Genomic DNA, 72,089 nt, shown 5'->3' on the forward strand with positions numbered 1-72,089 from the left:
ATATGATCTATATAGCCCCGCCCTAGCACCAGAACTGCTGACCCTGGGGCCATGAATTTCACAATTTTGGTAGAGTCACCCTTGCTCATCATAACTATGTTTTCAATTTGTTTCAATAATACCCAGGAGTAGAGAAGATTTTCAAAGAAATAATGCACTTTCACTATATGATCTATATAGCCCTGCCCTAGCACCAAAACCCCTGACCCTGGGGCCATGAATTTCAAATTTTGGTAGAGTCACTCTTGCTTATCATAACTATGTATTTAATTTGTTTAAATAATACCCAGGAGTAGAGAAGAAGATTTTCAAAGAAATAATTCACTTTCACTATATGATCTATATAGCCCCGCCCTAGCACCAGAACCCCTGACCTTGGGGCCCTGAAATTCATAATTTTGGTAGAGTCACTCTTGCTTATCATAACTATGTATTTAATTTGTTTAAATAATACCCAGGAGTAGAGAAGAAGATTTTCAAAGAAATAATGCACTTTCACTATATGATCTATATAGCCCCGCCCTAGCACCAGAACTGCTGACCCTGGGGCCATGAATTTCAAAATTTTGGTAGAGTCACCCTTGCTCATCATAACTATGTTTTCAATTTGTTTCAATAATACCCAGGAGTAGAGAAGAAGATTTTCAAAGAAATAATGCACTTTCACCATATGATCTATATAGCCCTGCCCTAGCACCAAAACCCCTGGCCCTGGGGCCATGAATTTCACAATTTTGGTAGAGGGATCAATGCTTATTACAATCATGCCAACAATTTGACTGCTTGATGTCCAAGAGTAAAGAAGAAGATTTTTAAAGATAACACTAATTTTGATGGTTTTAGCCCCACCCCTCAGGCCCCAGGGGGGCAGGGACCATGAAATTCAAAATTTTTGTACCCCTTCACCCATTGATGCTATATGCCAAAATTGGTTGAAATTGGTTCAGTGGTTCAAGAGAAGAAGCTGAAAATGTTCAAAAGTTTACGACCGACGATGGACGACGCACGACGGACGACGACAGACGAAAAACAGATAGCAATAGGTAACCTGAGTGACTCAGGTGACCCAAAAAAAGCATTGAAAGTAAATTAAATATGTTAAATATTGTATTATAGATATGTATGTCATTGTATGCATAATTGATGGAACAGCCGTTGCTTAATTAAGAAATCTATACAGGTGGCTTGCTATGTGTTGTTTATGGACTGATTAACGGCAATGGTTTTTATAAGAAATAAAGGAAATAATATTCAGTGAATGTAATAAAAGGAGACAATATTCAGTGGATATAAGTTTCAAGTATTTCATTTGTATTTAGAAATGAAGTTTTTGATCATCCATTTGGGCCATTTCCAATCTACAGCATGGTCTTTCCATAGGCATGCTGCCAAAATCATAACTTTTAAAAAAATTAATCAAGACTCAGCATCACTGTAAAACAGTTCAAACCAATCTGCATGCAATCAAAATAAATTCAAATATTTTAAAAAATTGTAATTTTATAATTTATTCTTTAAGGGAATAACAAAATAAGAAATATACATATAACAAAGAATTTTTACACCAGCAATCACTTTTCACAATGTTGAAAACTTGAAAATATTTCAAAACAGAGTTACATTTATGAAATGTAACTATGGAAAACAAAAAGAGGGGCAAAATATTTGAGGGCTAAAATATGAACTGATTCAATACTTGTCCGTCAAAGGGAAGACTGAAACAAACTACACAAGCAATATTCTGCTGAACACACTGATCAGCATAAATTACAAAAGTATTTCTGACATGAATTTTGAATCTGAAAATCCATGGGGGAAGAAGCAAAACACTTTACACTTATTAAAAAGTACTTTTCTTGGGCTTTTGTTAATAAAATTTTTCGAGAGATCATTTCAAATTATGAAATTAAACAAGAGGCCCAAGGGCCTTAACGGTCACCTGAGTACAATACAACAATTTAGAGGATCCATAGAGTATTAAAATGAAATGAAAGGTGAAGCTTTGTTGCCCAAAAGCAAGAAAAATAGGGTGACCAGGATCAACAAAATAATTAGTCTACTATTCATTAACAGTTCATAAATTAGGTTCTAATCTGTTCCCCAATTATCACTATCACCATACAGTATATTACCAAACTATCAGTGCTTTTGTACTATTTTAATTCCTTGTTGTAATCTCTTACATTGGCCTCTCTTGGTCTTTGATGAACATTTAATAAGACAAGTTATTTTTGTCTCATTTTTATTTATCTATTACTTACAAGTCCACATGATCATTAAAACTATGAAAATACTTTTTGTATTATACAATAAAAATTCTTGCATAATTCTCTTATTCTATTAATTTTTCATGTACATTATTTACAATGATTAATTATCAAAAGTAAACGGCAAAGGGGAATAACTCCTCTCAGTAGAATGCAAATTAATTGAACCCTGGCTAGGACCAGAACACTTGACCAAATGGTCCAGATGTTCAAAAATCTGGTAAAAATACCCTTCCTTATTACAACTTTTACACTTTTTGCCTCTGATATGCCCAAGTGCAGAGAAGATTTTTAAAGAAATAATGCATTTTCACTACAGATTCACTATATTATCAATAGAGCCCCTCCCCCACCCCCACCCCCCCCCCCCCTTCACCACCGAGAAACACCAGAGCCTCTCACCCTGGGACCAGAAGTTTCAAGTTTGCTCATCATAAGTAATCACTTTGTTTAACTGCTTAACATTAAGGAGCAGACAGGATCATTTAATAGAATTAATGCATTTTCACTACATTATCAACAGCCCAACCCTTATACCAGCACATCTGACCCAGGGGTCATGCAATTCACTACTCTGGAAGAAGCACTCTTGCTCATCATAACTATATACTTAGCTTCTTTGCTTTTTAACCAGAAGCAGAAAAGAATATTTTCAAAGAAATTTTGATTTTTCACTATATAATCAATAGAGCCCCCCCCCCCCTTTGACAAGGATCCTTGACCCTGGGGCCATGAAATTCACAATTTTAGAAGAGGCATCCTTGCATATCATAACAATGTACTTAGTTTGTTTAAATAGTACCCAGGGGCAGAGAAGAAGATTTTCAAAGAAATAATTCACCTTCACTGTAGGAGCTATATAGCCCCACCCTAGCACAAGAACCCCTGTCCCTGGGGTCATGAATTTCACAATTTTGGAAGAGGTGTCCTTGCTTATCATAATTATGTACTTAGTTTGTTTAAATAATACCCAGAAGCAGAGAAGAAGATTTTTAAAGCATTAATGCATTTTCACTATATAATAAATGGAGCCCCGTCCTAACATCAGAACCCCTGACCCAGGGGCCATGAAATTCACAATTTTGGTAGAGTTACCCTTGCTTATCATAACTATGTATTTAATTTGTTTAAATAATACCCAGGAGTAGAGAAGAAGATTTTCAAAGAAATAATGCACTTTCACTATATGATTTATATAGCCCCCCCCCCCCCAGCACCAGAACCCCTTACCCTGGGGCTATGAATTTCACAATTTTGGTAGAGTCACTCTTGCTTATCATAACTTTGTATTTAATTTGTTTCAATAATACCAAGGAGTAGAGAAGAAGATTTTTAAAGAAATAATGCACTTACACTATATGATTTATATAGCCCCCCCCCCCCCCAGCACCAGAACCCCTTACCCTGGGGCTATGAATTTCACAATTTTGGTAGAGTCACCCTTGCTGATCATAACTCTGTATCTAATTTGTTTCAATAATACCAAGGAGTAGAGAAGAAGATTTTTAAAGAAATAATGCACTTTCACTATATGATTTATATACCCCCCCCCCCCCCCAGTGCCAGAACCCTTGACCCTGGGGCCATGAATTTCACAATTTTGGTAGAGTCACCCTTGCTGATCATAACTCTGTATCTAATTTGTTTAAATAATACCCAGGAGTAGAGAAGAAGATTTTCAAAGAAATAATGCACATTCACTATACGATCTATATAGCCCCGCCCTAGCACCAGAACCCCTGACCCTGGGGCCATGAATTTCACAATTTTGGTAGAGTCACCCTTGCTTATCATAACTATGTATTCAATTTGTTTCAATAATACCCAGGAGTAGAGAAGAAGATTTTCAAAGAAATAATGCACTTTCACTATATGATCTATATAGCCCCGCCCTAGCACCAGAACCCCTGACCCTGGGGCCATGAATTTCACAATTTTGGTAGAGGGCTCAATGCTTATTACAATCATGTCAACAGTTTGACTGCTTGATGTCCAGGAGTAAAGAAGAAGATTTTTAAAGATTGCATTAATTTTGATGGTTTTAGCCCCACCCCTCAGGCCCCAGGGGGGCAGGGACCATGAAATTCACAAATTTTGTTCCCCTTCACACACAGATGCCATATGCAAAAATTGGCTGAAATTGGTTCAGCGGTTTCAGAGAAGAAGCTGAAAATGTTCAAATGTTAACACACGACGCACGACGGACAACGCACGACGACGGACGAAAACAGATAGCAATAGGTCACCTGAGTGACTCAGGTGACCTAAAAATTAAAATTCAACATCTGTAAATTAAAAAGAGTTGAGCTGAGCAATCAAATTCTGATGGAGAAAACGTTGAACATTCTATCTATAGATATTTTTCTTTGGGGTTAATGTATGATTTTAAAAAATTATGCATCACACTTTTCAGCTATAACAAGATGAATCATACATCAAACACTAGTACTATAACACTAACACTTTGGCTGATGCTTACAATTATTCAAATTACATGTTATTCATTTTCTTTTTTTCAGCTAATTACATCACAAAATATGCATACTGATTACTGATATCAAATAAATCAAAAATTATGAAAAAATATTGAGGAATAGGACTTGCTGCAAATATTAATTAACTCTTATATCATATCTACAGACAAGTTCGCAAATATATGTGAGAAAAAGTTAACAGTTCTGACAAAGGCAGAATTAACCACATTTACTTATGATTAAAAAAAAATGATCCTTTAAACTTCATATTTTTGGTAATTATCCCCAGTGCAGTTCATGAATCAAATTATTAATTGGCATCTTCTTCATTGACTGAATAAAAATCTTATGTCTCCCAATTTTCTTATTTAAACATATGTAAATTTAATGTATATGCATACAAAAAAAAATAAATAAATAACAACCCTGCCATTTAAGCTTCATCTGTCACTGATATCACCATACTGACAATTAATGCTTCAAAATATCACACTTTTGTATTTTGAATTACAAACTTAAATTACAAATTTATCATAATATTCATATACCATAATATTCACACTATTCATTGGTCATTCTAGTCATTATGCTACACGTATATATCATAAACAAATGCAAAGCAATATCAATTGAAAGTAAAAGAAAATATGAGAAAAACCAAAAACTGAAAAGGCTTTGAAGTGAAATATATTTAGATATCTACTTGTCAAATGTATGTATTACAGATAAATATTCTTTCTCTCTGTAGAACATCTGAGATAACTGGTGGATTAAATTTAATGTCTGTCGTAATCCATAGTTTTCATTCTGAACCAAATCACACAATATTTCAATTTCATTCTTATAGGACTGGTATGCTTTATTTGTTTTCATGGACAGAAGAGCTCCCACTTCCTGTTTGGTTGCTCCATTATTAGCCAATGACTGTCCTGCTTGCAAACGAAGTCTCATTTCATCATAGACCTGTAGAGTTATCATGGCTGCAAGGGCTCGACATGATAAACGAAATCTGCAATGTTTATTTATTTTCATATACAGCATATTTTGTATATCTGTAATTAACTAATTATATATCTATCTATTTGTAACATGTATAATTATGTTCAGAGCACAAAAATTTCATACATGTAAATAAAGTTATTTTCTTACACTGGAGAGAGACTGGAACGCTTTCCAAGTCCAATAGCACCAAGCAAGCCACCGCTTGCCCTGTCCTCACCAAATAAGTGCAAAGAGGTCACCAGGGAAGACAGCATTTTGATTATTGTCGTGTGGCTACATCCATAATCCAACTGCCTCAGTATCAGCTCCAGAGTCTTAAACCACAGCAAGAGTAATTTGCTTTCATTCTCCTGGCTGGAAAATATAAAATATTATAAACCAATATTTAGATGTCTCTCTGATGACCTTTATTAACTTTAGAAACTGTTTTGAGTCAAAAATACATGTACAGTAAAACATGATTATAATGAAGTGCCAGGGATGGATGATGTTGCTTCATTATAAGTGTATTTCATTACATCCATTAAGTTCATGATACATGTATATCTTAAAGTCTCAGGGATAAAAAACAAGAAGTCTGTGAGCCAATGCTCACTAATAATACCCCCGCTCTGATGTGAATACACAAGTTCGGTTATAGACAAAGACAGTGATAATTAGGAAATTGACATTGGATTTGTAAAAACTGAATCCCAACATATGGCATGCCTAAACAAAGACTGTGCTAAAATTTGAAGCATCTGCGATAAGTAGTTGCTGAGAAAACTACGACCAAAATTTGCTATGTATGTTTCGGACAGACGCACGGATAAACAGGAAGTTGACATCGGATTTGTACAAAAATGAATCCCACCATATGGCATGCCTAAACAAAGAGTGTGTTAAAATTTCAAGCACCTGTGATGAGTGGTTGCTGAGAAAACTGCTACCAAAGTTTGTTATGTGTTGTACGGACAGACGCACGGATAAACAGGAAGTTGACATCAGATTAGTACAAAAATGAATCCAACCATATGGCATGCCTAAACAAAGATTGTGCTACAATTTCAAGCACCTGCGATGAGTAGTTGCTGAGAAAAGTACGACCAAAATTTTTTATGTATGGTACGGACAGACGCACGGATAAACAGGAAGTTGACAACAGATTAGTACAAAAATGAATCCCACCATATGGCATGCCTAAACAAAGATTGTGCTACAATTTCAAGCACCTGCGATGAGTAGTTGCTGAGAAAAGTACAACCAAAATTTTTATGTATGGTACGGACAGACGCACGGATAAACAGGAAGTTGACATAGGATTCGTACAAAAATGAATCCCACCATATGACATGCCTAAACAAAGATTGTGCTAAAATTTCAAGCATCTGCAATGAGTAGTTGCTGAGAAAACTGCGACCAAAATTTGTTACGGACAGACAGACAGACAGACAGACAGACGGACAGACAGACAGACACACAAGGGTAAAATAGTATACCCCCCTCTCCTTCGGAGCGGGGGTATAAAAAACACTTTGCAGTAAGCGTCAATTCATTATAAGTGTGTTTGCTTTAAGCATGTTTTACTGTGTGTGAACATTCATGGTACATGAATGCCCAGCTGTGAGCCTCATTTCTATTGCAGTATTAAGAAATTTCAAAATAAATTAACTGTGTAAATGTGCATATATTGAAGAGTTAAAAGTGAAATTTTTCTTATTTAAAAAAATTGTATGGTGGAAACTTTCACAGTCTAATATTGCTCTTGAACAAGGATGAGAAAATGAGAATGCAAAATGAGAATATGAGAGCCAAGGTTTACAGTTAAAACATGTGGACTACAAGAGCAATGACAACAATGAATTTGTGTACAAAGCTGTATGAAGGAATGTCCTCAGAGTATTTGAAAAGATAATATTTAAACCCAAGAAATGAGATGTCAATGTAAATGACCCATCAAAACACATGGGAATAAAAAAATCAAAATAAATTTCTATTTGCAGTCAGTGCTTCACTTCACCTTAATTAAAGTTACTTTAAAATTAAGAACAGACTGAAATATGTCCATATGTTTATAATGCATGATACTGACACTGGTTTGGCATGAGTGATCCAGTTCAAGAGCTGACCAATCAGAACTTGTTCATCTGTTAACTGCTGACACAAGGGAAGTTTCTGTACAATGTATCCATACAGTAATAAATGTGTCCCCTCCTCCAGAGCAGTTCTCAGGAAATCCTCAATATTGAGGTCAGGGATCTGCATGGCTGCTAAAACATGGTCCCAACCCCCTCCAGGAACTTGATCCAGGCCTAGAGATACAATGTACTCTACATGATGTTATCAAGAAAGAAAAACTTTAATTTTTTTATCTGACATTCAAATAAAAAATAACCACTGTCTTGGAATGTTTTCATTTTATCCAACATGCATAAGGTGATTACTGTAAATATTCATCATTTTTAATGATGATGCAAATATTTTCAATTCATCAAGATTAAAAATGATAAAAAATGCTACCAATTTTTCATAATTTTACATTATTTTTGAGTAAAATTTCTTACCCCCTTTAAAATACACATGTATGCATTCCTCTACAATGATTACAATATGTTTATGAGATGCCAGACATCTTGAGGCTACCCTCACACATGGCATTAGGAGTATGCTCCTGGGCGAGGACTGCAGCCATTGGATGATGGTTGTCATGACAACGGACACAGAATTATTTTCAGGATTACAGTTATTCAGAAGGGCAAATATCTCCCTCACTAAGTCGAGACTCTCTTCCTCCTGTAGACGAGTGTCTGTTACTAAAATTAGAACAAAAATCTTTAAAAGTTTGATTTCATACATGCATAACTGAATCCAATATCTATAAGAGTGGTTTAACAATTGAATAAATCTAATATGGTATTGTATTGATTTTTAGACCACTGTTTAGTTGTTCAAAATCTTTGTTACCTGACTCCTATTCTAGAATCAGACAAAATACAGGGACTGTAACACTATAATCTAAGTGAAGATCCATTAAGTTCTCTTACTTGCACTGGTGACTGTTTCCACCTCTGTCAACAGATTCATAAGAATCATAGAAATAGTGTCAAGGTTGACATCTGCTTCAAACGTACACTGACACATCAACTGTACCACGCTGTGTATGTAACACTGACGCTTGACTGAAAGGTCAGAGGTCCAGGTCATGGACGACTGAACATTGAACCCTGATGCAGCCTTTAACAACCTGAAGTTAGTGCAGTATGATCATTTTAAAAAATTTCCAGGGTCTACATTTCCTGAATTAGCAAGACTTGATATTAAGAAGTATGAAAAAGATTAGACTTTAAAATAAATTCAACTCAGTAGCAATTGATCTTTCTTTTGTAATGGCCGGTTGTAGGAAGAATTTGAGGATTTCTTACCTTAAACCCAGTGCAGAGGAGGCAGACCTCTCTGCTAAAACACACCGGGGATCACAAGTTTGTAGGAACCAATTACTGGCATGTCTGTAGTGGTCAGAGGTCAATGTTGACCAATCATAAGTCTCCGCTGTGAGAGTCTTCTGTGCCAGATCAGGAATCTGATGGAAAAAATAGATAATTAATTAGTTTAGATGACTCATGTACTTCAGCACTGTAATGATCAAGTCATGAAAATTATGGTTTTCACTAAATTTCTAAAAAAGATACAAAAAAGCACACTTAATATAATGACATTGATTTATTAGTAAATATACAAGGATGGAAAAATTTGCATATTAAGCTGCTTCTTTTACTACATTAATGGGTTCTGAAGATATTGCAAGGTCTATACATGTATATTTAATATTCATTTTGTAGATCTGTAATGTATGAATTTCATTCATACCTCAACATGTTTCTGGTCCCCATAACACTGTACCAGCAGAAGGAGTACACAAGCCAGGACTCGACTGGTTCCCTGCCCTCCATAACACTGACTGTAGAAAGCCAATATATCTGTCCAGTCCAGCCGACATACAACAGAGGCCAAAAGGTCAAAGCTCTCAGGGCAGTTCTGGTCCTTCAGCTACAAATTGACAGGAAGAAAGTATTTTAATACCAGATTTTTTACCGGTAATTGCTCAAAGGTAACCAAAATTTTTGACAAACTTGCAGAAGGCAGTCAGCAACACTCTGATCTTTTAACTCTATTTTCTTAAGTACTTTAGCCAATGACTATTTTGATGATAGTGGAAATTTTGGTATTGTAACAGATGCACATTCCTGAAAGCATACCTGCATCATTGAGTCGAGAACCTGAGTGTTGGGTTTAAGAGCTTCCCATGGCAATTCTAAGAACTCTTGGTTGTATATATTGGTCACATGTGCTGGGACTTGTTTACCACATAACACATCACAGAAATAAAGCCAGATCCTTATCAGAGGGTTTGACTGGTATGGTGGTATTACATCTATAAAAGAGATCATACCAGGTCCTACATTTTTTAAAATGTAATCCAAACAAATTATTAGTCGCAACAATTTTTAATTCTGATTCATCAGTTTTAAATCTCTCCACGACTACTGTATACAGGGTTATTTTCGCCCCGTTTTATTTTCGCCCTTTCACACTTGCAAACAATTTTGCCCCCTATTAAATTTGCCCACTCATAGTTTTATTTAAGAAATTATACTGTATTCTTTGAATTCGCCCCGTTTTAAATTCGCCCAAATGAGGGTAGGGCGAAAGGGGCGAAAATAAAACGGGGGCGAAAATTTCCCTGTTATAGTATCAATTTTTTGCAACTGAGCAAACAATCTAGTGCATAATTAAATAATTAGTTCAAGGCATTAGAACAACAATTTAACGGTTTGTAAACACAGTGAACACATAATCTTTTTATCCTGCTCAGAAAATATTTAAAGCTCTAAACACTGCACACTAAAGAGTTCTATTGTATGGTAGTTTTATGCAGTTAGAGTGATCTGCCCTTAGATGTAAGATAGAAAAAATGATTACTTACTGTTAATTACACAATTTATAATAGATTAAAATATTCTTAGTATTATATTAGAACAAGAATAAATAATTGAATTCATTATTTCCGTTGATTTTCCCACTGTAAGTAAACAACTGATTTCTGTTCATGAATAATCCATTGTCCGAGAACATTTTTCCTGCGGAAATAAGGCAGGTACCCTATGTTGAAAATGAATTAAATAGTTTCAATATGCACACCTTTATATGATATATTTATCTCCAAGCCCAAAAAGCACTTTTTGTTAGTGTTTAGAGCTTCATTAAACTGTACATGTACATATACATGGATGTATATGTACTAGATACTCTGTTTCTCTACCATTTACTATTATAAATATCATCATGATCACACTTCAACTTCATTCTACAAGTAAATTCGTTTCATTCTTTCTCCACTAAAACTCACTAATGAATGCCTGGTGAAGATACTTAGTAACAAAAACAAAGGCTTCCACCATTTTCTTCCCAGCCTCACAATCAGCTTGTATCCATGGCAACAGAGGGGATGTCTCTGTTTCTAATGGCTGAATCCAAGCAGCAAACGCCATGATGTGTGTCTGCCATATTACATCTAGAACTGAAAAAAAAAATCAGAAAGTGTTTTTATCTTTTCAGATGTTTTAGTTTTTCTTTTGATGCAGATCTAATTTATTTTGGTCCACAAGTATACAAAAATCAATCTCTGAACTCTTTTCTGCCTATTTTGAAAGAATACAATAAACATTGTCAAATGTTGACATCTACATTAAGTTTCTCTTTTAAAGTAATAAATCACTTTACAAAAAGAAAATGTTCAATGATATCAATTTAAATAGAATCTACTATCCTTTAGAAATTTGCTGCAATATATCCTTACCCTGAGCAGGGTTGGTTTCCTGAAGAGTGGGCAGGACTTTGTTTATGAAGCAGATCATTAGATCTTGTATCAGCTGTGTGATGTGTGACACATACAGCATAGTGCTTGGATAGAGGCCAAAAGATCCAAGGTCTGAGGAGGAGGTCCTCAACTGGAGGAAGAAACAGCCTATAGCTGATAGGCAATGCTTCGTCTGTGTCATAGAAAAAAATAAATAATTGTACATTAACATGATAATGTCAGAAACTAACTTTTAACATCATAGTGGGAAATAGTTCTGTAAACAAAATTTTTACTCCTTGGTGAAATTATACAAAGCTCTTCAAAGTTTGTTTTTTCCCATCCATTTCTAATTCTGCAGAAATTTGTTAAATTAGAGGAAATTTGGTTGCATTAGAGGAATTTTGGTTAATATTTCATTGTCATCAACAATTTACACTCTACTCATTAAGGTTTGATCAATATGCTGCATTTTATCTTAATTTATTTAACATCATTTACTAAGAGTTTTGCCATTAAATAAGACTTAAAAAAAGGTTTTACTTTAAAATGCTCTACATTCTTAGTCACAGACACAGATATTTCCTAGAATTACATAAAATGAGAACAAAAGGGGAATTGAGAATGTTCATCATTATGTTACCTGTTCGGTAGACATGTCAGAACCAACATTAGTCCGTCTTGAAGTAACATCAGTTCCTCTTGCATAAAAACAGTGTTCCTGTAAAATCTGCCAGCATTTCGGATGTATCTGTTGTTTTGCAGTACCTGAAAGTATTCAAATTCATGCTGAGGTTTTATATGAATGACATCTGGATACAAATCAAAATAAACAATGCAAGATTTATAACAAACTTTAAGGTTACCTGTGAGGATAATGTTCAGAACATAATTCAGATTTTGAGGAAAGTTATGCCTCAGGACTGCTCTTAGATGCTTGCAATATATCTGAAAATTTAAGGAATATTTAGGAATATCTCTAAATTTCAAATATATTTTATAGAGGGAAATGTACCAAACATATTTAATTCAGCCTAAAGCCCATTTTAATGTGCATAACTTGCTATTCTCTTTCACCAAAGTTGTATAGGAAGAGAGATGCTCAGTGCATTCTAATCCCAAAGACATATTGAATAAATGGTCCAACAAGGCATTTTATGACAAAAGATATTTCACCTCAAACACCATGCCATGTTTGGTGTCAGGATCCACCCCACAGCTGTAGAGACCTGAGGCCAGAATGTCCACAAATCTCTTTACTTCAATAGGAGCTGGAGATCTGGTCTGTAGCCACTGGGCAATCTCAAACTGAAACAAGGGAGGTAAGATACATTCTTATAGAACAGAAACTTACTAGAAAATCTTTCATCTACTATTGCATTAGTTGAAGCTTATACATAGAACAAAAGCAATACATAGCAAACAAACAAAGTCACTCAACAGCTAAAGAAAATAAATACAGTTGAACCCCAATGTCTTGAACATGACAGGGCTGTCAAAGCGTGTGTGATATCAAAGCTGTTACTTAAATTAATAATTAAGTACTAAGGACTGATGATAAAATTCAGTACATCCCTAGTATTCAACAATTTTACAGATACAGACGTTCAAATTTATGCATCATAAGAGTAGCTGAAAAAGATGACTCAAGATGTATCAAAATTATTACCTTGGTCAGAAGCATGAACACAAGGTCAGGGTTTTGCTGCTGTAGTATCTGGACGAGTCTCTCATACATGGTGACGTATGTGTGGGGGTTGTTAATAGGAACAAAGTGTGGCGACATCAGACCAGACATGGCGGGAGAATTCAGAGAAAACTGTAGAACGATCTCTGTTTGTGATGGATCTTTTTCAATAAACTCCTGAACAAAATAACATTTGTTTACTGCATGTACATCTCATATCTATTTGCTTTCAATACACATGCATAAATTTATGAAAACGTGCACATTAACAGATTTAAGAATGGTATTAAATTCATCAGTAAATTACTGTACGTTTACAAAAACTTCCATGTTAAATACACACAGAAAGTCCTTATTTGTGATTCAGTGCCTTAATCAATGTTAAAAAGCCTCTGAAAATTTATATCCAGCAAATTTTAAAAAATGAAAATTTTAACTTTTAATGAACAGAACCCACCTTGCCAAGCATGTCAATACAGGCAGTGTAAAACTGTCTAGTGGGAGGGTAGAACTCAATGTCATCATTTATCATTTCAGCCAAGAGGAAAAACAGTGTACAGGCAAGGTCAGTGTAGTAGGCAGCTCTCAGGTCATCTGTGGTCATTCTGGCCAGCTTGACCAACATGCTAAAAATATAACAGATAACATTATATACCTGACAAGCCATAGTGTTTTTATACAGGTACATGTACAGTGCATATGATTACAATTTTCATGATATTATCAGGCTAACTGTATGCTATAGATATTGAAAACAATTTTGATAAAAATCAATTAATGCTGATCAATTATTTAAATGTGCTGTTTTCATGTGAACTAAATGTAATATTCATGCAATACACATATAAACTTTGAATTGTTTTCCTTCATATTCTGATACTTACGTGATGGCATTTTCCACATGTACAGCTGCGACACAGACACTGAGAGGAGGGGGAGATAACCCCTCTATCATCAGCTGTTTATATTCGGCTCTATTCTCATCAGTTTGTCTCTGGATGATTTCATCACAAGCTTTCTCTTGCACCTTAACATTAAAATTAATTGGAATTTCTTTCATAACAAAAATACTGATATACATGTATAAATATTTCAATTTATCTGAATTTCCAGAGGCCTTCATTTAAAAGTAATATAATTGCATGACATTCTCGATTCTAAATGCCCCAGTAGAACAAAACTTACATCAAGATTGACCACTGCAGGATTTGAACACTTATGAAGAGGGTTGATGATGCTCTTGCACTCTATTGTTACCTTGACCTTAAAACAAACTCTTTAATCACTAAGCCATTATATTTGTATGTATTTATTGAAAGTGCAATAATCAATCAATAATTCTCAAACACTCTCTACTATGTGCATGCAATATTCTAAATTAACTTCATGACTTTGAATTTAATCATACCAAGATTTATGCAGCCCAGTACACAAAATTCAAGAACTTAAATGAATGTATTATATTGCATAAAAAGAAATAACTTCTATCTTCATATATTTTATAAAAGGAAATAACTTTGATATCTTTAGTGTACCTGTCTAGATTTATTGTAGTACAGCTGAGGAAACAGGCGACAGAAATCATCATCAAGTGCCACATGCTTTGAAACCCGCATGTGAAAAGATCTGAAAAGAGGAACAAGCTTACATGAACATCGAAATACACTAAAATGAATATGGGTAAATATCATCATATTAAACAAATTTCTGATTCATGCAAACAAAATTTTCTAGGAGCATGTACACATACTCCTTTATCTGACAAAACAAAATTTACAGAGGATAGCTCATCCTTGTCAATTAAATTGAAATTCTTCAGAACAAAATAAATTGCGATATAGTTCATCACATTACAAGATTTTTCTAAAAAAAATTTACTTTGCATATTCTTTCAGATTAACGAGGTCCGACTTCAACAGGTGTAGAGTGGCAGATTTCTCATCTAAAATGGTGGTGCTAATTTCAGGAATGAGTGCTTTCAGGGGCTGTAGAGCTGGGAGATCTACCCTGGGTTCATGGTGCTTTAACCTACCAAGAATCCGTTCTGTTGCTGGAAAAATAAATAGTCATATGTACAGAGTCCTTCTACATACCATTCAAGTAAATTTTCTTGTCTTTTTTAATCAGTATTCCTGAGCAGTATTCAAAATTGGTAGCAATACTGATACAAGCAAGGATTTTGAATTTTTCATATTTTTGGCATTAATTCCATATTACATAGTTTTACGTACATTCTTGGATTTGTTAATAATATGTTCATAATAATACATTTTTCCTTGTAGGCATTTTTTGGAATTCTTATTTTGATGGAAAAGACATGTTTACTAGTATGAAATTCTCAACTTCTTTGATTTGGCTATTGGCTATTGCTTTAAATTCCTTTGGTGAGAACTTACCAGTAAGATTTGGCTTATTAGACAACTCCCCTCTTCTCTGGCCCTCTGTTGAGGTCACATGATCCTCCCAGGTTTTAGACAAGATTTTTATTTCATGTTTTATTCTCTGCAAATCCAAATAATTCATCCAGGGCTCCTGCAAGGCAAAGCTTGATTTTGAGGAAGAGAGAGAGAAAACAGTTGAGATCATGATGTGATTTTCAAAGAAATGTATCAAAAATAAAAGATGCTACACAAAACATCAAAACCAATGAAATCTGAATCAATCTTTGTGATTGGAAAATCTACATTTTCCATTTAAAATTGTCCTTTACATTGAAAATCAATTCAAAAAGTATGATTTATTAAGTACATATATGAAATTCAATAAAGATAATAAAATAAATGTGTATATTTATGTAGATATATACCATTACACACATTTCAACATTTGTACTATTCGCTGATCTGCTGTAACCATTTCTGTATGAGTTTTATTACCTTTTGATTCTGAAAGAGTTGGAGGAGGCGGTCGGCCTGGTACTGCTGAGGTAGGGCGGGGAGGTACAGCTTGGAATCGTGCAACATTGGTTCCTGGACCCAGAGCTGGAATGTCTGGTACATGCTGTAAATACAATAAAACATGGTTACAGCAAACACCCTTACAATGGTTGAAGGGATTTTCATTCCCTGTAGCTTTAAAACAAATTCAGAACTTAACAGATATAACAAACTACATGTATGTTTATAACAAATCAAAATTGTTCATCCCTGGCACTTTTCTATAATCGTAATTTACTGGATATAATGATTCAACATTGACAAATGGTAAAATCATCAGTGTTCCTTGAAGAAGAGTGTGGTCAATTAGGCTTAATTTACAAAATCTCTGAGAAAGAAATTTTCTTTTTTGTTGTCAAACAAAACAATTAGCATAGTGTATGGAATGAAATAAAATATTTTTATGACTTAGTGACCATTTTACAAAGTGTAATTCTCCTGACAGAAGTGATTTGTTCTTACCTTGACAATGACAGGTGAAAATCTTTATCTGGGACATATTTGTTGCCAATTGGAGTGTCTTGTGAATCATCTGAAAGTTGGAAATACTCCAATTACTTTCTTACTACTTTTTAACCTCCAATTGACCTTGAGTTCTAAATTCTGAACAGTAATATTAAGCATGTACAAAGAGATACATGCACATAGATTATCATGATTGAAATGACTTTTTTCGCAAAATTCTTACACTGACATTTTCAAACATACAATGTACATATTTAAATTCTAATTACATGTACTTGTGAAAATAATACGAATAACAATACCTGAGCAGTATTTCATGTGAAAATCAGCTGTTTCTCCCAATCTTTTCTTCATTTTCTTCAAGTCCCCAGAATGTCTGGAGCTCTCAAAAAACTTTTCTCCAATGCTAGCCCTCTGCTGCATCCTGTCAGGTATAAATACATGTATAAGAGTTCAAACTAATAAACGAATATTTACAACATTACTACACCTTCCCCACTCCCTCTGTACTTCTAAACCATAAAAATTTTCAGATTTCTTACGTGACTTGTGAAACCTGGCGGCCAAGAAAGAGTAAGAAGAACTTTTGCCAAACAAGAAGTAAAAGAGGGTGATCCATATCCATGGCAACAGCTAATTTTGACCACTGGTAAAGGGTTAAACTATTTACACTGGGAGCATATTCTAACTTCAGTTTCATGACACATTTCTGTAAAAAAAAAAAAAAATCAGTTTTCCTCAATTTCCTTGAATCGGTTAGCATATTGTCAATTGAATAACATGTATGATTAAAAAACTTTATAAATCTACACCTACGTGTATATGTACATTGCACTATACAGTCATTCTACGATAAATGGACCAATTCAGAGTAAAAAATCATGAAAAAAATAATTGTTTCAAATAGCAAAATGAACATCATAATTCTCTAAAGGACAAATCAGTGAACTTGAAAAACAAAGAATTGTCCACAAATCTGGTTTCGTTAACTTTTTACAACAATTTCAAGATACCATTGATTTTAATGTAATGTTACGGAAGTTAATGCTTGATCAAGCCTTATTATTTTTTAAATAAAGCTAAATTTGACCAATTTTTTGTTTCTGATGTTCAGTAAAGAACGCTAAAGTATGATTCATGAAGTCTCGAGTGAATCTGAATTTAAATTAAATTTTCGGGAAAAATTTCGTTACAGAAGTTAATTCCCAGCAATAAAAGTTAAAATTCTCTTATATAGTTAAAATCAAAGTTTGTTTTAGGATATTAAACAAAAGTTTAAAGCATTTTGCTCCCAAAATAATAAAAAATTTCATACCTTTAATGCAAAACCTTTCCTGAATTACCGTTACAGAAGTTAAATTTTAAGAGAGACAACTGTTTTTGTCTAATTCATTTTGTTATGTCAAAAATGTAATCGTCTAAAATAGCTGAATCACAACTAGAATCGATGATATAAGGTTCCGTGGTCACTTTCAGATAAGTTTCAGTTCTTTTTGAAATCTGCAATCTATGCATGAAATTTAAAATAAAATCGTTACGGAAGTTAATCGATTTTTAGCGACATGCTTATGAATTTGCATGAAAGGAGATCTATGCATTTCTTTGCAAGAAATGCTTTAATTTCTTTTTATATAGGATAAAAGACAGTTTTTCACATTTATTGCAATCTATTCGGAACGATTTTACGGCTGAAAATTTCATCTTGAAATCTATAAACAAATGAAGCGACATTAAGATTTGCAGTGGAATATGTTTTTCAACATTACATTATGTTAAAACTTTAACTGCATATATATCGGTGAATATTTACAAAACCATGTGTGTATGTTAAGTCTTAGAGTTGAAATCGGCCTTTAAATTTTTAGTTATGACATTACAACGGTAAATTTGTAAGCGACATAAAAAAATCTTAATTGGTCATGTTTTTGTAGAATGACTGTATAGCAGATAAGCTGTAACAATTTTAAAAAATTTTCAAATGATAATCAACTTGTGTTCATACACTCTCAGAGAAATAAATATTTGCTAATACCTTTAATGCCTGATCCACTCCCTGTTTGGGGTCATTAGCTATCTCTGCCCTCAAATGAGGCCAGAGTTTGGAGTCCTCTTCAGTCCTCATCTCAATATCGAGGAGCAGGTAGGACAGCCAGCCAAACTGATGAGGGGAGGACATTTTTTCTGTAAGGGAGAGAACTGTCACAGAGTTCACACCTGAGGACACCCAACTGACAAAAGAGGCCATGCCCCCCTGTTGGTGACTTTCCTTATAATGGGCCTGAAACAGAAACACATCTCTCTTTTGATACATTTCAGAATTTCTGGGGAAAATTTTGTGGTTTGAGAAAAAAAATTTTGGTACATGTACATGGGAATTATATTTAAACTTACTTGAAATGCCTCCTTGAAAGCTAACTGCAGGGCCACCATTACATTGTCAGAGCTGAAGCCCATCTCAATCATTCGATCCAAGACATAGCAAGTATTTCTACACAATTAAACAGATAATTCTAATAATTTTTTGAACATAAATAACCACCTAAGTCCTTTAAAACGATATGCTCATATTTACTATGCTGAAACTTTTTTCCCATCAGATTTGTGTAACTTAAATACTTATATTATACATATCTAAATGTACATGTAATTTCCATTTAAACTGTAAGTTTGCTATTAACATTAGGGCAAGCAGTAATCTACTGTACTTTTATTGAATGCAAATGAATGGACTTCCTCCTTTCCTATAACATTATTTTTTATTGTCAGAGAGACAGGTGAAGGAATTGCATTTATTTTGTTTTTACTCTAATAAATAACAGCTGGTTAACTGTAAGCTCAAACAGTAAACAGCTTCTAAAATTATATACATCTGCTGCATTCACTAAATTAATTTTTTAATAAACTACTTACTTATCCAAGTACCACTTGGACTGTTTTGTCAAGACTTGAATCCATAGGGTTAAGATTCTTACAAGATATGAAGAATCTGTACCATTAACAAGTGAACCAGAGGCTTGATTCTGAAATAAGGAAGAAAACAGTCACTTAATATATGGTTGGGACAGTTTTCAAGAAGACAGTTTTTATAATGGAAAACAATCAGTCACTGTGGCATTTGTAATCTGCCAAGACTAACAATACCAGATTAAAAGACTATGAGAAACTACGCACGGCTTACCAAAATCATATTTGAAAAGTTCTCTGTGACTGGTCCAGGAAAGTCATGTGACCAGAGGCTTTTGGCAGATTTCATGAAAGACTCATCAGCTGAGAGAAGCAACTGCACTACTTTAAGAAACCTAAACAACAAATTAAAAATAAAATCATTAATAAATTAAAAATTTTGTAATTTTGTACCTACAGGGCTCTCACACCAGTTTTTTGGGACTGGGGCCAGGGCCGAGAAAATTGGGAAAATTAGCGACCTTTTGAGGAAATTTGGGAAAATCATAACTAGACAATATCCATTAAATTCATTATATATTGAGTTTCTGGTGGTTGTTATCAACTAAATTTCTGTTTTGTAATATAGAGAAATATGAATAACAAGTTTAGGAACTACATATTTTACTACCGGTAAATGTTCTTTAATATTTGGGGAAGTGACCAATTGGGAAAATTAAAACATTAAATTGGGAAAAAAAGTACCTTTTTTGAATTGGGAATGGGGCCTTTAAACGGCCCCAATTATAGAGAATCGAGAGCCCTGACCTAAGTCTAAAGTGTTTCTTTATCACATCCATGTACTCAAGTATTGAGAAGCAACACTGTCTTGTGCAGATCTATCTTACTTGTCATTTTGTATGAGAGCCTGAGGTTTGTTGACAAACAATGGTACAACATATCTCAGTACATGAAGGGTGGGGAGATAGTGGTAATTCTCAGCCAGCACCACCAGCTGGTCCAATCCCTCACTCAGGAAATCAGCATCACTGAAAAACGATTGTTTTTAATGCAAGCATTTGCTTCATGATAATGTTCAAATACATTGCTTAAACATTTGTTGTTTCAATATATATAATTCCTTTTCATTTGGATTAATTTACACTCCAACAATTTCATCTTGAACACCCATATCTCGAATACCAGGAATATATTGAAGTGATTTGACAGTCCCAACCACTTTTTCTTCATGTTTTTTTCAATTCTCATTATCTAAAATCCTCGGATATCTCAAAGTTTAATCAAGGTCTCATCGTGTTCGAGTTAACGAGTTTGACCATACTTACCTATGTCCAAATTTGGTAATTACTAAAGCCATGTAGCAAGCCATGCTATTTTTCTCCTTCACGCCTTTCAGAACTGGTAGAAGCGAGTTATCATTGGCTAACTCTGGCACACCTCCACTGATATTAGCCAATGCAATGTCAGCTGATGGAAAGCTGCTCTGATGAAGGTGTAACTTTACAGCCACATTCCATGCCCACATGTTAAACACCTGCTCATTAGTCTGTTGTTGTTTCATAGCTGACGCAAGCTGAAATCAAGTATTCTACTTTAAAATTCAAATTGAGCTCACTTTTTCATCACTTATACTCACCAATACAAATGCATTTTCAAGACAAAAGGTTTACGAAATCAGGTAAATTAAATTTTACCTGTTTGAAGCTTTCTGTGATGTAGAAACCCATGTTTTTGTTGGTGATGAATTTACCAAAGGCCTCTGTCAGCAAGACAGCTATTTGTTTATGGATTTCATATGGCAAGAACAGCCTCTTAGTCTGTAAAAGAAAATACAATTGCAAATACACAAATCCAATGGGAAAAACATGTAAATTATGATTCTTTTTAGTACATGTACCTATGTACAAGTTGAATTCTGTTTTAACTCCCCTCCACTACTAAACATACCTTATGATCCACTCCCCAGTTAAGTTGACTGAGCACATGCCTAGTGAGTTGATTCTGGGGCTGGTTGAGATCAGATGACATCAGCCACTGCTTTAAAACAATAATATCAGGTTCACATGGAATCCACTGGTAAAATGGCAGCGCTTGGAAAAGGTAGAGGGCCATCTGTAAACAGTCAAATAAATCAAACATTCAGATAATCTGCATGTTTAATTATAATTTCTTAAAACAGTCATTTTACTTTACTTATGGATATCATTATTACTGTAACAGTAAATCTTGCTTATAATGGACTCTATTATATAGAAATCCTGGATATAAGGAAGTTTAATTCATCTTTTAATTAAAAATTCTGATAACTTTAAGAAGTCAATACATAATGTCTCCAATAATTTTCTTATAAGCAAGTACTACTACATGTATACACAACGTACATATCAATTGGAACTGCCACTGTTTTATTTTTACATGTTTCCTTGAAGTGGAAGTAAACTCAGGATATCAGTAATACAGTCATGTATTTTATTTCTTTTTGTGAAAGTCACAAAGCATAAATTAATTCAACTTACAGGTCCAATGTTGGCCATGTTATCTTTGGTGCCCTGGATGAGAAGAGACAGAATAAATGGATGGGCGTTGGCTACAGTCACCAATAGGTCCCTCCCGACTTTGGAGCAGGCCTCCCTAGTCTGGCTACATACATAGCATATCTAAAACATAGGAATCAGAAGTTAGTGAAATATCATAAACAAATGAAAATTTAGATTCTCATGCATCATGCATGTGCAATGTACATTGTTATTTTTAAATCTAAAAAAACTGCAAAACAGCACAACCTGGTTTTCAGGAATCACCAGGGACAACTCAATATTGCTTTCTACATGCATGTAAATATAAGCTCATATTGTTTATTGAAAAAAGTGGGTCAATCCAGAATAAAAAAGATAATCAGCTCTCTGGATTTAATCTTTATCTATATTTTGACAAATATTACGGTACCTCAAACAACCCAAATGCCACAGCTTCAATGAATTCTGTTTCGTCTGCTTTCCTACACTGTGCCATGTTGGCTAAAGCTGTTAACAGGAAGATGACCTCAGAGGTGGGAAGGAGGTTAATAACATCAGCCAATTGTAACTTACTGTCTGGGTCTGAAATCAACATAAAAATGTCAACCATTTAATGACTCAAAAGATCATTGGAATAATAATCACAGAGGTATATTCTAGATTTAATTCAAATTCACAGAGGCCTATGCACCTTTCTGGTCACCTGAACACCACACAACAAACTTTTTATATACAAATTTCTAATAAATATGTAATTTTTGTATCACATTCAAGATTCGCATGATTTAAGAATGCCTCATTGGTCCATATAAAGAATAACTGAATAAGCCCCAACCTGAGGGCTAAAACCCAAGACCCTGGAGAATATGAAAAACATGATTTTTAGTAGAGGAGTCTAATACATGTATATTCAATATAAATATATGCAAACTGTGTTGGTTAGATTTGCAGGAGAAAGGATACAATTCTCATGAATTTATGATCCAACCTTCACAAAATGAAGGGGGAAGGATTTTCAATTTCTAAAGTTTTGTATCTCTTTATCAGCACTGTATATAATATGCAATAACTAATGGGGGCAGATAGCAAATAGCAAAAACAGGATGTTGAAAATGTAAGTAATCTGAGTGATTCAAGTGATAATTGCATAAATGAAGTAATAATGATAATTGACCTGCTACAAGTCTCCTGCATTCTTCCTCTGTCGGCATGTCTGTTAGGATTTTTTGACCTCTTCCTTGATGCATAGACCAGAGCAGCAACCACATGGTTTCCTTGGAGACGGTGGAGTATGGCATGTCTGTCATAAACTGCCACGATCCCAACCTACAAGAACATTTGTATCAGTATATGCAGATTTGCTTTTGATCAACTGATACTAAGGATATCAAATTCACTCATTCTAGCTGAATAATCTGGGCCTCCAATCAAGAGATAGTTGAGTGCTTGTTACAATAATTTTTCTTGCATCAGTTTAACTTAATGTACTTTTCAGAATGCTTGTACAGTCAGTATTTAAATCAAGCTGCCAACATATACAGAGTATTTGCATATTATTAGTAGAAATACCTATACATCATGTATCTTAATAGAAATTGACTTTTTCACAGCATATTTTGTTTAAAAATTAATACACTTTCCTAAAATATTGTCTCATTTGGTTGTTGTCCAATCCATCAAATTGAGGACCATTTTGGACAATTTTTACCATACTACAAAAACTTGTGTACTATAATTGATAATTACGGGAAATTTCCCCTGGATATGCTCTTTTAAAGTGTCTGTTTTATTTCACATTAATTTGTACCATTTTTTCTTGAACTGTGCACATCAATAAATCCTTTTAAGCTTAAAAAGCATTACAGCATTACAAATTACATGTAGTTATTCTGACTTACTTTTCTGCAGACAGAATAGTGTTAGAACATCTTTGGAAGAAGCAGTTGTACTCCACTTGAAGTCTTCTGAGCTGAGCTTGTGACAGAATGCGCTTGTTCAGTTCATAAAAATTCTCACAGTGGTCAGACACATACTGCACGGTCATTCTGTAAGGGAAACATATTGGAATGCATGAATACAAGGTACACACCGCAGTTCTCAAATTGTGAAGCAACAATGGGTCTCCCTACATCTTTAAGAGTGTATGTGTGTGTGTGTGTGTGTGTGGGGGGGGGGGGGCACCTAGAAACTCTGACGACAAATATGTTCAATTCTACACTCTTGCTCTAATTTGGTAGAAAAAAGGTCAATTTTTAATCAAATTCATACTTAGATATGATACAGGTAAAAATCAACATTCTCCAGGAGATGTACAGTACTGAGATCATACTTGTATGTATTCTTTCAAATACTGCAGGAACTTTTTAGCATTACTTTTACACTGACCAAGTTCTTCCGGACCTGGTATTATCTGAGCTCTTGCCAAACAAACAGAAATCATTTTCATTTCTCATATTAAACTCTTGCCTAACAAATAGAAATCAGGTTCATTTCCCATATATTGAACCTCTGTTCAATATTTCACGGTATCAAAATATTATGCTACACCGGTCTTTTTTTTTGGGGGGGGGGGTCTAAAATTTTAATTTTTGCAAGAATGTAGTAGACTTTTCAAAAAGTTTCCGTTCAGTAGATTGTCACTTTCTTTCCCATTAATCTACATCCAGGCAGATACGTGTACATGAGTAGTACCTGATCATTCTCCCAATTCTCTTGTTGAGCTGTTTGTATCTTGGCAAGTTGTAGGTCTGAAGTCCACAGCCAAGGATCTCCACAAAACAAGTACAGAAAGCAAGGAGTTTCAGAAACAGTGATTCTGATGTCAGTGTGCAGTCATATTTAGGGGTACCTAGGATTAACAGGAAAATATGTAATCATCATACATGTATTTCAAAAATTGTTCCATTTCAGCATTTTATGAATTAAATTTTCATTTCTCAGAATAATTCTTTTTATTTTTTGCTTAATAAGCAACTGATAATCATATAAAGGCTAATTACTCACCATCAGAATTTGAAGTCATCAATAACACATGCTTGAATACTTCGGCCACCTGTAACTGATTCAGTATGGCAACTACGTCATTTTCATGGAGGTATAACCAAGCATTCTTTGGATCTTCATCCTTTATGGAGAATAAATTGAGAACAGTTTTATCACCAAAAAAATACTGAAGTACATTCATTTTCTTAACCTGTGTCTTAGAGATCAGTACAGGTGAGAAATATTTGTGAGTGGAAAAAAAAGGTCTGAAAATAATTTTTGCACTCAAAATAAAGTTGATTTACAATATTAACAATCAAATGAGCATGCAAACTTATGGTTAAGAACCCTTCTCATTATACTGACTGTTTCCATCAATATTTAAAAGCATTTTCAGCATAAATTTAAAGTATTTTTTTAATGCTGCACCTCCTCTCCATCAGAATCCACCATGATCCAGTTGTTTGACTGGTTCCCACTTTCCAATGTTGTGCATTTTCCCATCAATGCTACAAAATCCTCTCTGCCTCTGAAAGAATGAAAACATTTCAACAATTCATAGAAAATTTTAGGCAGCATATCTATACCTATATAGCAATACAATCATGTAACTGTCACAATACTGAGCATGTTGCAATAAAATATTGACTCTTTCATGATATTAAAGAACAATTTTTATTTCACTTAAGCTTAAAACTGAAAATCATGTTTCAGAAAAAAACAAGTATATACATATACAATGTATTTTCCATAAATGCAAATGAAATGACAACTTATACTAGTTACTGCAGACATTTGAAATTTATTGACACTTACTTGATAGGCATAAGAACAGTGGCAAGACATGTTAAGAAGTGATCTAAAACAGGACTGTCAAAACTTGATTGGTTTCCACGAAAAGGGAATGCTGGGAACTGAATTAAACTGGTTCCCCACTTTCCAACCCCAGCTGGGCAGCGTAAGATGTGATTTAGTACAAATAAATGGTCTTCATAACTTGCAACTCGTATTAAAGCTGATACCTTCAAAATATAAATGAACATGTATAAGAGTTAAAGTATATTACTTCAGGAATATTTTATCAATCAAGCTTTTAAAGACCAATATTGGGTGTACAGTTCTGACTTGTTTTAAGTTATAGCACAGATTTTACTATTACAAAAACTTGCCCTTGAAGAATATTTTCAAGACAGAATATAGATTAGTGCATGAAAACTCAACATTTTTTATCATTTTTTTATGTCACTGAACAAAAGAAATAATTTGTATTATTTCTGCATTAATACCAGTCTTTGTGTCCATGTTCTAATGTTCTGAACAAATTCCTGATCTTTGATTGGTTGGCGATGAAAGACAAACAGAACAGTGATGCAGTCCCGCAGTCGATTGACCTGGTGCTGAACATCAGGGCTATGATGATGACATGCTACAACATGCAACAAAAAACTTGAAAAAGCTTCAAATATAATAGATTTCTAAAAGGAGTAAAAACATATTTCTACCTTAAACATAATCTACTTTTTGCCCCTATCAATATCTCCCAGTGTCCCATTCCTTCTTAATTCAAATTCTATTCCTCCTGACAAAATTTTCTTGCGGGGAGAGCATCCCCTCTGCTCAGAAAATTGAAACTCTTTTTGTAATGATGACAATCTTCCAAAGAAAATGGAAACAAAACTTCGAGATATCAAAGAATTTGAGATAGCAAGGTTTAAATACATAAAATGTGGTTGGGACTTCCAACGCACTTTGACATATCCATGGTAATCGAGATGTCAGTATTTGAGATACCAAAGTTAAATGTAGTAAACTTAAATTTATCGCAACAACATTTCATTAATCTTGACAAAAACATTTACTTGAAGGTTCACTAACCTTGTACAGGGGCATTCCTGGGGATATCTCTGAGTATAGGTGATGATGTAAATAAATCATGAATGTACGATTCTACCTGCAATCTGCCAATAACATCCTCATTAAATATACACCAGTTACAAGGTACCATTATTTTAAAAAAAAATTCTAAGACATTTTTCTACTCACTAATTGATGAACTACCATTATCACATTGAGTTCATCGATAATTTGATTTTTTTTCTTTTAATTTTCTGAAATTAAAATCATTTACATGGTTGTCATGGTTACCTGGCAAGTTGTGAGGAGTATGAATACAAAGCCAGCTGGTTCTGAATGTTGTGTCGAATTGAAGTCAAAGTCTTTTTGCAGCTGCTGAATGTGTCATCATGGAATTCTATGGATTCATACATGTGAGTTGTCTTACAAGAAGCCCCATCTCCACACACACCCTGTCAAAATCCAAGTTTACACAAAAATGCTATCTAAAGATTAATCCAATTAAAACAAGATTCTCATAGTTCCTTGCATAACCATGATAACACTCACTCAGATTCTGGGGTGATTTAAGACATTGGTTGTCCAAATCTTAATTAATTATTACTGAATGTAAGTTTAAAGTCCTATAAAAAAATTATTGTTCAAATAGTCTATTACATAATATTATTATGATTCGAGGTTCAGTGTTCAATTACCGGTAAGTTCAACTCAAAACATTAAGAATCATCCTGCATCAACAGTGAATTAATTTTTAATACCGGTACATGTATTGTAAAATCACTTATTTTTATGGTGGTTTGAGGAAAATTTTGGTGTTTTGAGGAAAAATTACTGATTCGAGGGGATTTGATTTTATGATTGAAGGAGGAACATTATACTGCAGTTAAAAAAATTTAACATTAGGCAGGGGAACTGAATTCATGGGTCTTTTCATACCACAAAAACAACAAAAATTAAAAAATACTACCTTGGCTGGCATGGACTGTTTGATGGTGACCCAGCTCTGTTCCTTGTACTGTGTGTAGTCAGCTTGTAATACCTGTACCTCCTGCTCTGCACTCAGAAAGTGTCTCCTTGCTCCAAGATAACTCAGGACAATCTCATAAAACTCGTGATTTTCTCGCTTGAGTTCACTCTGCAAAAATAAAGAGAGTGAAAAAATGATGGCAAACAAACAGATCATTCTTCAGCTCCACTTTGAGTTTGTATATCAAGCTAATGCGTGTATGGCATTTACAATCAGTTATCTAGCAGAATGATTAATACTGTGTTATTTGTTAATAATCTCTGAGTCATTTAGCATATATATGGATTCCATATCTCATTTTATTAACACTTACAAGGAATTATTAACTACCGGAATTCAACTATTTTTCAGATCACATCAACAATCAGCTTTCGCATAATTCTATATGTTCTAGGAAGAATATTCTAAAGATTACTAAAAGTGCTGCACAAATCCTATGCACTTCCTAATATGATAACATTTAGAAAAACTTAGACTGGACTGTGAATTTTTACCCTGTTTCAACTTAATACTTTACAAACAGTAACTTAACAATTGAGTTGTCTATATTTGTGCAGCTATATCATCAATCCTTAGAATATCTATAAAATTAAATAGGACATGCCCTAACTAGTGCACCAAAGCTATTTTGTTGTTCTTTAAAAACTTTGTATAGTAGAGAAGAATGATGTCATAATGTGTAGTGGCTATCACTTGTCATTGGTACCAAGTTTGTATGAGGAAATAAGTTTTAACCTTTTCTGTAAAATAGGTATAATAGCCCTTATGTGTTTTAATTAGTTTATGTGCATGGAAACATCATTCTATACTTAGCCTTAACTCATTTGCATTTTTGAAATTATAATTGAAGATGTTCATTTTAACCATGTAACTGTAATTAATACATTATATAAATTTACACTGCAGTATAACTAATCCCATTTCTAGCTGATATCAGCAACATATGACTCTTCTGAGACATGTTTAATTACCACTATTTACGTCATCGTTATCTTCACATTTCAATCTATTTACCAATTATTTACTTGATGCAATCATCAAATTACGCGATCAATTTGTGTATCACTTGCTTATGTTGAAATCTTTACAGAAAAATTTCATTGGATTCTCATTTTCTCATTTATAAACCTTATTAACACTTTATTTTTCTGTCCACTTATTCACTTAATACCTGTATAAACCTATCAATAAATGCTGGATTGTTGAACAACTGGGCATTGTAGTACAAACTTTTCATCTGTTCTCTGGTCAAAGGCTGAATCCTCTCCTGGGAAGCATTCTTTTCCACTGGCCCTGATTGTTTTGGTTGTTCCATGGGGTGTTCCACGCCAGGGGCAGTGGCAATCACAGAGGTGGTTCCAATGGAACATGATATGACCTCGAGTTTCCCTGTACTCACAGTTACCTGTTCCATAAACTTATCCAACACCGGGTACAACTTGTCCGAAGGTTTTTCTGAAGATGGCTGATTAGACACAATGTCCGTCTGCTCAACTTTCAATTTTGCAGACACTGCATTTTCTGTTCTTTCATTTTGTGTTCTATTTAGTTCCTCATCCTTTGATGTCATATCAGATTCCTTGTCAAATGCACTTGTTCTAGATTTTTCCTCTTTTGAAAACTTCTGTTTATCACTACCCATATCTTCCTTTTCAATTTTCACATCATCTGTAGATATTGTTGCTTCTACATGACCTTTAGAATCACAGGCTTCCTGACTTAGATTTCCTTCTCCTTCTGTCTCTTGTTGCTGGTCTATTTCTACATCAACAAGTAAATTTTTATCTCCACTTTCTAGTGAAGAAACAGCTGAATGAAAACTCTCACTTCTGTTAAAAGATGGATCCACTCTTCCATCTTCATTACTCTCAGTCCTACTATCAGATCCAGAAAGCTCTTCAACCCTTCCTTTTAATTCACTTTCATGTTCAGAACTATCCCTGGGCACTGACACCTCACATTCATCTGGAACATTTCCGGATTCCTGCTCAACTGGAATCTCCACTTTATCTGGAGGTTCCGGATCTGTTGCTGGAGGCTCTGGAAGTGTTTCCACTAGAATCTCAATCTCTTCTTTTTCTACATGGGGCCTTTCTTCAAGAATTTCCTTTGATTCCAAATCTTGGACATTTTGATGGCAGGAAAGATTCTGTGAACTGGAAGTGTCCACTTCATTACTTAATTCTTTGAAGTCTGATTTCTCCCTCTGTTTTTTATTCTGAAAAACATTTTAAAGAGAATTCCATTAACATTTTTTCTGAAAAAAAATTTAATCTGTAATGTTAGGATGTTCCATTATATTTTTTTCTGATATGAAGGGCTATCATTTTGAACAACCCTGATTGATCATGATTATTTAGATTAATCCTGCACAATTTGATAACCACAAAGATAAATAAGGACCACCCATACATTTGCATCAGTATATGCATAAATTCAGGTATATTCATCCCAATAATTTCCAAAGGTAAAACATGATCGTTTATTCATACAACGAAAAATGATCGTTCATTCATATCATTTCAACTAGTTTCTGCCATTGAGTTAATGATAAGAAAAAAAACAATGTCATGCATTTCATTTAAATATGAAATGATATTGTAATGAACTGTTTATTATCAAATGTTTGTCTAAACTTCAATGAACTTCCAAACAATTATATCATAATAATCTCTAGACTTGCTAAATGAATGGGCAACATATTTCTGCAAGAACACATCTACCTTGACCTGTACAGGTTCAGGAATAATATCCCTAATTTTTTTCCTGTCTCTTCATGAAAGCCAATTGACTAACAAAATAAAAGTTGAAAGTCCCCAAAAAGAAATAAGAAAATGCTTTTGAGGAAACAAATCAAATATTCAATGTTTTGTTGTTGGATATGGAATTTATTTCACAAGGGGAACTGGATTCTTTGATATTTTCATGAGTGGGAAGCACATGTGAAAATATAAAATAATCCTGTCTCACAGGTGAAAAAAAAAATCCATTTATTTCAGAAGTGGAACAGGATTTTTCTAATATTTTCATGAGTGCGAAGCATGAGAGAAAAATATAAAAAAAAAAATCCCATCTCACAAGTGCAATTAATTCCATATCCAACGATGAAACATTGAGTTTCTATTTATTCACAATTCTTTGGTTTTCCTTTCACCCCTTTCTTTAATTTTGTAACGCAATGTGGTAGGCTGTGACGTATACATCATATTTGAGTGGTGTGAATCGCCATTGCTAAGTTATTGCGAGATAAGAAATTGTCAACATGGATTTTAGCAACAATTTGGAGGAATATTGGCAGCTTTAGTCCGTGAGAGGATGGTTTCTTTACTCTTGTTGTCCATAGGGAACACTTTTCGATAAGGGAAGGGGAATCTCGAGTTTGTGTTTTTTTATTTTAATATTTTTTTACAGCAGTCTCTTTAAATATTGTATATATGACATGCATTATTGTTTATTGTATTTATGTAAGGTATTTATACCTTTTGGATGTATATATCTCTTGGTTCAATGAAATCTAAATCTAAATAAAAAAGTAGTTGTAGCCCACAAGCAAGTCTGGCTTTAATTATAAGATGGGTTTCAGAAAGTTCAATTCTGCATAACAGAGATGTCCAATATCTAGCCATTTCTAACGAGAGTGTTAGTGTGTGTGTGTGTAAAAAAGAATGTATTTCCATTATATACCTCTCTGTAGGGGATTTACATGACCTATGCAATCTAAATCTCCCTGGCAATTATGCAACATTTATAACAGGTCCAATACAATCAGTACATTTATCTACATAGCTAAAATTACCTACCGTAGCTTTATTTACCTACCTCAGGTAGCTTTATTTAGCTATTTCAAGGCAACTTTTCACAATAATTATTTTGCTTTTTTACTTTAAAAAGACAAAAAAGTCGTAAGTAAATGTCTACTAATATTTATTCTAGGTATTATCTAAAAAGCAATCTAAAGCAGAGATAGTTTTAACATTGCTGCGTTTGAACACTTTTGAGAAAAATATACATGTATTTCCATTGTTTGAGTAACTGTACACCACCTTGTGTGCAATGAGGCATGGATAAGTATGATTACTTCACATTGTGCTCATGTTAACCAAAACTGGTTTTCTTTGTTATTTCACTCAAGAAGTAACTGTTAGGTCGCAAATTAACTGTTGTATATAGCCCAAAAACTTTTAGAACTTTGATTGCAATTGCACAGAAAAAGACACATCTCCAAGAGTGATTTTTTCATGAATTGTTTTCAGATGAGTTTAAAGTTGAAAATTATCACTGCATCAAAGTGCAATTTTCTGCACTTTCTGGGGAAAATGCTAATTTAAGAAATAAGTTTGATTTAGTAGCTAAATAAAGCTACTTCAGGTAGGTAAATAAAGCTACGTAGCTAAATCTAGTGATTATACCAGACCTGTATAATACTGTAGTGTACACACAGTAAATGAGTCTAATTCAAAATATTGCGAGGCATGTAAGTGTCACCGAAAACATAAACTGAAATGACCTTAACAACATACTCTTGTCATTCAGTAATCATGTGCAACAAACTAATAAAAAAAAAAGTCACCTTTGCATCAGCTGTTCTTGTACAATAATATTCATTCATTAATTCCGTAGCCTCAGTTCACGGATATAACAAATGTGAACGTTCAAGCAATAAAACCTTTTATAGTACTTCCTATGGCATTTCCTATACAAGATATACATACTTTTATTTTGGATTTGCTGCTTCTTTCTCGAACAGCTTCTGCCATCTTTTTTTTTGTTTTTGTTCGTCACATGAAGTACGTTCGGAAATGTGTTTATGTTTTTCTTTGGATACTGACAACCTAAAAGCTAGAAAAGTCCGAAATGATTGAAAGAACCGAAGCGCCATCTCGAGATAAAATATGACATGACGTCACATTCGGAAAAAGCCTTGCAAGCACGCGTGCATTAATTGTTGTTTGTTGTCTCTAAAATTCATTAACACTTTAGAATAAAATCTAGATTGATAAATATACTTATGCAACAACTTTTTAAAATTACATTTTAAACCTGAGTTCTGATGAGAATTTAAAGGTTTGAAATTAATTAAGATACATATTCTACATGTATGTACATGTATATATATTCTAACATTTTCAGTACTTCCATGCAGGTGAATACTAAGTATACATGTATAAAATGTATAAATATTTATTTTCTCTACATTGGTCTTAAAATAGATTGGGAAATTCCAAATTAATACAAAATCGTTTTGGAAAGCTATTTTACTTGCTACAGACTTAATATAAAAGGAGACACCCCCCCCCCCCAAACCCCAATTTTTTTAACGTAAATTTTAAATTTTATTTCAGACTAAAATCATTCATTGAAAGGCTGGTCCCCATAAATGAACCTTAATCCCCCACCCTAACCCCACCCCAATCCCAAAACAAAATATGAAATTAAAACGATTCTCTTTTCGTGGGGGCTAATCAAAGATTATTTTTCAGCTTTCATTTTACCCCAATAATACGTACCCCCCCCCCTTTTTTTTCAAAATCGATCCTATAAAAGAGCCCGGCATTTATATTTTTTCTCATAGCAACTGAAGTAGATTTAAAAAAAACAAAATTAATACGACTGGTAATGTATGTCTAACCCCGCTTCTCTCGTTGCATTTGGCTATAGTACTTTAGCAAATGCAAACAAGTAAGATGGCATGAACCACTTAATGAGTTTGTATCATTTAATCATTGGATCATATGATAAAACAATTATTGTTTTTTTTAGGACAATACGTATACAATGATTTAGCCACATTCGAAGTACAATATTCACCTCGCCCTTCGGGCTCGGTGAATATTTTACTTCTCAGGTGGCTAAATCATTGTATTGACATAAAAAAAAGCAATAATTGTATTACTGATATACATGTACTAGTAGAATAGTAAATTGGGGTTTTTAAGATACTGAACTCGCAACATATTCCTATGGCTATATAGTGTCTGTGTTGTTTGACTCTTGATTTTTACCCTGGAGCCCCGTGACCGCAAAATTAACATCGGCCATCCGCTCCATAGGGTGAATCGTCTTTCAAGCAAAAAGTAATTTTCAAGCTTCTGAGCGGTCATTATCGTCTTATTGTTATACCTTCAAAAATTGTTTCCTTTATAAATCTATACTATACGTCTAACTCTGAGCAGTCAAAAACAAAAACAAAAAAAAAACACACACACAAAAAAAAACAAAAAACAAGAGGCCCATGGGCCACATCGCTCACCTGAGCACAATGGCTAGGAAAAAGCACAAATCAATTCAGTATTGAAAAGTTTACGGGGGGGGGGGGTGAATTTTAAACAACCTGAGGATGCTTCCATATCAATATAACAAATGGCTTTGCTGTTCTTGAGCAGAAGACTTTAAAAGATTTTTTTCCTATATAATCCTTTGTAAAAATTTGATACCCCATTGTGGCCCCACCCTATCCCCAGGGGTAATCATTTGAACAAACTTTAATCTACACTAACCGAGGATGCCTCCGTATCAATATTTTTACGGTATGTATTGTCCGTCAAATTCTAATTCTGGGCCAACCGTGAGTTTTCCTCTTATTGTTGAACCCAGATTCATAAAACCTCCAATAAGCCAACACGCGTTATAGTTTTAGTACTTTTATATAGAATCAGCATGGAGTAAACTTTTACATGAGTTTGGGATGTATCAGCACCGAAGGTCTGATTCCAACTGCCTATAATTTTTAACAACAAAACATACATACTGAACAAAGATATGACAAAATAAAGGGATTAACAAGGAAGTATAAAGAAATCAAGTATCAAACAATTATTGAGCGACTGGTGACATTTTAGCGGCATGTATATAATAGAATTAAAGAAGATGAAAGAATAAGTGACAATAAATATAAACAGAAGTCAATTAGGAGATTAACTGTCCATGTCAGACTGCCTCAGGTAGGATTAAAGCTGTGCGGAATTTATAGAATTTATCACATTTGCCGAAATATACGAAAAGTCTTTATAACAATTTACACATAGTCCGAAAAGTTAATTTACACAGTAATTTATAATTAGTCCGAAAAGTCGTATTTTACACCGTAACACATGCTCCGCCTTCGCGTAAAACACGTCCTCGAGTTTTGATTTTTTTTTCTCAATAAAACTGGCCTCTTCTTGGTCTTCCCTGATGTCTACGTGGTTGATATCGTTGTTTATTTTCCACAAACAAGGCGAGCAAATGATCCTTTTCATTTTCCAATATTCGGATGGTCTGTAGCAGGGCTTTGTTTTCTTCCCTTAACTGTTTGGTTGTTTTCACAGCTTCTGCCTGAATTTGCATTACATACTGATTATGTTCCTTTCCGATCTCGTTCAATTTCCTCTGCATATGCCAAAATTTTCTCTGTACTTGATCTCGCCAGTGGATTTTGGCAAATTCCGATGGACCCGTCCTCAAAACATAAAGCTGCTTTCATCACCCACACAGGAATATACGAGTGGACACGCATGCCCTTTGGACTTCGCAACGCCCCTATTACGTTCCAAATGGTCATGACGCAAGTTCTGAGAGGTCTTCACTGGAAACAAGCACTAGTGTATGTGGACGACATTCTGATTTACAGTAAGAACTTTGAAGCTCATTTGCATCACCTAAAACAGGTTTTTCACAGATTGATGGACGCTGGACTTACACTCAAACCATCCAAGTGCCAATTTGCCGTTGAACAAGTATCATACCTCGGACACAGATTTTCCAAAGACGGTATCATGGTAGACCCTTCTAAAGTTTCATTGGTGCAGAATTACCCCGTTCCCAAAAATCAGAACGAAATAAGAAGTTTTATGGGACTCTGTAACTATTACCGTAAGTTTGTTCATTCTTACTCGATTATTGCGACCCCACTTAATCAACTTCTACAGAAAAACGTTCCCTTTGAGTGGACAACAGATTGCCAAAAGGCATTTGACACTCTAAAGACTGCGCTATCCACAGCACCAGTCCTAGCGTACCCAAACATGTCAGAACCGTTCATCTTGACCTGTGATGCTTCATCATCAGCTTTAGGATTTATCCTTGGACAAATACAAAATGGAAAGGAACACCCAGTAGCTTATGGTGGTCGATCGCTAAACAAAGCCGAACGGAAATGGGGAATAACAGACCGAGAATGCTTAGCTGTCATAGAAGGTATCAGACACTTCCGCGTCTATCTAACGAATAACCATTTCAAAGTCATCACAGATCACAGAGCTCTCAAATGGCTACAAAATCAGAAAGATCTCACGGGCCGACTTGGACGTTGGGCATTGAGATTACAGGAGTACGATTTCGAAGTATTATATCGCCCTGGAGAAACTAATGGAAATGCCGACGCTATGTCCAGACGACCATATCAAGATACTGAGGACAACGCCGTGAATAAGGAACCGGAACCAATTGTAAGTATTGCCGAAAGAAAAGAGCCAACATTCAACGACACTTACCGAGCCGTGTTTACATACAACGACACCCCATCTGTAAACATGATAGAGACAGAACAAAGTTCAAATTTACCCGACATAGATGATATTGGTCAACTTCAACGAGAAGGTGAGTCAAAAATGCAACATCTTATCAAATACTTGGAAACCCAGGAGTTACCCGATGACGAAAAGCTATCAAAGTCGGTCCTATATATGGAAAACTATTTTGTATTAGACAATAGAGTTCTCTATCACCTTTATGAGCCACGGACAAAAGGTAAGACTGAAAATGATAAAGCAATAAAACAACTTTGGTTACCCGGATTCTCCACCAAGTTTTACGGTATGTATTGTCCGTCAAATTCTAATTCTGGGCCAACCGTGAGTTTTCCTCTTATTGTTGAACCCAGATTCATAAAACCTCCAATAAGCCAACACGCGTTATAGGTTTAGTACTTTTATATAGAATCAGCATGGAGTAAACTTTTACATGAGTTTGGGATGTATCAGCACCGAAGGTCTGATTCCAACTGCCTATAATTTTTAACAACAAAACATACATACTGAACAAAGATATGACAAAATAAAGGGATTAACAAGAAAGTATAAAGAAATCAAGTATCAAACAATTATTGAGCGACTGGTGACATTTTAGCGGCATGTATATAATAGAATTAAAGAAGATGAAAGAATAAGTGACAATAAATATAAACAGAAGTCAATTAGGAGATTAACTGTCCATGTCAGACTGCCTCAGGTAGGATTAAAGCTGTGCGGAATTTATAGAATTTATCACATTTGCCGAAATATACGAAAAGTCTTTATAACAATTTACACATAGTCCGAAAAGTTAATTTACACAGTAATTTATAATAAGTCCGAAAAGTCGTATTTTACACCGTAACAATATGACTAAACATGGCTTTGTTGTTCTTGAGAAGATTTTTTAAAAAATTTCCTATATATTCCTATGTAAAACTTTGATCCCCCATTGTGATCCCACCCTACCCCTGGGGGTCATGATTTGAACAAATTTGAATCTACACTACCTGAGGATGCTTCCATATTAATATGACCAATCATGGCTTTGCTGTTCTTGAGAAGAGTTTTAAAGATTTTTCCTATATACTCCTATGTAAAACTTTGATCCCCCATTGTGGCCCCACCCTACCCCCGGCGGTCATGATTTGAACAAACTTGAATCTACACTATGTAATAATGGTTTCCCATAAGTTTCAACTTTTCTGGCCCAATATGGTTCTTGAGAGGAAGATTTTTGAAAGAAGACACCAAATTTTCACCAATTCTTAATTATCTCCGCTTGGAAGAAGGCGTTGCCCTTCATTTGAACAAACTTGAACCCCCTTCACCCAAGGATGCTTTGTGGCAAGCTTAGTTGAAATTCGCCCAGTGGTTCTGGAGAAGAAGTCGAAAATGTGAAAAGCTTAAAGACGGACGGACAGCTAGACATCCGGACTACAGACAAAATGTGATCAGAAAAGCTCACTTGAGCTTTCAGCTCAGATGAGCTAAAAACAAAACAAAACAAAAAAATCTATGTTAGACGCTAAGCGAGATCTTGGTCCTGTCGATGAGTTATTGGACCGTTATGACGTTTTTTTACGTCACACTGTAGGCACTATCAGTTTGTCTAAATCATGGGTGCCAGCGCAAGATATGTCAATACAAAAAGTAAAGAAGAGGCACATGGGTCACAATGCTCACATGAGTCAATATGGTCCTGCTGTTCTTCGTCAGCAGATTTCTTCTCCCATATATTCATATGTAAAGCTTTGATCCCCTGTTCTAGGCATACCCTACCCCTAGGTCCCATGTTTTGAATGAAAATGAATCTAAACTTTCTTAGGATGCTTCTATATTCATATAACTAATCATGGTTTTGCTGTTCTTGAAAACGGAACTTTAAAGATGTCTGCCACCCTACCCTGGGGGGGGGGGGGGGGGTCACGATTTGAACAAACTTGAATCTACACTACCTGAGGATGTTTCCATATCAATATGACTAATCATGGCTTTGTTGTTCTTGAGAAGAAGATTTTTAAAGATATTTCCGATATATATTCTTTTGTTAAACTTTGATCATTTCACCCTACTACTGGAGGATGCCTTGAACAAACTTGAATCTACAATACTTGGGGATGCTTCAATATCAATATGACTAATCATGGCTTTCCTGTTCTTGAAAATTTTTTTAAATATTTTTCCTATATATTCCTATGTAAAATTTGATTCTCATTGAGGCCCCACCCTATCCCCGGGGGTCATGATTTCAACAAACCTGAATCTACACTACCTGAGGATGATTCCATATCAATATGACTAATTGTGGCTTTGTTGTTCTTGAGAAGAAGATTTTTAAAAAAAAAAAATTCCTATATATTCCTATGTAAAACTTTGATCCCCCATCGTGGCCCCACCCTACCCCCGGGGGTCATGAATTGAACAAACATGAATCTACACTATGTAATGAAGGTATCACATAAGTTTCAATTTTTCTGGCCCAATGGTTCTTAATTGAGAAGAAGATTTTTAAAAGATGACACCAAATTTTTACCAATTCTTAATTATCTCCCCTTGGAAGAGGGCGTGGCCCTTCATTTGAATAAACTTAAACCCCCTTCACCCAAGGATGCTTTGTGGCAAGTTTGGTTGAAATTCGCCCAGTGGTTCTGGAGAAGAAGTCGAATATGTGAAGTTTACAGACGGACTACGGACAAAATGTGATCAGAAAAGCTCAGGTGAGCTAAAAAGGTACAACTTAGCATTTAGTGACTGTATTCTCGGGCACAATGCTTTAACGGCCTCAGGCAAACAGTTTGGTTCTTTGGTACGACAAAACGCATGTTGCCCTCGGACCCAGTCAATAAATGTATATTGACCTTTGACCTTGTGACCTCAAATCAACAGGGGTTATCAACTCCTTAAGGGGAACCAGTATACCAAAGAAGATGGGCGTATTTAGTGTGTGATCTGCAGGAATCATCTGGACGAAACATTTATAGTTTAAATGTCCACGATTTGGTCGGCTGACCAAATCGTGGACAGACTTTCCAAAGTTATGCACAAAGGAAAATGTTATACTTAATTTGAAATACCTTGTCAAATTGTTATATTTAAGTCGCTTTACTGTAACATAGTAATGCTTCACATAAATAATAAACACCTATAAGATAATAAGCTAGGGTACTATATAGTTAAATACAATTACAAGTACATTTGCAGGTTGGAACAATTGGTTTCCCTATCGATGCAATTTTAAGAATCAGAATTTATACAATTTAAAATGAAACAGTATATAAAATTAAAAAAAAATAAAAGAATTGATCGTTTGCATTAAAAAAAAATATTAACGCTCCATGTGAGGATCGAACCAAAAAAAAAAAAAATGTTCGATTCCATTGCACTGGACGGGTAACACATACTACTGAGCTATCATCGCTACACACACGATACGGATTTCAAAACGAAAATGAAGCGTCCGCATGTACACAATGGGATATTTTTCGAAAAAGTCCATTTTTGTGGTCTCTGGGTCTTCTCTCCATATTTTTTAAATGTTTGTTTATTTCTTTGAATTAAAATGCACAAAAAAGACGTTTCAAAATCATGGAAAGATGACCCAGAGATGGCAAATTTTTTGAAAAACATGTTTAAAAATGTAACATTTTGTATAAAATGACTCGTCTAGCCAATTTTCAAGTTCTTTTTTAGCAAATCAAAACACAGTATCAGGAAAATATTTCCTTCTCCTATTTTACAGGAACCCGATACATCAAAAGAATGCTAAAATTTCATGTGACAGATCAATGAAATCTTCACTTTTTCAAGTGCACCCAAATTTCTGCCGAATGCCAACCTAAAAGTGCCCAGTCGTTCTTTGATGTAAAGCAAAGAGTTATTAAAATATTTGAACGGACAATATCTTTTTATGGCAAGAGTAGTTTGAACTTTGACTGTGTAAAATCTCAAAATCTGGTCTATCCTAAACAACCCTATGTGACCTTGGAATGTCAGATTCCGACATCCATGTTAGGGTCATGCTGTCAGGGATCGTTGAAAGTTAAATAAAGCATCAAGATTATGAGTAAATTATATGGTTAATTAACAGCTAGATACCATGCTTTTGGCGGGGGGGGGGGGGGACGCATATAAATACAAGAAATAATACCCCTAGCGCGCGACCAAAAAAAAAAAACCAAAAAAAAAAAAAACGTCGCTGTAAATTAAAGGTTTTTACAATGCTTGGATCTGTAGCTCTCTGGTTTTTCTGTCCGATTTTCTCAACTTGAGAGCTACAGTTTGCACAGCTTTAGATTTAGAATTTTTAGAAAATTAATATTTGTATCATTTACAAACAAAATAGGTCAAAAAATATAGAGCAATCCAGGCATCCATTTTTTTGTATCATTTGTCCTCGATGCTTCTTTATGGACGACTCACAAAAATTCAACTACTGATCGAATACTCCAAAAGTTTGTACAAATGACATCGGGTCGAGGTCATAATTCATCCCCTAAAACATACCTACATTTGTGTTAAGTATGAGCTCTAAAATTTCAAAGTTAAAGGCAAACTATAATTTGACATCATTTCCGATCTCTGAAGTTTTCCAAATGACCTTGGGTCAGGGTAAGACACGTCCTCTGATCACAGCCTGCATTTGTCGGGCACTCTCACACGGTTTTTATATTTATACGTTTTTTGATTTTTAAAACATAATTATAGGTTTAGTGTTAAGAAAAAGATCTGTTTTAAAATGACACATTTTCGCTATTCGATTTCTAGCTGAACACTTTGACCTCTTAGTTTGTTGTACATGAATCATTTTTCTGAAATTATATAATCCAAATGCGAGCTTGAAAATACGTATTTATATACATATTGTGAAGGTTGATTCTCTGCATGTGCATACTACACAACATGTAGCATGTTGCACTGTCATTTCAGGACTGTTGTTGGGTGAATTTGTTCATTGAAATTGGGTTATTATTAATCTACGCTGTTGTAAAATGCATTTTATTTTGGGATTGTATTTGATAATCATCTTAAACTTTGTAAGTAATAATTTGAATAAAAAAGCTAATTAATTGGATTGCATGCTGAGTTAAAGAAAATGCTAAATGATGAATTAATATAAACATTTCATATTTCACGATTTTCCTTTTTTTTCTAGGAGTATTTTTTTTTTAAATAAATTAATTGTAAAATGTAATTTGAATTTCATAAAAATCCCTTGGCAAATAACTGCCAGCATAAACTCTCTCTTTTTTAAAATATGAAATGAATCATTCTGAGAAAATGCGAAATGACGGTCTTAATTCTAATAAGTTACGAGTCATATGAATTTGATTAATTTCAGCTTCTTCTGCATGTTTAGCAATACTATTTAACTAGATTAAAATAGTGGTGTTCAGGCATGTTCAATCGCCGGTGGCCAGATAGCTCAGTTGGTAGAGCACTTTACTAGTGCATGATTCAGGGGTCAGAGTTTGAATCCTGGTCTGATCCGTCGCATTTTTCTCCTTTCCTGTTACAAAATGATTCAGAATTGTTCAATATACTTTTGTTATACATTGATTACCATAAGACCATCTGCTTCAAACAAATTTTCAAAAAATTATGAAAATAAATACAAGATCTATGTTTAAACTTTTAAAATAAATAAGTTTAATTTACCACGTAAATTTTATTTTTCTTCAAAATTTCTAAAGTAGTGTCCTGTAAAGTGATTTTTAAAAATGCATATTTCATAGGGGAATGGCAAAAACTGAGAATTTTGACTGCTATAAGGTTGGCGGTTACCGATGGTGGTCAGAAATAAGTCTTATGGTGTCTCATTAAATGTCATATTTACCCAAAGAAGATATTATTAAATTCCTAAATCTATTCAAAGTACTTTTCAACCGTAGAAACAAATTGTTTTAATTTTAAACACACATCTCCAAAGGAAAAACTTGCATACACCATACAAACTGTCACACCACGTTCTTTTATGCATGGTCGCAGGACCCGGGGCCGATATGTGCCGAATACTGTAGAAAACATAGCTACTACATGCTTTTGCTACCTGAATTATAACATCTGATGACCTTTTTTTGCTTGTCAAGGAAATTTTGAATTTTTGGTAGCCCCCCCCCCCCCCACTGAAAATGTTTGGTTGCCCCCCCCCCCTCCCAATTGAAATTGCTTCCCATGGGCCTGTCTTTTGTCAAACTCTGCATTCCCAGTCATGTTTTTTTCCTGAGTTTTTTAAGTGAATGCAAATATAAATCTAATTTCATTCATTCCTCTGAAAAGTGTGAGCACGATTTTCATCATGTATTTCTATGAAATTCATGGTTACACTTTATCACTATCATTTATCTATTTACCAGTGTGGGCATTTAACGTCTTACTTTTCATAATGGTTATTTATTTTTATATCAGACAACTTTTAAAAGGTAAAAAAAATCTATAACTGTTTAGTGTAGGTATTCAAAAGATTTAAGAAAGATTTTCATATTTTACGTATTCATTCCATTATACTGTATATGTACCTTATCATCTGAGAACGGATAATTAATTATGCCATATTTTTATGCAGAGTTTAGTTTTGGGTGGAGGTCATTTGTCGGTAAAGCTGGTGGAATTTGTCAACCCCGGCGGAAAAGGAAGTAACAACCGGAAGTGCGACGGGAGGTTTGGCATCACCTTCAGCAAATGCGATCATCGCTTCATTATTTGTGTTGACAAACACACAGGGTAAAATATTGATTTCAAAAAAAAAAATACGATAAAAAAAACTCTTGATCGGTATAGTCAGAGCATAAATATTAAAAGGTTTAACTATTTTTTTTTTTATTATTTAATTAATTAATTTATTAATTAATTTATTTATTTATTTAATATATATTTCTTTTTAAAATTGTTTCTTGAATCTGTAGACGAAAAATAGATCATATATATTTCAAATTTGAAATTTATTTTCAGTGCGAATTCGATGAACAAGTGTCCCTTTGGTCGCATTGAAACACCAGTTATATTAAATGCCGATACAATCTCGTTCCCCGACAACATCCATGGAATGGAAAACCCATTCCTGTTCAACGTAACATCGTGGCCTGTAAGTTGCTGTTTGTATCTTCGTTTTTTTGTTTGTTTGTTTGTTGTGTGTTTTTTGTTTTTTGTTTTGTTTTTTTCTTATAAAATTCCCTATATTTGCGCAAGCTCTCTCTCTTAGAAACAGAATTGCTATATTAAATTATGGCTACATGCTACATGTAGCTAAGCTAGGTTTACAGACTATCGACTATACACCTACCTACTTTAGTGAGTATGTCTGCTGCAAGAGGACTATTATTTGTATGCCCCTGTAATCGAAGATTCGGGGGTATATAGTTTTTGTCCTGTCCGTCCGTCTTTCTGTCTGATTGTCCGCAAAAACTTTACAGCGCTGTAAAATTGCCCATAACTTTTGACTGCTTGGCGCTATGGCTTTCATATTTCACATGTATATTTCTTGTGACCTTCCTTTGGGTACCAACATATTTGACCTCTTGACCTTGGAGTTTGACCCACTTTTGCAAAAATTTACCCAACTTTAACCTTGGCCATAACTTTCGAACAGTTTGTGCTAGGGCTTTCTTATTTCACATGTATATTCATCGTGACAAGACCTTTCCATGCGTATAAATATTTTTGACCTTGACATTAGAGTCTGACCCACTTTTTAAAAAAATTTAACTTTGCAGGTAATTACTTTTGAACCGTTAGTACTATGGCCTTCAAAAGTCACAGGTATATTTCTTGTGACAAGACCTTCCTTTGGATGCTAACAAGTTTGACCTACTTTTGAAAAACTTTAACTTTTGAACAGTTGTTGCTAGGGCTTTTATATCTTGTATGTGTATTTCTTCAGACAAGGTCTTCCCCTGCGTTCCATTAATTTTGACCCTTTGACCTTGGATTTTTACCCACTTTTAGAAAACATTAACCTTGACGATAACTTTTGAATGGTTGGTGCTTGGGCTTTTATATTGACCTTGGAGTTTGACTTGCATTTGAGAAACTTTAACCTTCGCCTTAAGTTGCTATACGGGGGAAGCAGTGTTTCACAAACACATCTTGTCTTTTTTTAATTGTTACACACTGTCGCGCTAACGCACAACATGCCCTACATAGCGCCAACAATTTTACACAACGAGCCGTTGCGCGCAAATATATTGTACACAACACACCTTCGGGCCAGCACAATAAATACGTGCTGTAGCGTGACGACATGTTGTGTAAATTCAAGTTGCATTAGTATATATCTTTATACTCATGTAAACTACATGTATATATCTGATATATAACATGTATAGTTTACATGAGTATAAAGTGACATAGATGTAACAGATCTATACTGATACACTATACACTGGCCCTGCGCCCGTCTGATATGCACACTCTTTCGTACAATAGAGACAAGAATATTGTAACCAGACTGTACTTGCACCTCTTCAAACTCGCACCTCAAACTCGGAAAATTCACACTGAAAAGTTTAACCGATCGTGACTCTTGTTTTTGTGTAGTGCCTTAGTTACTAAATTATATTTTCAGTGTACGTGTATTATGGCCGTAGGAACCGGTTGGGGACGACCCCCCCCCCCACCACCACCAATAATTTTGCCGATATATGGTGTATACTGTAGAAATTAAGATACCAGGTACAATGCTGATGTACCCCCTTAATAGTTGCGTGCGATGACATTTTTTTTTATTTTGCTTGTCGAGGATTTTTTGCTTGATAGTATCCACCCAAATTTAAAATGTTTGGTTCTGTTCCCCAGACCGGAATATTGCTTCCTATTGGCTGTGGTATGATTTTTTTTTTAAGAAATAAAACGATTACTCTACGATATTTTTTTGGAATGTTTATATGGAATACATTGTAAATGTGTGCTGGAAGAATAATTTATGAAAGAAGACAAATAGAAATAAATTAAACCCGTGGTGTATATTCGGGGGGGGGGGGGGTCCACAAACATCTGTGATGTAGTATATGTAGTTGTGTATCAGTCCATTTCTTCTCTGACTTAAATTGTGAAAATTAAACTATTTTCAAAGAACAAGGTACGGTTTCAATACATTTTTCTTAAAAATAAAAGTGATGTAAAAAATTAAAACTCATGCTTTCTGAATCATTGAAATTCCATGCAGAAAGATCTTGCAAATCATTTTTCTCACATGACCTTCTAAATTCTAATTGTGATGTTATAAACATGTGCATTTCCCCGTATTTTCTTAAAAAGTTGCAGAAGACACCAATTTTCATGGAAATTTCTTTCAGATACTATTGTCCACAAGCATTGCCCACAAAGATTTTGACATATGTGATTTTTCGAAGAATTTTACACAACATATCCGAAAATTATAGTGGGCGATGGCTGTGGACATGGCCGTAGGAACCGGAGGGGGGGGGGGCACGGGGGGGGCCGTGCCCCCCAATAATTTTGCCGATATACAGAATACTATAGAAAACACAGCTGCTATATGCTTGTGCCCCCTCAATAATCAATAATAGCGTCTGATGACCTTTTTTTTTTTTTTTTTTTTTTTTTTTGCTTGTCAGGGAATTTTGGTAGTTGATAGTGCCCCCTCAACTGAAAATGTATGGTTGTGCCCCCTCAAAGTGAAATTGCTTCCCACGGGCCTGGTGGACATTATTTTCTTAAGGAAAATAACCCTTGAAATGGGTCATTTTGAGGCTTTTTCTGTTTAAAACAGAGAAATGCATCAAATTAATGACGTCATATTTCCAGAATGGTACTCCTTCGTGCCATATTCTTTCCTGATTTATCACATTCGTATATTCTATTAAGATTTAAGCCAGTTTCAAAACTTTTTGAAGACATTAAATTTTTAGGGCATAATAAAGTCAAAACTGTACCTTCTTCTTTGATGAACCAATAATAATGTTCTTTTAAGGCTTCTGGAAAATTCAAATTGAAAGTTGATATTTGGGATGACGATTCACGTACTGCTGATGATCACGTGGCATTTCTGTACAGAAAGTTTGTTCTAAAACCGAGCGGCCACAGGCGAAACCACACTCGCTTGCGCTTCATGCTCCATCGCAGAACCAGGTATTCACAAAATTGTATCAGCTTTATCGTAATAAAATGTGTTTATTTGCAGAAACTCTTACAAGATTAATATATGTATATACCAAAACATGTTGAGTAGCAATGGCTAATCCAATTACATACGTCTTTTGCCTGTGACCTGTATCATGTGTATACCCATGTAACTATATATGTAAACCTAGTTCCTTTAATGAACGTATCAGAAATCGTCCCAGTCAAATATATCTATATAGTAATGAAAGATACATGTACACTATAGCGCAAAGGTACTCTAAATATTACTGAAAGCACACAAAATTATCATGCAATTGATATTTATAAACTGGAAGGCAATGTGAACGCATTATCACTATTAAAAAACATACGAGGGCTGTTCAATAAATTGTGTCCTCGGTGCCCGGAAAGAAACAAAAAACGCTTTTCATTGATTTTGTATTAATTATTTCCCTTAAATATGCTCCTTTAATTGAAACACATGTCTGTAACATATTTATCCAATTTCTAATTGTTTTTAGAACACATTTTTGAGTATGCCCTTCGTATACTGGAATATGACAGATCCTATGATTTCCTGGACTTGTTTCTTCTTTCCCAAAGGTGTTTTTTCAGGTTTGGAAAATGAAACAAGTCGTACGGTGAAAGATCTGGCGAATATTGTTGGTGTGACAAAACATTAACTTTCTGTTTATCCCCAAAACTCCTTTACTGTTCAGGACGTGTGGGTTTGGACGCTGTCATGAAGAAAATTACTGTTACAGTAGTAGATTCCTGATTCTGGTTCCTTCTTTTATAAACCTTTTGATTTTTTTGCAAAAATTTTGCTTTCTAGACTCGTCCAGAAATTAAACGGCCTCCCCAAATAAGAATCTGAACACCAAGACACTACTATTGAAGAAAATGGCATATAAAACTTTCATTGTGCTCTTCCAATTCTTTGCTCTTCTCAGACCCTTGCTGTTTTGGTCATGTGCATCTTGTTGTAAATTTTCCTTTGGGGTTCAAAACAATGGATTCCGGTTTCATTATCTGTTAGAATTTCAGACAAACGTGGATAACTACAATTTCTGATTTTTAAAAATAATTATTTGGATATTGTGACACGCTGTCATTTTCACTCATTTGTCAAAACATAGGGTGACCAATGAGTACAAAGCTTTTTTACTGTCAAATGTTTCTTTAAAACAGTGTGAACTACCCCCAAAAATTATGCCTACCAAATTTGCTATGCGTCTTAAAGTCAATTTAAACATCATCAATTTGTTGAATTTTGGCAAATATTACATTTGTTTTGTAAGTCCTTGTCGCCAAGGACGGTACCCATTTTGTATGCCCATTTTTTCATTTTTGATCATTGAAATCCACCTGCTCAAGTGTCTATAAAACAAACATTGGTTGCTGTTAACATCACATATTTCAGTAAAATATTTCTTTTGCATTCTTAATTTTACAGGAGCTTTACATGAAGCTTCTAACTTCACTCTTGTTTACTGATTCTTTACCATTCATTTTTAATGCAGTGTCTCGAATAGCCCTTGTTTTCCAGCTTCTCACAATGAAACTATATGATGAAACGTGGTTACATAAACGGTTATCAATTTATTAAAGATTCTATCATGTGAGAAAGCCAACTGAAGGTTAATGTAAAATATTTTCTATGCTGTACGTTATTGAGTTCAGGACATAATTTATTGAACAGTCCTCGTATTGTGAGGGTCCTACTTTGCACTTGTTGTTATTACATGTCCTGTATAACTAAATGCCTATATGAATGATTCATAGATTGGTGGTGGACCTTGCGGTGTTTTGTGACGATTACTATTTTGGTAAATCATGTGACGTTTACTGTCGACCTAGAAATGACTATACCGGGCACTACATCTGTAACAGTGAAGGCCAGAAAATCTGTATAAAGGGTAAAGTACAATCATTGATTAGTAGTATTGATTGTTGTAATTAATAAAAATATATTTGAAAATGTGTGATTGTAAGTTTGTAACCTTTTAACATAACCAAGAAATGAATGAAAATTCAAATAAACAATTTGCATGTTCCTCCCTTTAAAATAATACAAATATATACAGTTAAACCATGGTTAACAGAACGCCAATAATCCGGAAGTTTTATATTTCGGACGAAATTAGAAGGGAACTAAGTCTATACATTTATATCTACCATTTATACCGAACTGAAAAGTATGCATATATATATATATATATATATATATATATGAATTTAAATCCCGAGAGCTGAGAGACAAAAAGACATCTGCACATGGAGAAGAATGTTTATGACCATCCTCAGTTATCTGCATTGCTTGATGAATTTGAATAGAGAATATATTTCATTTTTATTTTGTAGGCTGGAGAGGATCTAAGTGCACCCTTGTTGATGATTGTGTAGACGTGCCATGCCAAAATAATGGCACGTGTCTGACGGATAATCGACAAAATTCCTTCTTCTGTGAATGTCAGCATGGGTTTTCAGGTACACAATTTCACTAACGTGTATTTCTTTTCAAATTCATAATTCAGAGTTATGGAATTAACAGTCCAAGCAGTTTTGCAAACTCGTGTATCATCCATCCGATACGATATAAATACTGCTTAAAATAAATCATTCAAGATACAGCATATACAACAATAGCTACAGATCTGTACCTCGCTGGTCTGAAAAAAATGGGATGGACGACCAATTTTTTCAGACCAGCTACAGATCTGCAACTAATACAACAGTAGGTTAAATGTTATTTCGATCGAGTTATACTTTCCAATTCTATTTTTGCACGATTTTGATTTAGTAGCGTAATTTAACACTTTAATTATGATATCCATTTTTTATGTAAACTTGAAGTACTCTAAAGGTTGAAGGGAATTAAATTTTATTAAATTCCAGGAAAACTTTGTGACATTCAACTTTGCCAAGAAAACGTCTGCAAAAACGGTGGAGTTTGTTATCTTGTTAACAATACAAATGCTTGCGACTGTCCCTCAGAATGGACCGGCGAAAGATGTGAGACTAGACTTGCAAGTTGTGATGACGTCACATGCTTCAACAACGGAACCTGCGCAGAAGTTATGAATAAATTCCAGTGTCGTTGCAAAACAGGTTGGCAAGGTATAGCATGCTTGAGGGACATCGATGAATGCTTAGATAACCCTTGTCATGGAAACTCTAAATGCATCAACACAGACGGAAGTTATTTTTGCAAATGTTTGCATGGATGGAGTGGAAACGACTGTGCAGAAGACGTGAATGAGTGCGAAAAGCGGCCATGTGCAAACACTGCAGAATGTGTCAACACAGAAGGGAGTTACCGGTGTCGGTGCTTGGAAAAGTCAACGGTGAAAGATTGTTTTCCACCTATTCGGGAGTGTTCCCATATGGTCTGTCAAAATAACGGCACTTGTATCGTAGATGGAGATGGAGAACGTTGTCTTTGTTTAGAACCTTGGAGAGGAGAAGTATGTTCTGAGTTAAAGGATTATAGTTTGGCCTGCAAAAACGATTGCACTACTTACGGCGATTGTAAGGTTGACACTCAAGGGAATTGGACATGTACTTGTCAAATGGAGAATCTTTGTAATACCAGTGTTCCCAAAATTTGTGCAATGCAAAAAGGTTTGATTTGACGAACATAAGTATGTGTACCTGTGTGTGTATTAAATCATATTAGTGTTCATAGTTTTGCGTTCATTTTTCAGAGCAAGAGACATGCAAATATGTATTTTTGGAATAATATAATTATAATTTGATTGATAAGAGATTCAAATTATTGTAAAGAGGTGGCAGATACAAATGTATAAACACCATTAAATAGCATTAATGTCCTTTCATGTTTTTTTTTTCTATTGCAGGCTTTGATGTAAATATATCCTATCCTCGTTCAAAAACGGGTAAAGAGCTAATTAAACAAGACTTCTTTCTTTGTATGGGAATTAATATTACCCAGTCAAAAGTTCTGGATTCAGCGAATCCGTAAGTATAGTATTAAATGAAAAGTGCAAACTTGAAAGTTTGTAAAGTGCTTTGAGTAATATATACGAGAGACAGTGCCAAGTTACCCACTTTGAAGGACTGTGATTAAGAACCAGTTGTTCCTCCTTAATGAAATAAAATGAATTATGATCGATTTCAGACTTTTGGTTTAATTAATTTTGTATTTTTCAGCAACAAAGAGAAAATGAACATAGTTGGGGCAGGTTCCAAGTTTGTCTTTTGGACAAATTGTTCAATGTGGCTGCAAAATAGTTTGAAAAACTGTTCACAATTTTTATTTGACGACGATCTGTTTCAAGAAGAAAATAGCAAAAAGGCAAACAAGACTAGAACTGGTCATTTAATGAACGCAAAGGGTTCCGAAAACTGGTTTCCACTATTTATTCTCCTGGTTGTTCCTTTGTTGCTCATCGCCTGCTTTCTCGTTTTACGCAAAAGGTAGGATATGCTTTGGTCTTTCGGAATTTTTTAACGACGTGTTTACATCATGCCTTTTATATACAGTGCATTAACGAATTTTTTAATCTAATTTAGGATGAAGAAAACCCGAGAATCTGAAGAACCAGATATCGTGGGCGATAATACTAATATTTCGTTCGGCAATTTCCTGTATGCAGAGATAAACGGCGATAATCATTAATAGAATGAAAATGTATAGAGTTTCAAGTTTTCTATATGACTGTACAATCTCCGTCGACGAACAAAACACTTTCTATTTTACTGACTTGCAAGTATTCACACAAGACTATATATGACCCCCTACGTTTAACCGAATTGAATTCAAGTTTCAAGTTTTTTAATTTCCTTTTAAGCTAGCTGGCTGACATCAGAGTAATTGGCACGTTATTTAAAAAAAAATCATACAGAGAGAGAGAGAGAGAGAGAGAGAGTTAACGTAAAAATACATGCATGAAAATAATGCTATACATAAGTATTGTTATTTCTTAACAATGTGGCAGCATTCAAAAATTTCCCCAAATTTAAAAGTTCTTCAACACTATTAGTAGTTCAGCAATTGCATTAATTCAAAGACGCTAGGCTGAGTATAATGGTACTTCTTTTCAAGAATTTCTCTCTTAGTTCCTTATAGAAAGGGCATTTCAAAATAAAATGAAATTCGTCTTCTACATGTATATCATGGAGATTACAACATATACATAATCTATTAGTCTTAGTTACATGTATGTTACTGTGTCGGCCCGTTTCAATATTCAGTATATGATTTCATAACCTACATTTTGTTAATAATTGTCTGAATTTTTTGTCAGTAGGATTTGTTAAATATGATTGCAAGCAGAAATTGTCAATTAAATGTTGATATACATAATGCACCCTTTGGAGAAATCGATATACTTTCTGTCGTATTTTTCTTCGAAACATCTAAAGTCGTTATTTTATATATAATATATAAATAGTGCACGTTTTTGAGGGTAACAGTTGAAATTGACACCCCAAGGAAAACCATTGTCAACTGACGCGTCAGCGGAGGTTGACAATGGTTTTCCGAGGGGTGTCAATTTCAACTGTTACCCTCAAAAACGTGCACTATTTATTTTATTATACTGAATGTCTTATTGATTTCGGATGTCATAAAAAAAATTCGGAGAAAGTCGTTAAGTTCACGCTTAGAAAGCTTTCAAACTCCCCGCTTTTATTTTTGTCAATAAGAAAGCTTCGGAAAAGATTTACCAACCTTTTATTGTTTGTTTGCTACTCAAAAAATCCTTTATCATCTAAAGTTTGCACTCGCAAGGATGTTTCGTCTGTCGTTTTCAAGTAAGCTACATCGGACGCAAGCTTTAATTGACGTCGTTTATTTGGCTTCTTTCAAACGCACAACCGACGTTTTGAGAATTCTACGGTGAACCGTACGCGCATGATTTGAACGCATGTGATATTAACCCTTTCACGATACCTGCGGTACTAATCTTTTGCAGGGCAAAATAACAATATTTGGCGAAGTTTTTGATGACAGATAATTAAATGACGTATATTAAACAACTACTTTTACGTCATATTTCACCAAAATATATCATTTTGCCCTGCAAAAGAGCAGTACCGCAGTTATCGTGAAATAGTCTATTTTCGTAATGTTACCCGTTGTCAAGTGTGTTGCTAACGCTGAGGGTAACATTAATTACGGATTGTTGAATGCTTCTAAACCAATCAGATTTTAGTATTTAACATGAAAGTATAATAGTGCTATACTATATGCTCTATCATTTAAGGTATGTCACTCGTGAAATTTGTTATATCAAGGATTTTTTGAGAAGTATATTTTAGATAAGTACTCATATAGCATGACTCAAAATTGCAAAGAAAATGGGGTGTCAGTGTGCATCTTACTGAGCTACGGTACAATTAAGTTGACCTTTTTGCACTTCAACTGTGACTTTTTGGTTAATTACTTTAATCTTTATCATATTTAATCAGATGTAATTATAGCAATAAATATCATCTTATTTTACGTAAAATACTTTGAATAATATTTATGATTGAACAAATCATGCAAATTAATGTGCACAAATATTGTGTGACCTTTTTGCACTAAAAAAGTATCGTATTTGGGGTATAAAAATCTAAAGAGGCAATAAAATATTCACTTGTATCAAACTTTTTATGACTTAAGTGCAGACAGGTTTGAAGTATCGTGTTGTTTAAAATAATGAAAGAAAAAGTTGGGGTCAGTGATGTAAATTTTGAGATATTGGTCAAAATGTGCGATTTTCAGGCAAAAAACGGTGTAAATTTTATCTTGACTTCTTTAATATATCTTCATTTCTTGGCAAAGTCTGTTCAGTGAATGTGTAAAATCTGTTCTAAAAATATAAATTGGGACCTATATTTAATATTCCTAGCATATCATAACGGAAAATATTCTCTAAGTAAAAATATGAGGGGTTTAAGTTCCAAGATAATAAATTTGACAAATGTGTAGATTTGAAGAATTTTCTTCTAAATATCCTTCCACCACAAGAAATAGTCCCTCATAAATCTTGCTTCTTTATGAATCTGAGAGCAGTTTTTTAATTGAATGTTGAATAATTTGCATTGTTTAATTTAAATTTGTTATAAAAATTGAATTGTAATAAATAGTTTTGAAGTTAAAGGTTCTGACTGAACTTTTCTAAAAAGCTGACGAGTGACATACCTTAAATGGGTTTCTGTCCAGACCTAGTCCTAAAAAGTCAGCGCCCCCGCATCGAAAGATCCCGTGGGTATATTGTTTTTGTCCTGTCTGTCTGTTGTCAACTTTAACCTAGCCCATAACTATTGCGCTGTCAAGGGTAAGGCTTTAATATTTGACATGAGTGTTCATTATGACAAGACCTTTCCATTGGTACAGAAATTTTTGATCATGTGACCTCAACTGTGACCTTTGACCTACATTTGAAAAACTTTAACATTGGTCATAATATTGCACTGTAGTCTACGTCCCACTCCAGAACTGTGTTACCATCGGGGACATAGTGTTTCACAAACACATCTTGTTTAATTTAATTTGTAATATCCATTTGTCATTTCGTAATACCATATTTTCATAACAAGTCTTAAGAATGCAATTTTCTGTTGTTCTTAATTTGATCAAATATTTAAATAATATAAATTTCATTGTAACAGCTATTGGAAAATGCCCAAGCTCAGAATAGATCAATTCTTCCCATGAACGGATCCAGGATTGTTTTCTAGGGGTGAAATGTTACTTTGTACAGCTACTAAAATACTTACATGTACATGTAGAACAATCTGTGAAACTGCATGTCTCATAGATATTGAATTTTGTCCTTCGCATTGTACATTTTATTTGATTTCAATAAAACTGATAAGGTTAAAATATTCATATTGGTATTTATCTATTTATTTATTCATTAATTTTTATACATCTACTACTGTAGAAAGTGTTTTTTCCAGACTTGGAACAAATGCGGAAATTACATTTAGATAGTTTTACATCTCAGAACAGTGTATTCTCTCTCCTCTTTATTTTCGATGAACGGTGTTCCTGAGAATTAATACTAGTATATATATATATATATATATATATATATATATATATATATATATATATATATATATATATATATATATATATATATATATATATATATATATAATCAAAAATGTCAAACTATGGCCATGGTCACGTCAGTAGAGCTACAGTCTTGACATACAGAGATTTCTTTTCCCCCGAAAGTAAACTAGCCTTCACTTCAAATAAAAAATAAAATAAAAAAGTAAATCAAAACTTCAAGCTTTTTTGAAATGACTTATATCATATTATAGTAAAACAGTTAGCAAAATTTGATATTTCCATTGTTTCACAAAATGGAAACAGGAGATCGTATAGACAACTTTTTTTTTTAAACAAAGCATTGAACAATTACTAGTATGTATTTAAGAAAAGGTACCTCTGATGTATGCTTATTCGCTTTTAGGCCTTGTTAGGTAAATCCCCTAATGCAGAAAAAATAAGAAAAGGACAAATTCAATTAAGGATATCCGTTCCTCAGTAAGGAAGGATAACTCTTAAAATTATTTTTTAATTAACTAAGTTTTAAAAAAATGAAATCTTTTCGTGCAACAATTTTCATTACATGCATCTCATTATTCTAGATCTTCGAAGCCTTGGAAACTGTGTTGTAAAATAAAAGTTATCATTTGCACCCTAATAAAGTATAAAAAATAGATTATTTTTAGAGAAATCAAATTTCCTTTAATCTAACCTTAAATACCAATTCTTATTAGCATGATATGAAAACATATGGGATCTGTGATGTCTTCTAATAATAGCACAGGCTTATTACACTAAGTGTTATATAACAATTGAAGTAAATAAAAGAACTCAAATAAAGTACAAGTGTTAAAAACATGCAATTTCTTCGAATACCTATATTTTTAGGTCACCTGAATCATTCATTGATGAACAAAGGTGTCTCTTCCAAAATTGTGAATTTCATGGCCCCTGGGTCATGGGTTCTGGTGTTAGGACGGGGCTCCATTGATAATAAAGTGAAAATGCATAAATTCTTTGAAAATCTTCTTCTCTGCTCCTGGGTATTATTTAAACAAACTAAGTCCATAGTTACGATAAGCAAGGATGCCTCTTCTAAAATTGTGAAATTCATGGCCCCAGGTTGGGGGTTTCTGGTGAAAAGGGGGGTGGGGGTGGGGCTCTATTGATTTCATAGTGTCAAAGCTTAATTTCTTTGAAAATATTCTTTTAAAAGGAATATTTTATAAATAAAAGATATTCAATAATAATAATTTAAATAAATTAAAATATTCAATAATTATGTTTTATAAATAAAAGCTTTATAAAGCAAAGAAGGTCCCTGGGTCAAATGTTCTGGTGTAAGGGTGGGGCTCTATTTATAATATAGTGAAAAATCATGGTGATTAGTGATAGATGGGGGACAAATTAGGACATAATGTATGAGTTGTTGCTGAATAATAGACTAATTATTTCTTTGATCCTGATCATCCTATTTCTCTTGCTTTTGGGCAACAAAGCTTCATCTATCAGTTTATTTTCAGTATACTCTATGGATCCTCTAAATTGTTGCATATTATATACAGGCCCGTAGGAAGCAATTTCAGGTTTTTTTTTTTGGGGGGGGGGGGGCACAGCCATACATTTTCAGTTGAGGGTGCACTATTAGCTACCAAAAATTCCTTGACAAGCAAAAAAAAAAAAAAAAAAAAAAAAAAAAAAAGGTCATCAGGCATTTTTATTGAGGGGGTACAAGCATATAGTATCTATTTTTTCTATAGTACTCTATATGTTGGCAAAATTATTGGGGGGGAGGGGGCACGCCCCCCCCCCCCCGTGCCCCCCCCGGGTTCCTACGGCCATGATATACGCATGTGACCGTGAAGGCTCTTGGGCCTCTTGTTATTTGTTGATCAATTTGCAATAAGAAATGCATAGCTGTTGTTTTCATTCGCATTTCCTAAAAATATATTTGAGATTTGATAGTTTTCCCTATATATATAATTAACATGATTAACTATATAATAATTATGAACTTACAGAAGAAATACCATGGGTAAATACATATTACTTTGTGAATTCAGAGACATTTTTGGAGCACTTTCAATCACTTACTGCTGATTTTCAGAACCTGGGGATCGGAATACCTTAATCTTAAAATTTATACTTTTAAATTAAATATCTCTTTTTTTATGTATTTCCCTCGACTCGTTTGATTTGATCGAGCTTCCGTTTGCTATGTTAATTAACAGGCCCGTAGGAAGCAATTTCAGTTTGGGGGGGGGGCACAGCCATACATTTTCAGTTGAGGGGGCAATATCAACTACCAAAAATTTCTTGACAAGCTAAAAAAAAAAAAAAAAAAAAAAGGAAAAAAAAAGAAAAGGTCATCAGACGTTTTTAATGAGGGGGCACAGGCATATGGTATCTATGTTTTCTATAGTAATCTATATATCGGCAAAATTATTGGGGGGGGGGGGCACGGGGGGCCCCCCGGTTCCTACGGCCATGAATTAATGACGTCATAGAATCTCATTATGAATGTATATATAGTAGCTCGACTTTTTTTATTATATATAAAGATAATCTTACGAGGATATACCATATGTATTCAATGTAGTTTAATTATCTGTAAAATATATTAAACGCATATTTATAGATAGTTTTCATATGACATATTTTCTCTTCGAGTTATTTCCCTTGGCCGCCATTTTGGTGGTCAACCTGGTAATTTTTCCTCTTTGTCTTACCAAATTTAAGAGGGTGTAGCAGAAATATTTGGAGGAAAATCTTTATGGAATAAAAATTATGAAAAAAAGGAGGCTTTACCAAACGTATATTTTTTAGAAAAAACAATGCTGCCTACCCCACAATGGCCAGTATATAAAGTTAAAGTTGGTTGAATAATGAAGGAATATGAGCATGTTGACCTCCAATATGGCGGCCAAAGGGAAATAACTCTTGATAATTTGGGCCTACTGAAAACTATCTATTGGATGAATGAGTGCAGGTTTGGTAACATTTTATGAGAAAATGATATGTTTCAATAGTTTAGATATAATATGAGACATTTTTTCATCAGTGCAGATTTTCAGTTTTTTATTTTATAAATTCTTAAAGTTTAAACTAAGAATGACTAACAATTAATTTTTCGATATATTTGAAATGAAATATTTCGAATTATAAACATGAACGATATTTATTGTTTGTGGAAAAAAAAATATACGTTTGCAATATATTTTATTCTTTACGGTGAAAAAATATTAGAATTCGTTAAGTATACTCTCACAAAATTATTAAATGTTGACTGAGTCTTACTCTAAGAAGGATGTAATATGTTTCAAAAAGAGTGATCGTTCTTCCTGTATATGTTATATAGGTGGCGCTATCAAAAATTTTTATCCAATGAAATAGATTATTGTACAGGAATGGAGATTTGCTATCTGCATTTTCATTGGTTCACTTCAAAATAGCCAGGCATTTTCAAAACAGAGGAGAGTGTGAGTGTTGGATAAGTGGAATTTTTGCAAAAGAAAATGAAGAATAAACCAGAAAAGGAGAAAAATCAAAACATCCAAGTGTCTGTACGATGCAGGTAATATACTTCATATGATAATGTGAAAAAAGGCGTGTCAGATCATTCATAATCCACTGTCGGATCATTCGACATGAATAACTGTTGTCACTGTTGAATAGACTCTATGACAGTCAATTTTCACGGGTGGAATTATTAATCAAAATTTTCAAATTACTAACACTACAAATTTTTGTGCCATAAAGGTTGTTATTTATGTCCCTATGATATCATCAACATATCCCCATTTGGCATTTACATACTTAGTACACCACATGTAGTCGTGCTATGTGGAATAAAAATTCTTAAAAAATGCATTTTCTACAGTAAATAAAAGCAAACATAGGCTTGTTAGTTATTGAAAATAATTGCTAGTCTGTTGGTCTAACATGTCTAATTTTCCTCATGTTCATCCAGTACTAACTTCACAAGAAAGTTCATTTTATGTATTTTGTCACAGACATTGGAAGTTAATGTAAAGATAGAGTAAGTACATGTGTGTGAAAAGGTTATACATGCTCATTATACTCTATATATTTCACATTAACTTCCAGTCCAAAACTGTCCTGTGTACTTTGTTTAAATAGAACATTCTATCATTAAAATGATATTGTCCTAGCTACAGACCTGGTTTAAAGATAGAATTCATTATGTCTGTTGACAGTGTAGCAAAATAAACATAGGCAATAACTCTTACTCAGTGCATTTACTGTGAACAATCCAGAGAATTCTGAATGTCACATGGCGTGTAAATTCGAAGCCAGAAAAAATGTTGAGAAGATGAGTTGAATTTTCATGTTTATATGGATTATTTTGAGGTTAAAAGGCCTAAGCAAGCTCAAAAAGCTTTGTTTTGATTAATTTGGTTATGATTTTCAGTGCAACTCATTTTATATTGTTCAAAATCATTTTGGATCAGATCCACTCCGATTTTCTACTTTGCAACTATATGGGACATATTCTAACTGTAGAGAGGGCTTGTCCCAAGACACAGTTAGATTATTCTAACTATGTCCTTTTCCATAAGTTTCCAATGTTTGTGTTATTGTTATTTCTAGGCCTATCAATGAAATTGAGAAAAAGCAGGCTTCCTACTCAGTGGTGGATTGTAGTGGGGAGAAAAGGGAAGTAATCGTGAAGGAGAGATTAGGTGTCAACCCCAACACAAAAACCTTCTTCTTTGATCATGTCTTTCCACCAGCAGCAAAACAGATCGATGTGTACAAGAAAGTTGTCACACCCATTATTGATGAAGTACTCATGGGATATAACTGTACCATTTTTGCGTATGTATAGCATCCAGTCTGTTAAACCAGCCCCCATTCTCTTATTGTTGGCAGAAAAAGGGGCTGATTTTAATTCGATTGATATAACACCATATTAATTGAGTAAACTTTATTTGTAAACTAAGAGAGATATTGTTTAGTGTTGACCTTATTTCTTTAATAAAAAAAGAATATTTAATTTCTTACTATGTGTGCATTGATTGAGTTATTTCTCTACATTTATTTTTATCTTTGAATAGATATTTAACATTAGATCTCTTTCCAAAATTGTAATTTAATACAGTTTTTAAGAAAGAAAAAAATAAAACAAAAAATAACAGCACATTCTTTTGTTGAGGTATTTGATCTGTGCCTTATTTTCCTTTGCATTATTTTTAGATATGGACAGACGGGTACAGGTAAAACCTTCACTATGGAGGGAGGGCGGGTGGAAAGTCATGATGTGTCCTGGGAGAAGGATCCTTTGGCTGGAATCATTCCTAGAGCCATGTTCAACATATTTGAACAGCTCTCTAAGTCACAGGTTTGTAGAAATGCATGCAGCCAGTTTTTAAACCAAAATTTTAGTCACATTGTTAGCATTTAAACTTGAGACAATAATTTTATTTGACAGTTTAGTGTATTTTAGGATTTAAATGTGGAATAAATGTGATAAAAATTGTGGGTAAAAAATTTGTAGGTGTGATAAATTTTGATAAAGTTAATATTTCAAGAAAGTTTGAATTCTATCCTGTAAATGTTTGAATTTTATCCTGAAAAAGTTTGAATTTTATCTTGTAAATCTGGTGAATGTTTGAATGTTATCCTGTAAATTTCATGTTTGCTTCATTACTGTGACTGTAGGATGTTGAGTTCTCTGTGAGGGTGTCCTTCCTGGAACTCTACAATGAGGAGCTGTTTGACTTGCTGGGGTCCTCAGAAGATGCCCTCCGCCTCAAGATCTATGAAGACAGTACTAAAAAGGTACATACAGATGTACAAATACTTTTGATTTTCAGTAGTTCAGTTGATTTAAAAAAAAAGGTAATGCTTATCAAATTGTAAAAACAGTAATTGAATCATGTGTAAATTTTGAAAAACTTAGTTTTAAAGTTAATTATGCAAAACACAGACATCAATAATTACTTTGCAAGTGATGTCTACAGTCTTTCACAGATCTTTAACAAATTCCTATTTAAAAAATCATTCTTAGCCATTTTTCGATTTGAGCAAAACTTTTTTCTCTCTCTTGGATAACAGGGATCAGTCATTATACAAGGCCTTGAGGAAGTGGTAGTCAGAAACAAGTCAGAAGTTTTTGAAATCTTAGAAAGGGGCTCAGCTCGAAGACAGACAGCTGCAACTCTCATGAATGCCACATCTAGGTCAGCATTTCATTTTTCTTCACCAACTCAATGTACTTAATTTTAATGGTTTAATTTGACAAAAGCAAAATAAACTAACTTTTAGTGTAATGATACAGGGAGTTGAGCTAATTTTCTGTGTTTAAAAAAAAATGTATGTCACATGAAATGTGTACAAAGAAATTCCATATTCTTTTATTTAACTTTAGTTTCATACAAGATTAAATGGAAAATCCATGTACTATTATTTAAAAAGCTTGCCTTTCAAAGAAATGTTATTAGCTTTAGTTAGTTGAAGGTTTACAACTTATAGAAGTAAATGTAACAGAACCACTTTAGGCCATACCAATTTGTAATATAGTTCGTCGGATTTGCCGCTTCTATTTGTACAATTCCAAATTATAATATTATAAAAAAAAAAATATATGTCCGCCCGCGCATCCAAAAATATATGAGTACATTTTTTTTCAACTTTTTACACCAAACGCACAACAGACTTCGGAACATGTGTTGAAGACTGTGTAACAATCTGTCATTGTGTGAAGTTTTTCACGATGCCTGTCCACGCTATATATGTACGATACATCAATAGTTAAAAACAGTGGATGTGAATTTTTTCCTTATATTGCAATCGAACTAGAACCAGATAGGAACTAGGAAACTTTTGAAGCGCTGTTCGATGTTGCTTTAAAGAGAACATCGAAAAGTCCACGAAAGGTTTGGTGAATATTGATGATGTTTGCTCTATCAAAATAAAAAAAAAATCTGAGAGCGATGTAATTGAGACTTCAAGACCAGACATGTCCGTAGGAATTAGCATGGAACTGAACAGAACGTTTGTAGAAATGAACTAAATTGCAACGTACGTAACACGTACCTCATTCAAAACATGGCAAACAAAAAGTAGACACATTTTCACATTTTATAAATGCTTCCAAAAATTATTCTCTCCCTGCAAAAATTACAGGCAAACAAGACCACAGAATTTATTTAATTATTTGATAGATTGGACAACAAATTGGAGAGGAAATTCTTCAAAAAGACCTTTTTAAATGTAGCAAAACATTACTTGTTATGAAATATTTTTGAAACCTGAAACTTTTTATTTATTGAAAACATTATCAAAAAAGTTAAAAATCATAAGTTCATGTGGTATACAAATGATATCTAATAATTTTAAGTCTTTATATTTGAAGGACTCGCTCTTTGATATCATCTTTTTTTCATTTCAAAAAAATTTATATTACTTGTATTAGCTCGCCTCATAATTTTTTACCCCAAAAATGAAAAATAATATTTGTAAAATCATTTTGCCCTCTCGCCTCCCTTTTTTATTTTTGAAAATCTGAAGAACTATTTTACAAATTGGTGTGACCTTATATACATTATCCATAATTTGCATGTGATAAATATTCATATAATCAATGAATTACACTGTATATAATTTTTAATTACAGTCGTTCTCATACTGTGTTTTCTGTAACTATACACATCAAGGAGAACACAATAGATGGAGAAGAACTGCTGAAGACAGGGAAACTCTATCTGGTTTGTAAAAATGTTGAAATGACATTTCTCTTGACAATTATTGTGTTAAAGGTGCTTGGACACAGATTTGAAGTTTATATGTTCTCCAATTTTCTGTATAATTTCATGACTTATATGTTGCTATAGCATTTCATACTAAAATACAATAAAAATCTTATTTCATCTCGAAGTTATTGAAACTTCAAATTTCTGGATGCGTTTGATTGACACATCCTTGCACTTTCATAAATTTTAATTTTATTCTTTAATACTTAAGAAAAGTGGCAATTACTTGTGTATTAATGAAAAATATTAAAACTATGATCCAGAAAATTCAGAGTAGAAATGTTCGAAAGCAAAACCCACTCACAGTATTGTCAGTCCGTGCTCAGTGGTGTGTGTAGACTTTAACAATTGAACACACCCGGTGAATCGTACACATTATCAACAACAGAGCTCGTGCCCTGTTTACAACAACAGTTTACATTTCACGGGTGTATTCAATTTGTTAAACTCTGTACACAACACTGAGCACGGGCTGATGCTATTAGTGAGGGGGTTTGCTTTCGCACATTTCTACTCTGAATTTTCTGGATTATAGATGTATATGTTTTTCATTAATACACAACAAAATCGCTTCTTTTCTTAAATATTAAGGATAAAGATAAAATTTGTGAAAGTGCAAGGATGTGTTAATCAAACGCGTCCAGGAATTCGTAGTTCCAATAATTTCCGGATAAAATAAGTTTTTAATTATATTTTCGTGTGAAATGCTATTGCAATATATAAGTCCTGATATTATACAGAAAATTTGAGAAAATATTAACTTCAAATCTGTGTCTAAGCACCTTTAAATGTGTTGTCCATTTGATACTGTGGAATCATTGTACTTCAGTGGAAAGGAGGGTGTCGTTTTTTTTTCTGGATTTCAATGGTAAATTTTCCATCAATTTTTTTATTTAAAAGAAATTTATAAATTTAAAAGCTGACTTTCATATCAATGAAAGTAATCCATGAAAACTGAACGTCACAAAAAATTTCTCACAGTATTTGTTTAAAAATTGTAATAGCAAGCTCTTAAGTTGTGTTGATTTGATGAAAATAGATTCATTACTACACAGTTCATATTTTGGTTCATGTACATGCAGTTTTGTACTTTTACAAAGATTGTATTTTGTGTTTTTTAGGTGGATTTAGCTGGAAGTGAAAACATAGGTCGTTCTGGTGCAGTTGACAAGAGAGCCAGGGAAGCCGGTAACATTAACCAGAGTTTGCTGACCCTGGGTCGGGTTATTACAGCTCTGGTGGAACATGCACCACATGTCCCATACAGGTAACCTGTCACTGGTTTATGTTGTATGATAGAGATTTTTAAGCTTGTTAAAGAAATGAAAGAAATTACACTTTGGATTTAGAATTAGTGCCTATAATTTATCTGTTAGTTCATTTTGATAAATTATTAATTTTGAACTTTATACTAAAAATCTCAAGTTTGAAAAGCAACTTCAGCAAAAAAAGAAAATACAAAATCACACTCTAATAAATTTTCAGTAAAAGTTTACCATTGTCTATAGAAGTACATTCATCCATGAACATTACCTTTACATGTATCTGAATATTAATTATGGTTTCAGAGAGAGTAAACTGACTCGACTTTTACAAGACTCGCTGGGAGGAAGAACAAAGACCTCCATTATAGCCACCATTTCACCTGCCTCCTGCAATCTAGAGGTGTGATTTCAGGGTTCTTAACAAGTACATGTGTACATACAAATATACCTGTAGTTTAAACAAATGATAAACATTTTTAATTACAAAGAAGCATACGTAATTACTATTAGATAGAAAAATTGCTTGATAAACTTGAATATGTACATTTCATGTAAGCAAATGACAAAAATAATGTAATTCTTACTGACCTCTTGATTATTGAAAAAGATGTTAGAATTTAATTTGATCTTTTTATAGGAAACCCTCAGTACTCTAGATTATGCTTTCCGAGCCAAGAACATCCAGAATCAACCAGAAGTAAACCAGAAACTTACAAAGAAAGCATTGTTGAGGGTAAGTCTGGATTCCTTTATTTATTTACTCCTCCATGGCACCTGATCTCACCTCTAAATTTTGAGGTCCATGTTTGCTCTGCTCCAAATTTGTATCATTTCATTGGACTTTCAAGATTGAATACTGTTCGTTATCTCCATATTTCCTTATTAAAGAAATATCCCCCAGCTACATGTACCTGCATGTATTTGTCCATCAGGAATCAAAAAGGGTGGATAGCAATTTTTCAATGTATTTTTTGTCATCTATCAGTATCAGAAATATTTTATTTACGTGTACTTTGCAGACATACAATGAAGAAATAGAGAGACTAAGACGAGACCTCCAGGCTGCGCGGGAGAAAAATGGCATCTTTCTTGCTGAAGAAAATTACATGTAATTTTTATGAATCTTAAGGATTAATTTTGACATATTTATATTTATTCCTCATGACTCGGCTAAAATGTTTTTCATGAGTCTTATTTCACATTGTGTAAGTAGACATACATTACTAGCCCCTTGATTCTCTAGTCTGAGTGGCGAACATTTTATGTTTAAATTAAAGTTTTGATTGTTGAGCATTTAAGACATTGAATATGTGGACATAACTTGTGATCTTCTTTTGACAGTGCCATGCAGACTAAGATTAGGCAACAGGAAGATTCCATTCATGAAATGGAAGAACAGTTAGAAGTTCTCACAAAAGAAAAGGAAAAAGTAGGAGAACTAAAAAATTCTGCATCATTTTTGTTAAGCCACTAGCCAGTATATACTGGTGGAATTTCCAAATATTTTTGGACAGTTAAATTTAGATTATGCTCTTTCTGGGGGAAAAAAAAGCAATTTGTAAGCATAGTAAAGGGAAAAACATTGTGGAATTTAGTGATATTTTGAAAGCGTTTTTTAAAAATGGTCCTTTTATATTTTCTCCCAGATAAATGAGTTGTTTGAGACAACACAAAAGGAGCTGGAAGAGACAACCAAAACTTTAACGAAGACAACGAATCACCTGGTCCGGACAACAGGTGCCCTGGAGGAGACGGCACAGACCCTGGAGGTCACGGTGAAGGAGCGAGAGGAACAGCGCTACCTGGTGTCACAGCATGTCAATGCTGAGAATTGTCTTTATGGGGAGGCAACTCAGGTAAAAACAGAATCTATTCTCTAAATTTTGATCAGGGGGATAAGGATGCCAAAATCTTGATGGTGGATGTATTATGAAAGGTTTGAATTGCCTATAGACAAGATTTTTAAAAAACTTTAAGGTACCTGTACCCTGAGCTTATTTTGCAATTTCTTGTTTTGCCTCAAGTTTGTTGTAATAATGAGTAGCTTAAAATTACACTTCGTCAGAATAAACTTTATTTGTAATTGTTTAAAAGTAGGATTAAAGGTACTATAACATTGGTTAATATAGATGTATCTGTTGGATTATTGTAGTTAATGTCCACTGTCTCTTCCACGATATCTGACGTACATGGACTGCATGACAAACTGGACAGGAAGAGATCTGTAGAGCGTCACAATGAACAGTGTCAGAGCGAGTTCCAGGGGACGTTTAATAAAGAAATCAACAAGATAGAAAGCAAGCTGGGGGCTTTTGTACAGTCACAAAAAGACTTCCACACAAACCGTACACAGAGCATAGGTAAGATATTTACATCTATAAAAAGCAGCGTTGAAAAATGTTTGCAAGTATTTTTTTTTATTTTTTCATTTTACTAAATGATGTTTTCACTAATTTACATTAGGGGTGAAGAAAATTTATGAATTTGACATTTATAACATTAGGGGTCACAGGTTTAAAATTAATTTTTTCCCTCTGCATAGTTTGTGGAGGAAATATAATGATATCTGATGGAAAGTAAGATTGTCATAATTTGATGGATTTAAAATGTTTGAAGTATACAAACTTTATTTAAAAATTGAAAGATGCCTCATGTTTCATTCTTTATTTTCTGAATGTAATTTAACTTCATACTTTTAAATTAGAAAAAGAATTGAGTGTTTTGAAAAATGAGACCATAGTTCTTGTAGGATGATATGAAAAGCTGATGCCCATTTCAGTCTTGTAGCAAATGAAACAAAGATGAGGGTTATAATCATTATTAATTATATGTAATTTGACTGTTCCTTAGTATTGATGGCAGTGACTTAGTACAACTATTATACTTGTAGCTGAAATGCTGGAGAAGGGAAGAAGTGAAACAGACACGCTAGGAGAAATAGTCAGCTGTATGCAGGAAAAACTGAGCGACCATGTGACCTCATTACACCAACATACTGACACACAGACAGAATCTAGGTTGTCCTGGATAGAGAAGACTCTAGAGGAGTCCCAAAATATACAGGTAACATGTCTACATTAGTTGCTTGAAAATTATTTTTGGTTAAGCTATTCATTAGATATCATTGACATTGATCAGTAATTTTCATCATGTAATCAACTACATGATTTGCATCAAATTAGTAATGCCTACGAAGAATTGCAATAAACTGAAGATATTGGACAACAAATATCTACAACTATTTATTCCACAGATCCATTGAAATCTGGAGCAAATACATGTACATTTCTATCTTTTGCAGACATCAGAAGCATCTAGGAACCAACAATTCTATCAGGAAACCTTTCTGACTTTAATGAAGAGTGCTCAAGAAAGACTGGAGATGTCTACACAAGTGCTACAGCAAGAGTTGGAGCGTTTTCAGCAGCAGGTGAGTTTTAATGATCTGTGTCTCAAGTAAAAATACTCGTAATGAAGAAATACATTTGGAAAGATGTCTGAATACATGTATTTGTTTGAAAAAGTTATTCATAAATATATTTACAAGGTACATCTTGAAACAGGTAAATGTTTTTTTTTTTTTTCAAATTATGAAAATCTGAAGGAACGGTTAACAAATTTTTATCTGCAGAAGAAAGATTTTGAGCAGACAACTCAAAGCTGGACAAACTCCATCTCAGAGCACCTGAGTAAGATGAAAAACATGGTTGGAGAATTCACAACGGAGATGAACCATAAACTCAACTCACTTGAGCAATCTCAGAGTGAGATGAATGAACTTGATGAGGAATTGGAGAAAATTCTAATTAAGAAGAGAAAGCTCTTAAGCGAGTCTAGGACCACAACTAAAGAGTCTCATACTCGAGTGGGCAAGTTCTCGGAAGAAATCAGCATGGAAATTGACACACACGACAGTAACTGCCATGATAATGCCAAGTCTGTCATTAAGGAGTTTCAAGAGACCTTTGTGTCACATGGAGAGGAAATCTCAAAGGTACAAAGTTTTACACCAATCTGACACTCTCATGCCTTAAAGTGCATGTTACGATTCAACTGAATAAAGTTCAGGGGGGGGGGGGGGGTGATGGGGGTAGGCTATCTTTATTTAATGATAATATGCTTGTGAAATAAGAAAAGGATATGTGACTCATATTAAAAACCTTATCATGCATTGTATAATTTGTTTTTTAGGTTTCCAGTGAATTAGACAGCTGTAGAGATTCTTGTGGACAGATTTCCCAGAAAGTTAATGAAAATATGGAGCAGGGCAACAAGGTACTATCTCAGAAAAAAATGTTAAGCTTAAGTAATCAAGAACCTATTTACATGTAGCAGATACTGGGATAGAATAATTTTAATTAGTATATATGTTTATTAATAAATAATTGATTTGTTTTGAAGCATAACAGAAGATTATACACTATTTTCTTTTAAAATTCATTAACTTGAAAGCAATACAATGTATAATGAAAACAATTTGTTTGCTCATACAGGTGCTGAGTGACTTTGGACAGAGACTGGGTGAAAATGTGGAAAAGGAAAAATCTCTGGTGACTGCAGCCAAGGAATCTCATCATCAAATGGTGGAGGTAGGAATTACCCAATGGAATTGAATGTGTAGAATTACAATGTATTTTTTATAGTGTAAATCACTAATTATTCACAAGAACTCTATTTTCACATAATAACATGAGACTGTATGCTTGCTTTTAAAAATTTCATTCTTGGGTATAATTGTATTCTTAAAGATTATATAGAGCAATAACCAAAATTCCTGATCATTTTATCTCACTAATAAAGAGTTAATGACTTTGTCGCAAAAATAAAGTGTTGCAAAAATTTATCGATCTACAGTAATCAAGATTACATGTACATTCCACAAGGGAAAAAATTAATATACAAAATGTAATTTGATTTTTTTTCCAGGGCATGAAAACAGACTGTACCTGCAGCTTAGAAAAGATTTCAATGAGTAAAGGGGTCGTGAGGGAATTAGTGGATTCTTCATCAGCTGATCTATCCAATCAGAGTTGTCAGAGCAATGATCACATGACTCATTGGTCTGAACAGTTACAGGCGGATCTAGGAAATAGAGTGGAGGATCTCAATGTTTTCTTACAGGAGAAAATAAGGAAAGACTTACCAACAGGTACAGTTTAAATTGAGCCCTGCAGGGTAATAGCAAATGGAATAGATATCATAAATATACCAGGGATAGACATTAACTTTTAGATTCACTTGCCCTTCTGGCAAGTGATCTTGAATGTTGACTTTCCGAATGCAAATCTTGGTTGCCCAAAATTAGGGAAGAAGAATATTATTTATTACTGTAAATGCTATGATAAGAAAAAAATGTGACCAAATACACTACGGTCAACTTGGCAAGTTGAGCTACATGAAAAAAATTCGATGCTGCTTTTGTGCATAAATGTGTACCACTGTACTTGTCAGTTTAACCTGTTAACACACACTGCCATGCAGCAAAAACCCGCTGTTCCTTTTAATAAAATTCATATTTTTAAAAATTATTTTTGGGAGGATCCTTTTGTGAATCATGATTTCAGATATAACTGTGAAGCAACGCTAAAGGAAGATAGTTGCTACGAAACATACATATCTTGATCAGGATATAATGTGTTTCTTATGTTCTGTGAGTGAATAAATAATCTAATTTCCTAGTAAGAAGTTAACAAAACTGTTAGATACCATGAAAAAAAACAGAATAACGAACTCGAATTTAAATGGACGGTATAATCTAGAAATGCTACCATGGAATTCAGAACTCAGATCAATGTCAGTCAGGTACCTGGCTGAAATCAAATGTACAATATATTGTTTTATTTATGAATTAATGTAAACTAAATAAATATGTACATTTCTTTAAGAAAAATTCACTTGCCGATCAGACAAGTACATCTAAAGTTTCACTTTCCCGAACTGAGAATTTACTTGTCCAGGGCAATCCAAAAACCGTTAACGTCCATCCCTGTATACATGTACATTTTATGAAGTATTACTGGAGAGTAAATTATCTTTGTCTAAAATTAAGTATCTTTACTATAGTTAAAAAAAATCTGAAGAATTTTTATGCATTTACCTACTTATAAATTTTGAAGAAAATGAAAATAATTTAGATTTTAATATGAAAATTGAAAAAAAAAAAAATTTAATGTTCAACAGGTACTACCCCACAGAGGAGAGAGATCACATACTCCCAGAATCTGACCAGGACTGGGCGCCACGAGGAGTTGTTGGAGGAGTTTGGATTCCAGCCTCCTCCTATCAAGGCTAACCTTATGAGGAGCCTAGAACTGGCCGCCCAGGAGGAGGAAACAGAGGGGGAAAATATTCAGGTATGACATCGAAGTTTAATTTTTACACCAATGCTTCTTAGATAGCTAAAAACAATGCGGAGGCATATTTTCCATCAGCTTGTTCATACAAGTCATTCTAAATTTTGTTTGGTGAATTATACACTAAATAACTAGTTTGATAGCCAAAAAACCACCAAGATGTATATTTTATCAGCTTGTTGATACAATCTGTAATTCTGTTTTGTTTGCTAGATGGATGGCCTGGCCCAAGTGACACACAAGGACATAGCAGATGACGTCAGTGAGGCAGGAAGTGACATGTCGTGTTCCTCCACCACGTCAGGAGTGTCTGTTTTCAGTTACTCCAGCAAGGTATAGTTATAAAATCATACCAGAGAAGCTTTGAATATGTTGCTACTGCATAATACATGTTTTCCTTTGTTACTTTCACCAAAGACTTTTATATCCTGAACAGTTGTGAATTTTTACTTGCTACATCCTGCATCTTATATATGTACATGTATTTCTAATTGGGAAATTGTTGGATTTTTGCAATTTGTTCATTTCATTAGTTAAAGGCTTATATATTATAGTCTCTTTATATTAGTTTTTATCACTGAAAAAAAAAATTTCAGTGTAATTTTATAATGTAAAAATATACAGTGTAGAAGATTTTAATTATAATTATTCAGTAATGATTTTACAGACTTCAGAAACCAAAGAAAATAAGATGAAGAAACCCAGAAAAATGAAAGTAAACAGCGCCAACATCACCCCACGAAACAAGACAAGACTTCCACTACGAGCCAGCAACAATGATTCATAGAGAAGGATTTAAACAGATTGATCTTTTATTAAAAAATATTTCAGATGTGCAAAGATCATGATTTTATGAACACAAAACACTCGATTTTGAAATGCTTGTGCAATACTTGTGCTTTTACCATTTTCATTGAGATGCCTGCCTTCACATACATGTACTACATGTATATCTCCATTAACTGTGTGATCAATATGCATTTTGGCTCAGAGAACTGGTTCAGAATTACTGGTATCTTCTATTACAGCTGAAATCACATGATTTTCTCTCTCTTTATATTAGTTTCAACTATGTTTTCTATTCTTTTTCTGCTGCTGTCTTCTATCCTCTGAATTTTATTTGTAATTTATCTGTTTTATAGAGATGTACATAAACTGAATTGTATTCAATCATGTGTAGTAGAAATGAAAGGTAAAATAAATCTGTAAACTATGAACCATGCATTAGACTTTTTGTAATATTAAATTGGCATACTATATTAAAAGTTCATTAATCTACAAGTTTAAGGTTGGAATTGAAAATATATGAAAACACTGGGTATGTACAATTTAACTCACAAAATGCACAAGAAAGTCCCTTTCATTTGGGATATACATATCAATATTTAATGGACAGACAGGGTTTATTGATTTTCAGATGTGAAGTTGAAGTTACTGACCGCATGTTTCATATTTGACACAAATTAGGAAAATTTGCTGCAAAAGTTTTGAAAAGTAAGGATCCTCTATCAATTTTTTAAAAAAGAATTTAATTTTTTTAAAGAAAATTGAGGAAACCATATCACTTGAAGGTATACAGTGTACATATTGAGTTTGTTAATTAGGTTCTCTGAACCGAAGGCTCAAAGCTAATTGCTAAGGCCTGGCTTGTGTGTGTAAACTTTTTGAAATGTGGGCCATATCTCGGGAAACCCTTCGCCAATTTTTATCAAATTTGTCACAGAGTATCCTTTAGCTTAAGGCTTTCATTTAGATTAATAATGGGGATGTGACCCCTAAGCAAGGGAGCATAATTAGGGAAATATAAAAAAATATAGTGGTTGTTAAAAAATCTTATGAACCACTGGGAAGATTATTACCAAGCGTACAGATAAGGATACATTGTAGATTTAAATTGTTCAAGGCATCACCCTGTCGCAAAAATACTGGTCTCAAGGTCACATCAAAACTGACCCAAAATGATATTTTGTTAGAATTAATGATATTTTGCACATTACGAGAACAATGTTCGTAAAATCTTGTCAGTTGATGCATCTTAGGACTCGAAAGTATGTCACTGTGACCTACTTTAAAAAAAAAATATTGCAGGTATTTATTTCAAGTTGATTTTGATCATATCCTGGACACTTTTGAAATTTATGATCATCAAAACTTGTCAAC

At 33.9% G+C, this 72,089-nt stretch overlaps 3 protein-coding genes across 3 annotated transcripts; 2 read left to right on the forward strand and 1 right to left on the reverse strand.

Moving 5' to 3' along the window:
- Nucleotides 1–5,419: 5,419 nt before the first annotated feature.
- Nucleotides 5,420–32,806, reverse strand: LOC133195165 (ectopic P granules protein 5 homolog). The gene is made up of 46 exons (XM_061331027.1): nt 32,663–32,806; nt 29,122–30,168; nt 27,891–28,058; nt 27,215–27,375; nt 26,945–27,027; nt 26,356–26,495; nt 25,886–26,091; nt 25,499–25,598; nt 25,091–25,211; nt 24,779–24,935; nt 23,986–24,132; nt 23,262–23,413; nt 22,518–22,669; nt 22,088–22,228; nt 21,519–21,683; nt 21,266–21,388; nt 20,897–21,144; nt 20,459–20,599; nt 19,846–19,966; nt 19,578–19,687; nt 19,059–19,155; nt 18,700–18,945; nt 17,210–17,376; nt 16,970–17,091; nt 16,665–16,734; nt 16,143–16,266; nt 15,663–15,798; nt 15,145–15,316; nt 14,802–14,892; nt 14,452–14,529; nt 14,151–14,293; nt 13,724–13,892; nt 13,249–13,443; nt 12,756–12,887; nt 12,446–12,527; nt 12,223–12,347; nt 11,580–11,772; nt 11,130–11,300; nt 9,979–10,154; nt 9,590–9,769; nt 9,145–9,302; nt 8,767–8,966; nt 8,287–8,535; nt 7,815–8,034; nt 5,891–6,097; nt 5,420–5,750 (listed from the first exon to the last, which is right to left on the reverse strand). The coding sequence occupies exons 1-46, from the start codon at nt 32,705–32,707 to the stop codon at nt 5,441–5,443; spliced, it is 7,941 nt and encodes a 2,646-aa protein (XP_061187011.1). The 5' UTR covers nt 32,708–32,806; the 3' UTR covers nt 5,420–5,440.
- An 8,521-nt stretch (nt 32,807–41,327) lies between these two features.
- Nucleotides 41,328–51,917, forward strand: LOC133195762 (delta-like protein A). Its single transcript, XM_061331692.1, has 10 exons — nt 41,328–41,475; nt 43,005–43,162; nt 43,391–43,523; nt 46,371–46,528; nt 48,308–48,441; nt 48,887–49,012; nt 49,421–50,146; nt 50,383–50,503; nt 50,696–50,962; nt 51,059–51,917. The coding sequence occupies exons 1-10, from the start codon at nt 41,431–41,433 to the stop codon at nt 51,162–51,164; spliced, it is 1,974 nt and encodes a 657-aa protein (XP_061187676.1). The 5' UTR covers nt 41,328–41,430; the 3' UTR covers nt 51,165–51,917.
- A 6,041-nt stretch (nt 51,918–57,958) lies between these two features.
- Nucleotides 57,959–71,079, forward strand: LOC133195761 (kinesin-like protein KIF11-A). Its single transcript, XM_061331691.1, has 22 exons — nt 57,959–58,110; nt 59,148–59,375; nt 59,754–59,898; nt 60,219–60,338; nt 60,615–60,739; nt 62,176–62,266; nt 63,433–63,578; nt 63,880–63,976; nt 64,214–64,309; nt 64,596–64,684; nt 64,918–65,005; nt 65,223–65,432; nt 65,729–65,936; nt 66,467–66,639; nt 66,878–67,006; nt 67,208–67,570; nt 67,768–67,851; nt 68,070–68,165; nt 68,503–68,725; nt 69,757–69,929; nt 70,143–70,262; nt 70,597–71,079. Exons 1-22 carry the CDS (start codon nt 58,052–58,054, stop codon nt 70,714–70,716), a joined length of 3,183 nt encoding a protein of 1,060 aa, XP_061187675.1. The 5' UTR covers nt 57,959–58,051; the 3' UTR covers nt 70,717–71,079.
- Nucleotides 71,080–72,089: the final 1,010 nt, after the last annotated feature.

The sequence above is a fragment of the Saccostrea echinata genome, unplaced genomic scaffold (genome assembly GCF_033153115.1).
Source record: "Saccostrea echinata isolate AGI-Se365-2 ecotype Australia unplaced genomic scaffold, CSIRO_AGI_Sech_v1 ptg000029l, whole genome shotgun sequence".
In the NCBI taxonomy this organism is placed as follows: Eukaryota; Metazoa; Mollusca; class Bivalvia; order Ostreida; family Ostreidae; genus Saccostrea; species Saccostrea echinata.

Bases quoted from the DNA above. Each gene is read 5' to 3' on its own strand.
- LOC133195165 (XM_061331027.1), bottom strand. From the start codon at position 32,707: ATGGCAGAAGCTGTTCGAGAAAGAAGCAGCAAATCCAAAATAAAA. The intron at 15,799-16,142 runs GTAATAAAACTC...TTTGCCTTGCAG, and splicing joins AACTCTTTCAGAATCAAAAG to GAGCCCTGGATGAATTATTT. The intron at 13,893-14,150 runs GTAAGTATCAGA...TTATATTTTTAG, and splicing joins CATGTGGAAAATGCCATCAC to CATGTTGGTCAAGCTGGCCA.
- LOC133195762 (XM_061331692.1), top strand. From the start codon at position 41,431: ATGCATTTTATTTTGGGATTGTATTTGATAATCATCTTAAACTTT. The intron at 43,524-46,370 runs GTAAGTTGCTGT...TGTTCTTTTAAG, and splicing joins TCAACGTAACATCGTGGCCT to GCTTCTGGAAAATTCAAATT. The intron at 46,529-48,307 runs GTATTCACAAAA...AATGATTCATAG, and splicing joins ATGCTCCATCGCAGAACCAG to ATTGGTGGTGGACCTTGCGG.
- LOC133195761 (XM_061331691.1), top strand. From the start codon at position 58,052: ATGAAGAATAAACCAGAAAAGGAGAAAAATCAAAACATCCAAGTGTCT. The intron at 65,006-65,222 runs GTAGGAGAACTA...ATTTTCTCCCAG, and splicing joins TCACAAAAGAAAAGGAAAAA to ATAAATGAGTTGTTTGAGAC. The intron at 70,263-70,596 runs GTATAGTTATAA...ATGATTTTACAG, and splicing joins TTTTCAGTTACTCCAGCAAG to ACTTCAGAAACCAAAGAAAA.